The sequence below is a fragment of the Lolium perenne genome, chromosome 1 (genome assembly GCF_019359855.2).
Source record: "Lolium perenne isolate Kyuss_39 chromosome 1, Kyuss_2.0, whole genome shotgun sequence".
In the NCBI taxonomy this organism is placed as follows: Eukaryota; Viridiplantae; Streptophyta; class Magnoliopsida; order Poales; family Poaceae; genus Lolium; species Lolium perenne.
The window spans coordinates 148,887,150-148,959,238 of NC_067244.2; the positions used below are offsets into that span (position 1 = coordinate 148,887,150).

The window sequence follows — 72,089 nt, forward strand, 5'->3', positions numbered from 1 at the left end:
GAAGAATCTCCGCACGGTGAAGTCCGGCGAAGAAGCGGCACAAGTTCACCGGGCGCCGGGGCTCGAGCGAAGAACGGCGGACGAAGAGCGGCGGAGGCGCAGAGAGCAAATGGCACTGTGCGCGAGGAAGCGGAGAATGCGAGAAGAGGAAGAAGAGGGGGCGGTTCTGCCTTATAAAGGAAGAGAGAGAAGTGGGCCGAAAACCGTCGGGCCGCGGCGGTTCGCTCCGCGGGCCGCGATGGTTCGCTCCACGGGCCGCCACGTGGCGCGGCGATACACGCGTAAAACCAGGAAGCCACAGGGAGGTGCACACGGATCCGGAACAGTGACTGGGATCTGCTGTGGAGCATTTAATACGCGCGCGGAAGTCGAAGGGAAGTGACCCATGACACTGGCGCGTCAGTCACAGTGCGCATGTCACTGACAGGCGCGAGGCCCGAGAAATTCTCGACTTCGCCGAGGAGGTAATTAATGACCAAGATGCCGGAAGATAAGATACCGGAGAATACTCTGCAAAGAAAGAAAGAGTGAGTCCGGGCAAAGATGCCGGATCTAAGCTAAGCGTCGGAAATATTGAACCGGTATCCTAAGACGTAAGAACCTGGCATGGTCTGTCGGATAGAATCCTCCAGACTATACCAGCTTCGGGGACTAATGTTGGGGGGATGACCCCCGGTATGCCAAAGGCATGCCAAACCGGATGGTTTGGGCCATCAAGATACCGGTTTAATGTTTATACCGGAGCACGAAGATAAGAATTTGGCTAAGTAAAGCTAAGCCGGTATCCCCAAGAGGGGTATACCGGAACCGGATAAAGAAGATACCGGGCTACCGGAAAGAAGAACATGTCGGCAAGACTGGTCAAAGATTCTCTTCAGAGCTAGAAGACAAGGATGAGCTAAGCAAAGTGACTTTAATCGGAGCCCTGGCGCCAAAGAGAGGGGTGACGCTGAAAGAAGCCGGAGGACGTCAGCGTCCCTGATTAAAGAAGACCCCGGCGTCATCCATGATTAAAGTAGCTTTGTAAAGTAGTTTGTCCAGTCAAAGATGCCATTAGGGTTTCTTGTTCTGTAAGCCACCCTCTCCCCTATATAAGGAGAGGGGGCACCGTCCTTCATGGACAAGACGCTCATGTACACCCAGAAACCTGTAACCATGTTGAGATCAATGAAGCTAGCGATCTAGAGCAGAGTTCTTCCTCTTGTCTTTCTTCTTGCATACCGGCCTTTGGTTGTGTTCTTGAGGAAAGCATCCGGAAGTTCATCCCATCTAGTCGCAAACCCTCCCCCGAATCCTCTTGCGCCCATTCGGCCCCAACTTAAGCCATCCCATGGCATCTGCTCGTTCGCCACGACGACATTATGTGGAGTAAACTCGAAGGACCTTAATCGAATCGAGTTCCCCGAGCTTTGTGATGAAGAAGCCGGCGGAGACGTCGGCGGCGTTGACGAAGCTGCTGATGACATGGTCGAACTTGCCGATGTTGGGTCTTGCGCCAAGAGGTTTCCCACAGATGGCGCCAATTGTCGAGGGTACACCCCGGCAATGCCCTCCATTTGGGGCTTAGGGTAGATGGAATCATGTAGGCTGACACGAGACATCGGTTATCAAACAAGTGGGGAGAGCGATTTACCCAGGTTCGGGTCCCTCGATGAGGTAAAACCCTTACGTCCTTCCTGTCTGATCTTGATTATGAAAATGTCGGGTTACAATGGGGTGCCGAAGGTTTCGGCTATGATCTCGTCGAGAGGCTAAGTTCTATGGTGACCTAGCTCTGGACTTGTGGTGGTTATGGCTACTATGATTGTGTGTCCCTCGACATGCCCTCTCCTGGCCCTTACATTGGGAGCCAGGCCTGGAGAGGTATGTTCAAGTACGGCTAGGTTACAAAGATTCCTATGTCTAATCTTTCTGTGTCTTCTTCGTCTTCTTGTCTTGCTTTCCAAGACTCCTTTCTTGGAATTAATGTATCGACCCACCTTGATCGATGGATACCCTTCATGGGCCCCTGGTCGGGCCATAAGAGGTAGCACAAGGCTAGTTACCCGAAGGGTAATGCCCACATCACCATCACCCCGCGCCACCACCGCCCCGCGAGAGGGACGAAGACCATGTCATCGCTGGCGTTGCCCGAGCTTCGTCCGGCAGCACTCGATGTCGGTGTCGGTGGGGAAGGGGAGGCGATGTTTGGGGGAAGAATAGGCGGTGGCGCGTTGGTGCCCCCAGTCGCTCGCATGAGTGACGAGGGAGGCTAAGGATGAACGCGGGAGGTCTGTGTGTGATGAGGGATTAACTCGTCAATGACTACGGATTGTAGACTTAGGGTTTCGTAAGAAGTAGAGGGCAAGTAGATCTCGAAGGTTTCAGCCGACAAAGGTGTTCGACTAAAGGTTACGGTGGTTTTGTTAACAAGTATTCGATCTCGCGTTTCTCCCTTGGCTCCCCTTTATATAGGAGGTGGAGCCAAGGCTTTTCGTGTCATACAAGTTACAAACTGCATGAGACGTATTGGGCCTTTCCTATTTTGATACAATATTCCTACTACAACTCTACTTTCCTTTTTCCGAAGATCTCTGGGCTTCTGGGCCTACAAAACTTTGGGTCTGTGGGCCTCATGTCCTCTTCATATAACTAGGGTACTTTATTCGGCATGCCTGCTAGGCATACCTATGTCAGTGTGTAATCCTAGTTCTATGATACGCACTAGATGTAGATACATAAGGACACGTAAAAGAGGATACAATCTATATAAGTGGTACAATGCATTATATTTTATTATTATCTCTAGCAATTAATGATAATTAATTAAATTTTAGTCGAAAATTGTGTTGATAAGAGAAGACACATGGTAGAACGGAGAAAGTAGCCTTCTCTTAGTTTCTGGTCCCTTAGGTAAGGGAAGCTAGGAGGCGGCATTTTTTTTATTGAGTAATGCTACACCTATGGGAGGAATTTTACGGACTAGCACTTACAGAATGAGGTGGAGGCAGGTGATTTGGAGCCATTTTTTTCTTTCCGCGTTCTTAGGATCTTAATGCACTCATCAATTCACCACGTCATCCCGTAAAAGTATTATGTAGCAAGTTTGCATGGGTCTAGGGTTATTATTCTTTGCTCTCTCTTTTTCAACTAAGCAAAAAAATCAACATGATGATCATAATAAATAAAAAAAGGCCGGTGTTACCCGTTCTGTTAAGTTAATAGGAAATTTCTGAGTGAGTTTAATTACCAAAAGCAAAATTACAGAAGCACTAGCATACTTAACCATACATACTAGACTAAGCACATGCATCATATCTCAACATGGAGCAAGTAGCAGTGAAAGATAAGAGAGGAAAAGCCCGTACATCGCGACCGGGAAGGTCGCACCAGCAGCAACACCATGGTCATCATTTATGTCGCCCATGGTGTAGTCGGATTTGTCGAGGAAGCAGTCGAACCAGAGAAGTAGAACACGAACAACAGCGAGCAGTCGCGCCGAGACGCTCCCCAAAAACCTTATCTCCCACGTCCCATTGCAGGAGCTCGATGGACGGGGTTTCGAAGGCCTGCTCTCCTGGACGGCTGTGCACGCAGTCGCCGAGATGGGGAATACTAGAGAGTAGCGCGCGAAAAGGAACTTATTTGTGAGAAAGATAGAGTGGTGAGCCAGTCTCCAGATCTGTTCTGTCTCCTGGTACAGCCTAGGAGGAGATGAGCATGCACACACATGGTCAACACGTACCCAACTCAGTTGGTGCACCAAGAAAAAAAATTAGGCTTCCTATAAGGTGTCTCGAACTCGAGTCACAAAACGCGACGTGTGCGTGTGACGAGGCGAGGCGGGCGGCGGAGGAGGAGGAGTACACAAGGGCTCCTTCTCTTCTCACTCACTTGGAAGAACTAGAAGAACAACCCTTATATACCACTCCAACTCCCTCCGAACTAGAATGTGGGACTAAACTTTGTCCCCCAAGGTTGTCCCCAAGCTGCCAACGTGATGGGCCTTGAGATTTCAGAAATTGTAGGCTACATGGGCTACCTTACTGGGCTGCAGCCCATCTACATCCAAAAATCCCCCACCGGTTCTCAGAGGCACATCAATTCCATTCGCTGTTTAATATACCTGCACTTCAGTGGGGACTGTTAAGTTGAACTTCCACCTAGGCAAGGAGATACGCTTGACTACAACTGAACAAGGGACTATGCCTTGAATTGCCAGCCTTGTGCAACAAGTTTCACTCAATGATGACATAGTACTAGGCTATCATATCCTTTCCCTCGGGTGGAGCTTATAAGTCTTACTCATCGGCCCTTCATGAGCTTACTAGAGATTCAACCAAATCTCCCACACTGTGACCAACAGTGTCACTCATATAGGTGTGTTCTTCAAAGATTGCTCTGTAGGACAGCATCTTCGCTCATCAAGAGCCGCACAGAACACATTAAGACATTGTCAACCTGCCTTACAGTAACTATGAGAGAATTTGCATCTGCAGCGAAGTGGGAGTATATAAATTTTCTCTCAACTCAGTTACTATGGTTTGTTTTCCCAGGTCCTAATTCACGGGATCTCCAATCACATAGGTTAGGTTACCCCCTCGGCAACTCACGTGGGTCTCAAACCCATCTCCCTCGATGCAATGTCTATCATCTTTCTTGATAGTCCTTTTGTGAAAGGATCTGCCAGATTCTTAGCACTTTGGACATAATCCAATGCTATCACTCCAGAGTTTTTCAGTTTTCTGACAGACTTCAATCTCCTCTTGACATGTTTGGAACTTATCATATTATCTTTAGAACTTTTCACTTTGATAATCACATTTTCATTATCACAATTCATGAGGATAGTCGATATTGGTTTTTCAACCATAGGAAAGTCCGTCAAGAGCTCACGAAGCCATTCCGCTTAGACATTAGTTGTATCCAATGATGTGAGTTCTGCTTCCATAGTTGACCTTGTTAAGATGGACTGCTTGCAAGACTTCCAAGAAACAACGCCACCACCAAGTGTGAAAACATATCCACTTGTGGCCTTCATCTCATCAACATCTGAAATCCAATTGGAATCACTATACCCTTCAAGTACTCTTGGATACCCGCTATAGTAAATTCCATAGCTCATGGTTCCCTTTAGATAGTGCATCACTCTCTCAAGAGCATGACAATCATCATCTCCCGGATTGGCCACAAACCGGCTAAGTTTGCACACAACAAACAAGATATCAGGCCTCGTAGCGCAAGCTAAATACATGAGTGAACAAATTATTGAGAGTATCTCAATTGATCTCTAGTTGACTTTTCATTCTTTCAAAGCAAGACACTAGGATCATAAGGTGTGGGAGAAGATTTGCAATCAACATAGCCAAATCTTCTCAGCACCTTCTCAACATAATGAGATTGCACAAGTGTAATCCCATTATTCCCATCTCTCAATAACTTGATATTTAATATAACATCAGCTTCTCCAAGATCTTTCATCTCAAAACACTGAGATAAGAAGGTTTTGACCTCCTCAATCACTTTGAGACTTGTCCCAAAAAATAGTATGTCATTCACATACAAACATAGGACAACTCCCTCACCCCCACCATGGCGGTAGTACACACATTTGTCGGCTTCATTAGCAACAAAGTCCATAGATGACAAAGTTCTTTCAAACTTCTCATTCCATTGTTTGGCCGCTTGTTTGAGACCATACAAAGATTTCCTTAACTTACACACCTTTCTTTCTTGACCTTCTATTACAAAACCATCAGTCTGTTCCATGTAAATTTCCTTGTCCAACTCTCCATTTAGGAAAGCCATCTTAACGTCCATTTTATGAACGAGAAGACTATGTGAGGCAAACAATAACAGTAGTACTCAAGTTGTGGTCAATCTCGCCATAGGTGACTAGGTATCAAAGAAATTACCGCCTTCCTTTTGGGTATAGCCTTTGGCTACAAGCCGAGCTTTGTACTTCTCAATAGTACCATCAGCTTGAAGCTTCTTCTTAAATACACATATACATCCTACAAGTTTACACCCATAAGGACGCTTAGTTAACTCCCACATTTCATTAGCCAAGATGGAATCCATCTCGCTTTGAACCGCTTCCTTCCAGTAGTCTGCATTAGGAGATGCGAGAGCTTCTGAAATGGTAGTGGGAGTATCATCCACAAGATACACAATGAAGTCATTACCAAAAGACTTTGCAGTCATTTGTATCTTGCTTCTTATGGGAGCTTCATTGTCATCCTCATCAGAATTTGAACTCTCATCATCAGATTCCTCACTAAACTCCATAGGAGTTTCATGTATTGGATCAGATTCCCAACTATACATGCCATGCATATCTCATAGGGAATATATCCTCAAAGAATGTAGCATCTCTTGACTCAAAGATGGTTCCAACATTCATGTCATCCACTCCAGATTTCACCACAAGAAATATATAAGCAATGCTATGGGCAGCAAGAAAGACACAGTCGCTTTCGCTTCCTGTTGATTGGCAAATTCACTTTAGCCAAACAACCCCAAGTTCGTAGGTAGGAGAGTGTTTGCCTTTTCTTTTACCACTCCTCATATGGAGTAATCTCTTTATTCTTGGTTGGAACACGGTTTAGAACATGACACAAAGTCAATATAGCCTCCCCCCACCATTCCTTGGATAAACCCGAAACATCTAACATGACGTTAACCAAATCTATTAGAGTATGGTTTTTTCCTTTCCGCAATCCCATTGGATTGTGGGGAATTGGGAGGCGTCCTCTCATGGATTATACCATGTTCCGCATAGAATAAATTGAACTCATTAGAAAAGTATTCTCCACCACGACCGGACCGAGCCCTTTTTTATCTTTCTTTCAAGTTGGTTCTCAACCTCAGCCTTATAGATTTTGAATAAATCAAGAGCCTCATCTTTAGTTTTCAGGAGATACACATAACAGTACCTAGTGGAATCATCAATCAAAGTCATGAAATATTTCTTTCCACCTCTTGTCAACTCACCATTCATCTCACATAGATCTGATTGTATGAGCTCTAGTGGGGCCAAGTTTCTTTCTTTCGTAGGCTTGTGGGGCTTGCGAGGCTACTTTGCTTGCACACAAGCATGTCACTTAGAGCCTTTGACGAAGGTGAATTTCGGAGTTAAACTCATGTCAGCAAGCCGCGACATACAACTGAAATTAACATGACAAAGTCGTGAATGCCAAACATTAGTCTCATTAACACTAGTGCTTACATGGTTCACAACATTATCAGATAAGTCTTCTAGAGAGAAGCGAAACATTCCCTCACCTTCATAGCCCTTACCAACAAAAGTTACATACATAGACAATACAACTTTATTGGACTCAAACACCAACTTAAACCCATCTTTCATAAGACGAGAGCCACTAACGAGATTCTTCTTGATAGAAGGGACATGCAGCACGTTCTTGCCCGAAGTAAACTTTAGATCTACCGTGCCAACACCAAGAACAGTAGCATGTAACCCATTCCCCATCATTATTGAGGAACCTCAGGCCTGCTAAGAGGTAAACATGGAGATGTTAGCACACACATGAACATTAGCACCCGTATAACCTCACCATTCTGTGGGCTGAATGCGGTGACCCAGCATACCACTGCATGTTGTAGTATACAAGTCGTTGATATGACATTCATGAAGGGGCTTCTTCACAAATATCACATCCCTCAGAGTGTACAACAGAAACATTGCATGTCATAACACCCCACATAATAATACAAACATAGTTCTTAACAAGTTGACATTCTCACAGGTCCGATGAGAACACCCTACGATCTTACTTAAGTAGCATTACAACTGAGAACTGAAAGATAGACATGATGAGCTCAGCAACTTATTTAGGTAAGTCACAACACTGCTCGGCTTCGAGATGTCTAAGGTAAGACACTACTCCTCCGCCTCTGTGTCATCTTCTCCATAGACTATCCCATAGTCCACGCCTTCAACTCCTCCTGAAAGGTCTGGCTCTTTGTAGACCAACTCATAGTCCCCTTCTGGTGCTCCGGTGTAGGCCTCATCTTCATGATCACAGTCTAGCAAGGGTGTCGAAAGAAAGTGAGTACAGAGGTACTCAGCAAGTTCAAAAGAGAAAAGGTGTTTGATGCACTAGCTACGACCATTGATCAGAAAATCTCAGGTCAATGCATGTTTCGAAAACATTTCTTAAAAAGGTTTATTTTATTCTGAAAACTATGCCCGCCAGTCTTCACAGGTTGACCAGAACTTCATGGAGCTCCTTTCCTACCGCGTTCGTATTCCCTTCCGAACAGGGAGTGACAAGCCACAATTTGATACACTATGTAGAGGTGTATTACTTTTCCCATAAGAGAAATTATGCTTGTTGCCAACCGGGCGCACTTTCCCGTCCACACTTCCTTGGTGTGAGGCCTAGTATAAGAACCAAGACAATCACTGCCTTCTCCGCGACCATGCATACCCACCCTTTTGTCCATCTGCACATCCCCGGTAGACTTCTCCCGATAATACGGCTTTACCCATGATGTACTATGGACAACCCATCATAGATGGTAGAGCGCACTCATCCTCAAGGATGGGGATTTAAAGGATTTCCCAACCACTGCAGTGTTCTCGCAACACCCAACCCGGCTCTATCAAGTTCGTTGCTATGTAGAAGGAAAAAGATACATCTGACTTTCCCAGAGCCATTATAGATCTCATAGTTAACGCGATATGTACGGCGCTAGAATCACTAGACGGCATTGGTGATTAGTCCTAGATGAGTAGAACCCTTGCAATGGAACCTCCACCATCAACACATACCATGTTTCCATTGCCCACCACATAGTCATATTCATAATTAGAAAAGTAACATTTTATTTTCAGTGCAGGAGTGATAAGTATATTGATTTACGAGTAAATTGGTAGAAAATAATCAGTATGACATGAGCAAGAGTGAACTTGCCTGGAGACTGCGAGATAGTGCAGTTCAAAGGTTTGGATGGAACTTGGACCTCAGGTTCAGAAAAGAAGCATCATTGTACGATAAGGACAATGTTATAAAATCCAAATGATATATGCATGATGGATTTATTTTTGGTTGAATCCCTTTCCCCAAAGTATTTTCTTAAGATTTAGGTGATTAAATATTTATTGTAATATTTATTCCTTGAATAATAATTTATAAATCTTTAATACTATTTTGATGAGGGTTTTCCTTAACAACGAAAAGATTTGGAGTAATCGAATTTTCTTTTCAAAATATTTACTTCAAAAGAAAAGATTTGGAATAATAGAATTTTCCTTTCGAAATTATTTACTTCAAAAGAAAATATTTGGAATAATAGAATTTTCCTTTTTGGAAATATTTAGCTCAAAAGAAAGATTTGGAATAATTATTTTTTCCATTTGAAACTATTTGATTAACCAATATTTAAAATCATTTGGAATTATTCCTTGATATCAAAGGAAAATTTCAAATCTGAAATTCCAATTTGGAATTCATTTTAAAATTTCTAGAATTTAAACTTGTACCTTTTTATTTTATTCTGGTTGAGAAATATTTTTAATGCATTATTTCAATTTTCTTGATTTTTTGGAGTTATTCTGGATTTATTTACAATTTTTAAAGTGGAAGGTTTAAATTTATATGTGAATGGACAAAAATACCCCTGGGCCCACCTGCCAGTTCAACCCACGGGTTTAACTGGACCGGCCCATCTCGGTCGGCCCACCGGCCTCACTCGTCTCTCTCACTCTCTCCGAACCCTAACCCTAATCGTCCTCGTCTCCCGCGATCCGTAAATCGCCTCCGTCGGCGTGGGCTCTCTCCGGCCATCTCCGGCGATCCTAGACCACACTGTTGGCCGTGTTCGAAGCAGAGCATGACGCGCTTCGTTCTGTCTGCGTCGATTTGGCAAACTCTGCCTCCCTTTGCTCGTGTGCAAGCACTATTGTGCCTAGGGTTTGCGGGTTTGCGGTGATCTTCATCGAGCTGGCACCCATAGACGTGCGGGTGTTGCTCGCTGATCTTGCTGGTGGTGGTGTTTGGCTGGCACCAGCCTGGCCGCGATTTGGCGCCACCGTGGCTGGCCTGTGCCACCGTGCCGCCATGGATGCCTCCAGGTGCTTCACCAGGTACTGCACTTCTACCCCTCTCTGCTCTCCTCTCTCCTTATTCTTCCTTGGCTCTAGCTACTAGTTGATCTACTTCTTTTGTTGTTGCTGCCTACTGGCCATGCTATGCTATGCTTGTGTTCTTCCTAGGCCTATTGCTATGATTATGCTCAATTGCTTGTTGTTGCTAGCCTAGCTATACTTGTTGTTGCTCATGTGCTTGATCACATGCTTATTTGTTCCCTGCTGCTAGCAGTGGCTAATTGACTGGTGCTTGTGGTGATTGTTGTGCACTCCTCTGGATTGCATCTGCTCCAAATACTCCATTTGGAACACACCTTGCTAGTGGCTAGGTTACTGGCTCATTGCTTAAGTGATCTTGATGATTATCTTATGCTACTGCAAATATATTTGCATGCTGTAGCTGCTTACCATGTACTAGTGAGCTGATGTTGCTTCTAATAACACAATGACCTTGGATTAATGTCTATGGTGCCTGTGGTACTCTACTGGTTCCCTCACTGTGTTGTTGTTGCTTAACTGAGCAATGAATCGATTAAATTATTGCACTGGTCACTTGTATTTATATGAACTGCTTATGCAGTGTTGATTATATGCATTGATTTATGATGTGCATTATCTCCAAGATCAATTGGGAGATTAAAAATAGTTTGAACCCATATTGGTTGATGATGACTTGTATCTATTGATGTTGGATGGTTTGTGGTTGATGTGACCACAGTAGCACTTGCTAATGCTTTGGTTGCTCTCAATGTTGGATCAAAATGGTTGGCTTATCTCAATGGAATCATGCACAATAGGGAATCATATATATATGAATGCCACTGTGAATTGTTTTTGTGAAGAAATCACTATTTACTGATGGTTTAAATAGCTAGGGATGCTAGGTGATCTCTGTAGCTCCTAGTGACTATGTACTGATATAGTGGTTTGCCATTTGTGCATCTATTATCTTCTATTTGCACAATATAGCCTCTGGAAAGTATATGTCTCTGGTTGCTCTCTTTCTGTCAACACCTCTTGGTCTATACCAAGTGATGTTAACCCCTCTATGAGCATCTGCTCATTGATATTGTGTGAGCATGCATAAGTATGGATTGGATCCTCTGGAACCACTCCTGGTATTGGTTATACCATGCTCCAGCTCCTAGATGGTTACTTTTGGTTGATGATGATCTTTACTCATGGATTTGGTTGTCTATTCCTTCTCCTCCTAGCTCTTGGATATTCTTGCTTTATGTCACCATGACTAATGGTTGGTTTGGCTCTGGTTTGGTTGGAGAAAATGGATGGTTTGTGAGGTGTGGATATGTTCTTGGTAAAGAACAGCTATGAACAGCTATGAACAGATGTTACTGTTCCTTTGTGTCTTGCTGAATGTGAGATGGTCGATGGTTGTGGCCTCTCCAGGTGGATCTATCTATTTGTAGCAGTGTTACTGCTGCCTATGCTTGACACACAAGCCTGGTGCATTTGGTGACTAGGCATGTGATGGTGTGGGTGTTGATCATGCAAGGCTCCTTGTGAGATGTGTGTGTGCTCGGGTTGAAACTTGAACCCACTTTGGCTCCACATTGGGCTGGTTGATGATTATCTCCACTTTGGCATTGTTTTTGGACTAACCAGTGGCATTGCCACTTGTTTTATCAATTACTAGTTTATCTATTTGGTGTATGCAGGTTTCAAGACTCAATAATTTGCAAGGACAAGAATATCCAGTAGTTATAGTTTAGGATTTTAGTTATAGTCCAAAACTTGTAATCTTCTTTTATTTCCTTTATTATATTCTTGCCAATTCTTGTATATAAAGAATATTTTAAAGACAATGTATGTGTCTGATGTGATCAATAAAGCTCAAGGTATTCCTTATGAGCTCTTTGTAATATCTAGAATTCATTTATGAAATATATTGTATAAGTGTTATATTGTTTTGAATTATGAGTTATGAATTCATTTGAATATTATTTACTTATATTACTTTATGTTTGAATTTCAAATTTGAAATGCCAATTCAAATTCTTCTCCAAAGCCCTAGCTTTCAAAAGAGGTCATGTTGAAGTTCATTGCACTCCCATTACTCTAACCCTAATAGCAACGAGAGAGAAACCTCGATCACTCTTAGGTTTTATGCAATTAAGCGTGAAAATTTCCCCTGTTTTGCAATGCAATGCACAACCCTCTACTAAATCTACCCCACGTTTGTCCTAAGTTCTGGGATGTTACACTGAAACAACGAAAGAACAATAGGTAATACATTACCATACCCTATAGTTCCTTCCTCTGTGTTGCCAATGACCATGTTGACCAAATTTGAGTTATGTCCAGCCTGACATTTCTTTCCTTTGCGTTGTGGACAACGATGAGCCCAATGGCCCATCTCGCCACACACACAGCAAGGATCTTTCTTCTCCATTTTCCCCTTCTTCTTGAAGTTGGTAGTCTGGGAGGCCCCCTTGTTCTTTCCCTTGGACTTGTGGGCATTTTTCTGCACCATATTGGTAGAAGAATGTCCCTCGGTTCCTCTAGTGTGTTTGTCTTTTGCCCTCGCCTTCTTCTCAACATCCATAGATCCAATGATATTCTCAACAGAACTCATGCCTCTGATGTTTCAGAGAAGTGGCAAAGTTCCTCCATGAAGGGGGTGAAAGTTCAGAGATGGTAAACCTATAGGGGGCGAATAGGTTTCTACAAGTTTCAATTCTTTCTTCGCAATGTTAGGCTTTGCAGAATATAAAGGTGAGCATAATGCAAACTAGGTGAGGCACCCTATATGATGATACACGTAACTCGAGCACAAAGGCTCTCACAGGCAGTTATATCACAAGTAAAGAGTTCGTTTAGGGATAACTGATAGCACACGGAGATGAAGGTTTATTCCCGTCTTCCCTTCCTTTGCAAGAAGGTACGTCACGTTTGGAGAGGTGGGGGTCCCACGAAGGATTCCCCAACGCCACAAAGGCTCACCTTCTTCTCTTGAGCCTATCCCACGAAGGAATAGCTCTTTTCACTTGTGGTAGACTTTGAGGCAGCCTTCAAACCTTCACAATCTTGCCAGGAGCAAATCCACAGCCCGGATGCTTCCGGACGCTTTTGTCCACCAAGAAACCCTAGAGAGCAAGTATCTTGATGAATACAAGGGGAACAATATTTGGCTCGGTGGAACTATAGATCAAGACCTCCTCTAGCTTTTCCTCGGAGGGATTTAAGTTTGGGTGGAGGAGGAGTGAGATATGAAGGTTTTGGAGCTCAACAATGGATTATGAGAGAGAGAGAGAAATATCTTGAGCTTTTGCACTGGTCACATTACCCCTTCAAGGAAGAAGAAGGGTCTTATATAGTCCTCCAGAGAAAAGAGCCGTTTGACGAGTCAGAGACGATGCACCCAACAAAGGACCCGACAGTACCGAAAATTTCGGTATACCACCTGGCAGGCCGGGCCACATACCGGGCTACCCGGCAGTAGCACCCGGTATGCCGGGTTGTGTGCCGAGTTACCCGGCAGCAGCACTCGACATGTCGGGCTGTGTGCCAAGTTGCATGGAGTTGCAGTTCTTCCTCCCTTCTCAGAACAATTATACCTCTCAACATTTTTGGTGTGAAGATTATGTGGTAGGATGTGTATATGTGGCTTTTGCAACATCCCTTTAAGCTCATCGAGACCGCCCCTCTTAGTAGAGCGGTGATTCCTATAGACTCCAATATAACCAATAGAGAAAAGAGACAAAACACTGTCACTTCTTGAGAACATCAATTGGGGGGTCTCTCACCACCTTGCATCCTCGTATGCCGACTAAAAACCTTCCTCACCACCTTGCAACCTCATATGTGGACTAAAACATGTGTATATACTTACAGAAACCATTAGTCCACACAATAGCTCCGGTGTCATTGTTAACCAAAATAATGGTTAAGGGTAAAATACCCTTACAATTTCCCCCTTTTTGGTTAACGATGACAAACCAAGCTAGAGTCATACAAAGATATTATGATGAATTTAAACAAAAGTTTCCATAGATGATATTAGGCAAGCTCCCCCATAATGTATGCACTTGGATAATTTGCGTTTGAATGCAAAGTGCAATAATAGAGTATATGAGAAGCTCCTGCAATATCTTTAGGAAACATGCATGACATAGACAAGATAAAGCTAGGATATCTAAGTCATAGAGATATAGCATATCATAGATATATATCCAAGATACATATAGCATAGTACATACTTGTACATCACACAAATTAAATCATATTGTTCCAACTGAAAATAGCAAATAGTAGCACAAGCCAATAAGAACCAAATGAAATAGAAGGCTTGTGCATACAGAGAACCCCGGAAAACCCCGGCAAGGAACCCGTAAACCTAAGACTAAACCTAAGACTCTACTCCCTTCTCCCCCTTTGGCACCGAAACACCAAAAGGGGTACAGAGTGAGATGGGTACTAGCGCATCCCAAGGAAAGAACAGTTGCGTTTGCGACCAAGGAGATGACTAGGGCTCCTCGGAAGTTTCCTCCTCTTCTTCAATGCCTCCACCACTATATCCGGAAAACATGGCATCATCAAGAGGTGGCATCGATAATTCAAGTGAGCAATAGGGTCCATCTCAGAGGGATTCTCGGGCATCTCGAGCCCACGAGCACGAAAGTCCTATAGAATGAGATCATGGTTGCTTTGAGCCAACCAAAGAGCCTTGGAGTTCACATCATAGGACTGCTTGCACATAGCAAAGAGAGTCTTGAAGAACTTGGCAGCCCCCTTCTTGGGCTTCACAGAGCTGGAGCTAGAGGCCATAAAGGGGTCATGACGGTGCTTGATGACTTGCTCCGAGGAAGCTGCAGTTGGACGCATAGATGGAACCTCATGAGCGTCATGGCGAAGAGGCAACTCAATAAGGGCATGCCGCTCAAGACGCCCTACCAAGGTAGTGGCAGGAACGACCGTACAAAGCAAACGTTCTACATAAGCTGAATAGTTGGGAGACATCCATTTCTCCACTGCCCTCTTCAGCTCAAGATATATATAGTCTTGCACATCAATCTTCTGCTGGTTATTTGGGTGAGTATAGAACATGAGATTCTTGTCATACTGACGGCAAGCCTGAAAGTCACCAGCCGTGCTGACAATAGTGCAACGGTAAATCCTGGCCATAGTGTTGTAGAAGTAGTACATAGTAGTAATCTGAGGAATCAGAGGAGATGGAGTGGCCGAGGGGTAGCAGAAGGCAATAGATGCATCATGCATAGACCTTTCACTATGAATGCGAAAGCCGCCACGCAGATCTCATGTGTATCCAAGGGAAGTCAGAAACTGGTCATAGTTAATAGTGAATTGATCTCTACTCGACATCCAAGTAATGTGCCTTTGAGGTGTGTTGTGGAAGTAGCTTGTGCAGAAAAACTGGCTGACAAGCTTTGGCAGATAATCTTCCTCAATGGTGACAAGCGGCTACAAGTTCATCTTCTTCAAGGCGAGGTCGACGTACTTGAAATCATCATGCTTATGCATATCGTGAAATGCAACATTAAGGCGGCTGGGCTTCACAGAAGATTCCGGCTGAATCGGCTCATAAAACTGTTCCCACATGGTAAATTGAGCTTTTGTCAAAAAGTGTCCATCGTTTGTGAATGGTTGGTCATCAGTCACATATGGGTTATCCTGCCGCAGGTTGGTCCAAATGTACATCTCACATGTCTTCAGATCAACATTGGGAACAAAGTTGGGATCACATCACTCAACTTCGTGAGAAAACTCTTCACACTCATCATCCCCGGAACCAGGTCTAGGAGTTGGGGCTTTCTTTCTTTTGGCCTTGTGCTTGGTTTGGCTAGCACCTTGACTGCCACCAGTATCAACCATGTGGCCTTTGCCCCGACGAGATTTCGGAGGAACAAAGTCCGAGTTAGTTGCCTCATCACCTGTGAAAAAGAGAGCATAGAGGAGCAACAAAGATAAGTGTACATGCCCGAGAAACGGAGGCCAAAACGAAGAAAATTTTGAAAAAGTGAACTTTTGGAGGCAACAGAGGCAACCCGACATGGGCCCCGGCAGGCCAGATTAGAGACCGCGTTACCCGGCAGCAGCACCCGGCATGCCGGGTGAGGTGCCGAGTAACTCGGCAGGTAGTCCGGTCGATCGGGTCACATACCGAATTTTTCGAGAGAAAAATTTCCAAATTGTCTTCCCTCTTGTTTGCTCCAAAAATTGCTCACAAACTTTTTCAAAACTAACTGTGATGAAGTGAGAGTCATGAATAGAAGTGGTTGACTCCCTAAGGCACAATATCTAACCCTAAATCCTCAAGTTCATATGTTGGATGACAAAAAGGAAGAACACTTGAGGAGGGGGATGAAGACAAGATGAAGTTACCCGAATACATGCTCTCCTTGACCTAACTTGGCGGAGAAGAGATTCTAATGGAGGAAGCCTTGGTGGGTGGAAATCCAAAGTCCTCCCAAATGGCTTGACCAATCTTGAATCCCTTCGGTGGAGATGCTCCAAATGATGAGGGGAGCAAGGGGAAGGGATGGATCTGGAGTTTCAAGGGTTGAATCAATCTCCTTGGAGATGAGGGAGGTGTGGTAATGGTGGCTATGGTGGAGAGATGTGATGGGGAAGAAAGGGGATCCAAGGGTATCCCTAACTTCCCAGGGAGTAAGTAACCCTTTGCCACGCGCAAACCCGTTACCCAGTCCGGTACCACCGGGTCATGTGCCGACAAGCCCGACACCCAGCTCGTCAGGCCGGACTAGGCACCGGCAGCCCGGTAGCAGCACCCGACAGACCGGGCTGGCTGGCAGAAATTCCCGCATCAGCACTCGACGGGCCAGGTCAGGTACCGAAAATCCAAAACGACCTCTTTTTGCTAGAATTTCAAGGCGGGCATGTACATATAGAGATGAAGGATAGAGTAGGTTTGATTAATTAGAGAAAGTTTATATTCTATACATGACCATTTGTAGGAAAAAAAATCAAATTGAAACAATGAGCATGGTTTCAAATTAAGCATGAACCAAAGAGATAAGATATGTCACTTAAGATCATATGGCCTCAAAAGATGAGTAGGCTAAGAAACATAAAAGACAAATAAAAGGGCGGGGAACTTCTCCCCCTTATGTGAAAGCGCAAATGTCATGTGACCTCGAAGAGACATGCTTAGGTCCATATTTGACATTGGTTCTATTAATGTTGCACACATAGGTATGCATCATACAAAGACATGGTAAGATGACTATCCCCATATATGCTGCACAACTAAGCTAGATAACAAGATAAATGCAAGAATATGGTGCAAGAAATTGTTCAATCTAAGTTGTTAGGATCAAGAATACCAAGTTCTCCTCTCAAGTTTACAAACCGAGCTTCATCCAAAGGCTTAGTGAAAATATCCGCCAACTGGTAAGTTGTTCCCACATGAGTGAGCTCAATGTCTCGGCTGGCAACATGATCACGTAGGAAGTGATGGCGAATGTCAATGTTTTTTGTGCGGCAATGTTGAACTGGGTTATTGGCGATCTTTATTGCACTTTCGTTGTCACATAGAAGAGGCACCATACTAAGAGACACACCATAGTCTTTCAAGGTTTGGTTCATCCATAACAACCGAGTGCAACAAGATTCCGCTGATATGTATTCGGCTTCGGCGGTGGATAAGGCAGTGGAATTTTGTTTCTTGGATAACCAACTCACCAATGACTGGTCAATAAATTGGCAAGCCCCGGAGGTAGACTTCCGATCAACCTTATCACCAGCCCAATCGGAATCCGAATAGCCTATGAGTTCAAAGGTTGACCCCTTTGGATACCACAGCCCAAGAGTAGGAGTGAGAACAAGATATCTTAGAATCTGTTTGACCGCCACTAAGTGGCTCTCCTTAGGAGCAGATTGAAAACGAGCACACATCCCTACACTTAGCATGATATCCGGCCTAGAAGCACAAAGGTAGAGCAAGGATCCTATCATGGAATGGTATACCTTTTTATCCACATCCTTCGCACCATCACATGAGCCAAGCTACCCCTTAATGGGCATGGGTGTCTTCATTGGGCCTGCTTTGGCCATGTCGAACTTCTTGAGCATGTCCCTTACATATTTTTCTTGAGAGATGAAGGTGCCTTTTGCAAGTTGCCTCACTTGGAAGCCTAGAAAGAACTTCAACTCCCCCACCATGGACATCTCAAATTTCCTAGTCATCAATTGATCAAAAGCTTTGTTATGATTAGGGTTAGTTCCACCAAATATAACATCATCAACATATATTTGACATAGAAATAGGCCACCCCCTTTAACCCGCTTGGTAAAAAGGGTGGAATCAACCGTACCCATGCTAAATCCATCCTTGAGTAGGAAATCCCTAAGGTAATCATACCAATCACGTGGAGCTTGCTTGAGATCGTAGAGTGACTTATGGAGTAAATACACATGGTTGGGACCGCATGGGTCTTCGAAACCCGGGGGTTGAGCCACATATGCAGTTTCTTTTAGGGGACCATTCAAAAATGCACTTTTCACATCCATTTGATATAGCTTGAAATTGTGAAAGGATGCAAAAGCAAGCAAAAGACGAATAGCTTCAAGACAGGCAACCGGCGCAAATGTGTCCTCATAATCCATACCTTCTATTTGGGCAAACCCTTGCGCCACTAACCTTGCTTTATTTCTTATGACGGTGACATTCTCATCTCGCTTGTTCTTGAACACCCATTTGGTCCCAATGACATTGATGTGATGATCTTTGGGTCTCTCAAGTAGAGACCATACTTCATTGCGGCAGAAGTATTCCAATTCTTCTTGCATGGCTATTACCCAATCCAGATCAACCAAGGCTTCATGTACCTTGAATGGCTCAAAGCTAGACACAAAAGCATGATGTTGACAATAAGTGATAAGTAATGCATGGTGTCTATGAGTTACCACTCCTGTTGAGATGCTACCAAGGGCTCGATCTATTTTCATATCACTTGCCCTTGAAGCAGCCTTGATCTTCCGAATGGTTCCTTCATGATCAATAAATTCATCTCTTGCTAGTTCTTGATCATGAGGGACAACTTGAGCTCCACCATGGATTGATAATGATTCTTGGTCAGCATCATGGTATTGCTAGTTGGGTTGAGGGCTTTCTTCTTGTTCTTTGGAATGCGGCTCATCTTGAGTAGAGGTTGGTTCTTGGGATGCATTTGATGGTTCAGCTTGAGTTGAGCAAGGCTCTACGTACTTGGGCTGAGCATGAGGCTTCTATCCCATCATCTTGATCATTAGTGTGGACCTACGTGGGCCGGATGTGTCCAATGCCCGTAAGATTGATGGCACTAGAAGGATCATCCATCACCTACAGCACATGGAACAGCTTGCTCCACTTGGGAGCCATTATCCTCCAAGAACACCACGTCACAAGATACTTCAATAGTCCCAGTGGACTTGTTGTAGTATCTATAGGCGTGAGAGTTCTCCGCATATCCAACAAATGTACCATCTATAATTCTAGTTTCAAATTTACCGAGCTTCCTGATACGTCCAAAATGTATCTACTTTCCCGAACACTTTTGCTATTGTTTTGCCTCTAATCTGTGTATTTTGGATACAACTAATGCGGACTAACGCTGTTTTCAGCAGAACTGTTCTGGTGTCTCGTTTTTGTGCAGAAATCCAACTTTCGGGAAAATCCTCGGAATTTATGCAGAAGGCCCTATTTTCCCAGAATACTGACGGAGCCAGAAGGACAAGTAAGGTGGAGGCCCGAGGGCCCCACACCATAAGGCGGCGCGGCCTAGGGGGGGCCCGCGCGGCCCTATGGTGTGCCCCCCTCGGCCGGCCTCCGACGCCCTCCTTCGGACTACTTATTGGCCTCGACCTAAAAACGCACGGGGAGAAGTCGAAGTCGCCAGAAACCCTCCAGAACGCCGCCACATCGCGAAACTCCGTCGCGGGAGCCAGAAGTCTCCGTTCTGGCACTCCGCCGGGACGGGGAATTGGAGGAGATCATCGCCATCATCACCGCCAACGCCTCTACATCAACCAGCCATGTTTCCCCCATCCATGTGTGAGTAATTCCCCCGCTGTAGGCCGAAGGGGATGGTAGGGATTGGATGAGATTGGTCATGTAATAGCATAAGATTGTTAGGGCATAGTGCCTAGTGTCCGTAATTGGTACTTTGATGATATTGTTGCAACTTGTTATGCTTAATGCTTGTCACTAGGGCCCGAGTGCCATGATCTCAGATCTGAACATGTTATTGTTTCATCATGATATTCATTGTTTATTGATCTTACCTGCAAGTTGTATACACATGTCGCTGTCCGGAACCGATGGCCCCGAAGTGACAGAAATCGGGACAACCGGAGGGAATGGTAGCGATGTGAGGATCACATGTGTTCACGGAGTGTTAATGCTTTGCTCCGGTACTCTATTAAAAGGAGTACCTTAATATCCAGTAGTTTCCCTAGAGGCCCGGCTGCCACCGGCTGGTAGGACAAAAGATGTTGTGCAAGTTTCTCATTGCGAGCACGTACGACTATAATTGGAACACATGCCTATTGATTGCTTTGTACTTGGACGCCGTTTTATTATTATCTGCAAATGCCCTGCTATGATTGTTAGATGAGTTTCTCTCATCCATGCAACGCCCGTCATCCGTCCCCGTGCCTACAGTATTTTAATCCTGCTGTTTACTAAAATCACTACTGCTGTCTCTGTTACTCTGCTGCTGTTATTTCACTACTGCTACTGCTATAAAACTGTTACTACTGATAAACTCTTGCGAGCAAGTCTGTTTCCAGGAGCAGCTGAATTGACAACTCCGCTGTTAAGGCTTCCAAGTGTTCTTTGTCTCCCCTTGTGTCGAATCAATAAATTGGGTTTTACTTCCCTCGAAGACTGTTGCGATCCCCTATACTTGTGGGTCATCAAGACTATTTTCTGGCGCCGTTGCCGGGGAGCATAGCTTTATTTGGAAGTTCACTTGGATTGATATTGTTCGCTGCAAATTCTCCATCATGGGTAAACCTCGCGATTCTAAAATCGCCATATTGCCATCCACTACAAGAAAAGGTACAATTCTGAGTACCTCTGCTACTCTTGATTCACCATCGGTGATAAGTCAACTTGTCTCACCGCCACAAGCTGGTACTTCTGCTGAATCTGAAAACTCTCATAATATTGATAATATTTCTGCTGTGCTTGATGATAGTGGTTCATTGGGATCCTTTCTAGATGCTACGATTGCTAGGTCTAGACAAATTGAAAATACTGAAACTCCTAATGCTACTACACCTGTTAATTCACCTGAACTTGATTATTCTAGTGATGATCCTGATGAAGATTATGTGGAGCTCAATGATGATTTTATTGAAAAATGCAATGCTACTACTAATGCAAGAAAAATTAAAAAGTTGCTTGCAGAACATGCTGTTAGATATAAACTGTCTCCTGATCCTAAGTTTGCCACATCTCCTATAAATATTAAGGATAAAGATTATGATTTTTCTCTTGATTTATCTCATATAGCTATTGTTGAGAAAACACCCTTTTGTGGTACTGAAAAAGAAAGTGCTGTTGAACACATGATTGAGCTATCTACTCTGAGTAGCTTGTTTTCTGATGATGTTAAGAAGCGTACTTACTTTGTTGCTAAAATCTTTCCATTCTCATTAAAGGATGACGCTAAAACTTGGTATAATAGTTTGCCACCTAATTCTATTAAAAGTCCAAAAGAATTGCTTGATGTTTTCTTCCGTAAATACTTTCCTGCTAGTGCTCAACATATTGCGTTGCAGAGAATCTATAATTTTGACCAGGGAGATGGAGAGAAATTGCCTGAGGCTTGGGCGAGATTTTGCTCTCTTATTAGAGCTCGGCCTGATCATGATTTGGAAAAGCATGATTTACTTGATATATTTTATAGTGGACTAACCATTGAGTCTAGGGCATACCTGGATAGTTGTGCTGGTTGTGTTTTCAGGAAAAGAACTCCAGACGACGCTGAAGAATTATTGGCTAAAATAGGCCGGAATCATGATGATTGGACTACGCCTGAACCAACTCCAACGCCAATATTGAAGAAGAGGGGTATGATTAAATTAAATGATGAAGATATGAGGGAAGCCAAGAAGTCTCTCAAGGAGAAAGGTATTAAATCTGAAGATGTGAAGAATCTTCCTCCCATAGAAGATATATGTGAGATAATTCCCCCTTCATCCATGATTGAGGTAAACTCCCTTCAACGCTTTACTAGGGAAGATATTCCGTATTCGAAACCTCCTGCACAATGCTTAGATGAGTTTGATAATTATATTGTTAAGCAAGAAAATTTTAATATGAGAGTAGAGAATCATTTAATGGAAAATTCTCGAGCTATTAGTGAATTGCATGATATTGTAGAGAGAACCTCCAATGATGTTAAGATGCTTGTTAAACATTTTCATATGGTTCAAACTCAAATTGATCAACTCACTAAAGTGCAAAATGACTTGTTGGGGAATAATTCTAAAGAGAAACATGCTTATGAAGTAACAACTAGAGGTGGTGTCTCTACCCAGGATCCTCTATATCCTGAAGGGCATCCCAAAAGAATTGAACAAGATTCTCAACGCATTGAACCTAGTGCTCCTTCTAAGAAGAAAAAGAAGAAGAAACACAAAAATGTTGTAGAATCCTCTGAACCTACTAATGATCCTAATAGTATTTCTATTTCCGATGCTGAAACTGAAAGTGGTAATGAACACGATAAAGATAATGATAAGAATGATGCTTCTGATAAAGAAGAGGTAGAAGATGAACCTGAAAAGCATGCTAAAAATAAAAAGTACACTAAAGAAGATTTTATTGCTGAGAAACATGGTAATGAAAGAGAACCTTGGGTGCAAAAGCAAATGCCTTTTCCTGCTAAGAAACTAAAATCAAAGGAAGAAGAACACTATAATAAATTTTGTGATTGGATGAAACCTTTATTCTTGCAAATCCCTTTGACTGATGCTATTAAATTGCCTCCTTATTCAAAGTATATGAAAGATATTGTTACTAACAAAAGGAAAATCCCCAATGAGGAAATTTCCACTATGCTTGCTAATTACTCTTTCAATGGCAAAGTTCCAAAGAAGTTGGGCGATCCAGGTATACCCACTATTCCTTGTTCTATTAAGAATAATTATGTTAAAACTGCTCTATGTGACTTGGGAGCCGGTGTTAGTGTTATGCCTTTTTCTCTTTATAAGAGACTTACTTAGATAAGTTGATACCTACTGATATATCTTTGCAAATGGCTGATAAATCTACTGCTATTCCTGTTGGTATATGTGAGGATGTTCCTGTTCAAGTTACTACTAACTGCTTGATATTAACTGATTTTGTTGTGTTGGAAATGCCTGAAGATGATAATATGTCTATTATTCTTGGGAGACCTTTTCTTAACACCGCAGGGGCTGTTATTGATTGTAATAAAGGAAAGGTTACTTTCAATGTTGATGATAGGGAGCATACCGTTTATTTTCCCAAGAGGATTGATAAAGTATGTGGAGTCAATACTATTTCTAATGTGAGAACTATCAAAGTTGGAACTATTGATTGTCCTATATATGAGCCTAAAGAAGAATATCAAACTCTCGTGATTGGATCCATATCAATACAATTCAAGGTAACATGATTGATTTGAGGTTTATTTCTTCTTATGCTATGTAAAATTTATTTGGTGGCAAGACTTGATCAACCTTGTTAACAAATACTTTTTATATGCATAGAGGAGGTAAACAACATCTCTTTCTTCCTCTATTTGCTCTAGTCGCTGTAGCACTTTTAATTTGCAAAGTTCCTTAGTTAATTGGAGATTTCAAAAAATTTCCTGGCCAGTAATAATAAACTTAATACCCAGAAATGTGCATTTTTCAAAGTTTTCAAAAATTCACAAAAATTATACCGTTGGTCCTATTTGTCGAAGAGGCACCTGGGAGCACCAGAGGATGACCTGTGGGGCACCCCAGGGTGCCACACCACAGGCCGGCGCGGCCAAGGAGGGGGGCGCGCCACCCTGTGGTGTGGGCCCCTCCTTGCCCCACTATCTCATCTCTTTCTCCCAGCATCTTCTCTCTCCCGAAAAAACTCGCACCAGGTTCCTCTCACTCGCGTTTTTGCTCAAGAGCTCAGGATTTTTCGATCTCTTTGCTCAGCCCAGATTTCTGTCTGAAATTTGGCACATTTGCTCTCCGGTATGTGACTCCTCCGATTATCCAAGTAGAATTTTGTTTGGTGGAGTATATCTTGAATATTTTGCTGCTGTAGGTAACATGTTTAGTGAGCTTGCATGCTTGTTCTAAGTGGTAGAAACTAGTTTTGATGCATGATTAGTACTCTAGCAAGTTCCTATAGTAGTTCCCCTTGATTATATGTCACCAAATCAAATTTTATATTGTTTGTTGAAAATTTCAGAAAATGGAGTGGAGTAGATATCAACTTAACCAACAAGAATTGGAGGTCCAACAAGTTATGAGAGTGAATCGTGAAGAGGGAGTATACCCCTCCTACTACCCGTGCGCGGATTTCATGAGAAGCGCGGGAATATTGGAAGATGTTCGGAGTCTAATTTCTCGAGCAGGGCTGAGTGATTTTGTTGAAGGAGAGCCAAGACAATATGCAAAATTAACTATGTCTTTTGTGCAGGACTTTAAGTTCAATTGGTCGCGATCTAACCCCACAGGTCAGTATAAAATTTACAATAAAGCTGTCAACTTGCCATTCAGTGATTTTTGTGCAGCAATTAAAGTACCGCAATGGGGATCATGCGAGAAGATAAGGGGATTGCCGCAAGAACTCTTAAACCTCTTTAAGATGATTTGCTATGGAAGGAGTTTCTCAGAGGATAGTGGTAAAATCACTAGCATACAGCTCCCCGCTATCCGCTACTTTGCCTATTTCATTACTAAGTGCGTTCTTGCTAGAAAGATTGGTGGTAAACTTTCTATCCCGGATTTAGCTTTTCTAGCTGCGGCACTGCAAGGTAGTAGGACTTACAATTTGGGGGCATTGATAGCTTATAGACTCGCTACTAACCGTGAGAAAGGTGGAATTTGTGGAGGTCTCATCGCCTCTCGTTTACTAGCTTTTCATAATGTAGAACCTCATCATTTTGATATTCCATTCTCCATAGAAAAACTTGACATAGCCTCTATGATTAAACATGAATTTGTTTCTGATTCCTCCAACTTGGGTAACCTGTTTTACAAGATGACATTTTATAAGAAAGTCTGGAGAATAACTAAGAAAACTGAGAAACTAGTAAGATTGCCTGCGCCTGTTCTGTCTAACCTTGATTCCAGGGAAGATTGGTCGGTCACAGAAGGTGCACTGGATGCACACATAGAAGGAGGAGGCCATCATGCAAGAGACGACACGGAGGTCGAGGAGCACCTCGACTCATCATCCGATGCAGCAAGTTCCTCGCATCAACATGTTGGGTATGTGGAGCCTCCACGCTTTTCTTCTGCACAGGAACTTTACTATGACTACGCCATGAATTATCTACCGGCAAGGAACAGCGACCCTCGTTGGGGTTGAACTCCACTTAGGCCAAAAGCCTAAGCTTTGGGGGGGGGGGTATACCGGCATCACTCATTCCTTGCATATTATGATTGCTGGATACTTGCACATACTTGTTTAGTCTCTTTGAGTGGTTTTCTAATGAGAGGGAGATGATATTTGGGGAAGTGCTGCCTGAAAACAGATTCTGGACTGTTACTAGAAAAATTCGTGCGCACAGCCAGAACGTTATTTTGAGCTGCCAATTTTTGTGCAGGTTCCCCAGGTTGTTATCTAACTTTCATTAGTTGAACACTTTTCGAGCTGAGCAACGTAAGATTTTTGTAAAAATCGATTTCTGTACTGCTGTCAGGTTTTGGCAGATTTCTGCCATCTCGCTTTTCTGTGTTTCTTTTAGTTTGCTATTTCTTGTTTTTGCTTTGTTTCTTTCCCAAAACATAAAAAGACCAAAAATATTTCTGTTTTTTCTCTTCACCATTTGTTTGCTTTGGTTTCTTGCATTTGTTTCGCTTTATTTGCTATTGCTAGTTTGCTATAAGAAAACCCAAAAAGATTTTGCTTTGTTTGCTTGTTTCCTTTTGTTCTTGTTTGCAATTCGAAAACACCAAAAATATTTGCTGTTCTTCTTTGGTTTGTAAAGTTCATTATGAGTTCAATGGTCTTCGGTGGCTGGAGCGTGGTTTTCATTTCATATTATCCAAGCTACACAAGTGAAAGGCAATAATGACGATCTACGACAATTGGATTGTGGTGAGAGGCTGGTATGAATTCTATTTGTTTTCATTTTTGTACATATACTCATCCATGTGAGCATGCTTAGTTGGTTCATGTGAAGTATATCTTATTTGAGAAAGTCTAGTAGTTTATGATCTCTCATGTTAAGCTCCAATTTATTAATATGAGTAGCATGTCATGGATGTTTGTTGCATTGTTTTATTCATAAGTAAGTATGGCATTGTGGTATCCTCCTCTGAATAATTCATTTATATCGACTTGGCACATGCTCACGCATGCATATGACTGAACAAAAAGTCAATTAAGCCTCGATGATCTATATTGCTTCAGAGTTCTTGTATCATTTTTATGCCTCCGTTAATTTATTTTGCCGCAAGCATGATTATGACGATTCTGCTCTCTTGATTTGTCGCTCCCTAGTCTATTGCTAGCCTTCACTTGTACTGAGCGGGAACGCTGCTCGTGCTTCCAAACACCTGAAAACCAAGTTGTTCCAAAGTGTCCACCATAAATACCTATGCATGGCATTTCAAACCATTCCAAGTAAATTCTCATGCGCTACCTTTAAAAACCTTCAAAATGCTTCTCAATTTGTGTTTATGTTTCATAGCTCATGAGGAAGTATGTGGTGTTTAGCTTTCAACCTTGTCATTTACTTTTGACGGACTCTCATATGGACTAGTGGCACATCCGCTTATCCAATAATTTTGCAAAAAGAGCTGGCAACGGGATTCCCAGTCCCAAATTAATTAACCTAAATAGACAATCCTCCATGGTTTGTGATTGTTGGACGGCACCCGAAGGATTCGGTTAGCCATGGCTTGTGTAAGCAAAGGTTGGGGGGAGTGTCATCATCATAATAAAACTAAAATAAAAAAGGCACTCCTTCATGGTATGAGATTGTTGGCAGGCACCCGAGGATTCGGTTAGCCATGGTTTGTGTAAGAAAGGTTGGAAGGAGTGCCAAATAAATATGCAATAATTCATGGGAGCCGCTCTTGGGAGTCCGGTTGGCGAGGTAGTTGGTGTACCCATTACCATTCGTTGACAACAACAAACACCTCTCAAAATAATTTTACTCCTGATTTCAAAAATGAAAAGCTCTAGCGCATGTTAATCCCTGCTTCCCTCTGCGAAGGGTCAATCTTTTACTTTTATGTTGTGTCTCCATTATTTCTTTGAGCACTATCTTGAGAGCACAACTGTCATTCTTAGTATAATATGCTTGTCTCAAAATATGATTGATTGTGGTATAACTTTGATGCTTTTATCTTTGACAATCACTACTTCTAGTCTTTCTATGAACTCCAGAGGTGCCTGGGCATTTATGTTTTGCCGATCAAATACGGGCAAGCGAGATACCACTTTATCATACTCTCTTATGAACATTGCAATCCTGCTTATATACATGATTCATGATGCTTATTATTAATTGTTGGTACCTCTCCATGATTGACATAGCTGTTAGATGATCTTATTTGCATGTATCTCATTATGAACTGCTTAAGTATTAGCCATAGCATGAGAATATATACATCATATGAGCAAATGTGTTCGTGAAAGTTCTTTTATCGCTCAGTTGTTAACTGAATTGCTTGAGGACAAGCAATAAGCTAAGCTTGGGGGGAGTTGATACGTCCAAAACGTATCTACTTTCCCGAACACTTTTGCTATTGTTTTGCCTCTAATTTGTGTATTTTGGATACAACTAACGCGGACTAACGCTGTATTCAGCAGAACTGTTCTGGTGTCTCGTTTTTGTGCAGAAATCCAACTTTCGGGAAAATCCTCGGAATTTATGCAGAAGGCCCTATTTTCCCAGAATACTGACGGAGCCAGAAGGACAAGTAAGGTGGGGGCCCGAGGGCCCCACACCATAAGGCGGCGCGGCCTAGGGGGCCCGCGCGGCCCTATGGTGTGGCCCCCTCGTCCGGCCTCCGACGCCCTCCTTCGGACTACTTATTGGCCTCGACCTAAAAACGCACGGGGAGAAGTCGAAGTCGCCAGAAACCCTCTAGAACGCCGCCACATCGCGAAACTCCGTCGCGGGAGCCAGAAGTCTCCGTTCTGGCACTCCGTCGGGACGGGGAATTGGAGGAGATCATCGCCATCATCACCGCCAACGCCTCTACATCAACCAGCCATGTTTCCCCCATCCATGTGTGAGTAATTCCCCCGCTGTAGGCCGAAGGGGATGGTAGGGATTGGATGAGATTGGTCATGTAATAGCATAAGATTGTTAGGGCATAGTGCCTAGTGTCCGTAATTGGTACTTTGATGATATTGTTGCAACTTGTTATGCTTAATGCTTGTCACTAGGGCCCGAGTGTCATGATCTCAGATCTGAACATGTTATTGTTTCATCATGATATTCATTGTTTATTGATCTTACCTGCAAGTTGTATACACATGTCGCTGTCCGGAACCGATGGCCCCGAAGTGACAGAAATCGGGACAACCGGAGGGAATGGTAGCGATGTGAGGATCACATGTGTTCACGGAGTGTTAATGCTTTGCTCCGGTACTCTATTAAAAGGAGTACCTTAATATCCAGTAGTTTCCCTAGAGGCCCGGCTGCCACCGGCTGGTAGGACAAAAGATGTTGTGCAAGTTTCTCATTGCGAGCACGTACGACTATAATTGGAACACATGCCTATTGATTGCTTTGTACTTGGACACCGTTTTATTATTATCTGCAAATGCCCTGCTATGATTGTTACATGAGTTTCTCTCATCCATGCAACGCCCGTCATCCGTCCCCGTGCCTACAGTATTTTAATCCTCTTGTTTACTAAAATCACTACTGCTGTCTCTGTTACTCACGCTTTGTTATTTCACTATCGCTATCGCTATAAAACTGTTACTACTGATAAACTCTTGCGAGCAAGTCTGTTTCCAGGTGCAGCTGAATTGACAACTCCGCTGTTAAGGCTTCCAAGTGTTCTTTGTCTCCCCTTGTGTCGAATCAATAAATTGGGTTTTACTTCCCTCGAAGACTGTTGCGATCCCCTATACTTGTGGGTCATCACTTCCCTGTATTGTTCTTAACAAGACATTTACATCCAAAGACACGAATTTACATGACATTAGGCTTGTTTCCTGTGAGAAGCTTGTATGGAGTCTTATTATGCAGGGGAAGGAGAAAGAGCCGGTTGGAGTACTGGACAGCTGTAGAGATGGCTTCTCCCCAAAAGTTATGGGGTGACTTGAATTCACTCAACATGGTTCTTCCCATCTCAATAATAGTCTGGTTCTTCCTTTCAACAAAACCACTTTGCTGAGGGGTGTATGGAGCTGAAAACTCATGCTTGATGCCCTCGTCATCAACAAACTCTTGCATAGTGTAGTTCTTGAACTCGGTGCCATTGTTGGTCCTTATCGCCTTGATCTCAGATTCATACATTCGTTGAGCGTTCTTGGTGAAGATGATGAACTCTCTATAGGTATCATCCTTAGACTTAAGGAGAAATACCTAAGAGTATCTTGAGTAATCATCAACAATGACCAATCCATGCTTGCTCCCACCAAGAGTATCATAATGTGATGGCCCAAAGAGATCCAAGTGAAGGAGCTCCAGAGGCATAGAAGTGGTGACGATACTCTTGATAGGATGTCTCTTCTTGAGTTGCTTTCCAGCTACACATGCACTGCACACACGATCTTTCTCAAAGGAAATGCCGGTTAGTCCAACAATGTGCCCATCCTTTAGGAGTTGTTTAAGATTTCTCATATTTACATGACCAAGGCGGCGATGCCACAGCCAACCTTCGTCATGTTTGGCCATTAGACATGTGGGGAGAGAGGGGCTCTCTTTCGAGAGGTCAACCACGTAAAGGTTGTTCTCCACATATCTAACAAGGACCAATTTGAGATTATCACTCCTAAAGACTTTCACACAATAATTAGTAAAATGTGAATTATAGCCGGCATCTACAAGGTGATATATAGAAAGCAAATTATAGCCAAGGTATTCAACAAGCATGACCGTCTCAAGGCACAAGTCCTTAGAGATTGCCACCTTGCCATACCCAAGTACCTTTCCTTTTGAGTTGTCACCAAAGGTGATGCTTGACTTTTTGTTAACATCTTCTATGAATTGGTCAAGCACACCTCTTCCTACGGTCATATGATTGGTGCATTCACTATCAAACACCCATTTTGGACCACCGGAGGAATACCCCTACAAAATCAAGTAGAGGTTTTAGGAACCCATCGATTAATGGGTTCCTTTGTAATGACAACAAGATCTTTTGGTACCCAAATTGGGTACCCTCTATAAGCATAGCCATTACGAGGGCCAATATATTCAGCATAAACATCACCATAATAATCGACAAATAAAACATAGTGATTGTTAGGTCCCATGCGGTCACCACTAGTGGCTTTGCCTTTTGGGGCTTTGCCATTATTAGTGACCTTCTTGTTCTTCTCTTGAGCGGGATTCTCCTTATTGTAGTTGTTCTTCTTGTAGGGCTTGGGAGCATACCCAAGTACATACTTTTGATTGTTTGATCTTTGCTTACTCAAGAGGTCATCCAATCCCATCTTATTCTTGGCGGTGGTGAACTTGGCTAGCTCCTTTGTCAACCTAGCATTTTCCTCAAGAAAAGTTGCTTGTTCACAAGCCGAGTCATCAGGATAATAGTTGAGACCATATTTGGTTACCAAGGATTTAAGATATACATTAGTCTCAACATGTAGAGAAAGCTCTTGTTTCAAACGAACATGTACCTCAACAAGTTTAGCATGCTCACAAGTAAATGAAGTAGAGGAACTAGCAACATTTTTAGCAACAATGGGATCATTCAATGATCCAAGAGCCTTCTTATAGGTGTCTTGGAGTAGGTCATGGTTCTCTCCAAGTTTCTTGAGCTCATCCTTAGCAAGCTTGTTAGCCTTTTCAAGGTGGTCAAGATCCTTAGTGAGAGAAGCATGAGCAACTTCAAGCTCCTTCTTTGCAGCATCTAGCTCTTGGGCCATTAATTGAGCCCTTTAAATAGTTTCTTGGTCCTTAGCTTTATCTAGTTCCAAAGTTTCAACTAGTTGCTTAAGACCTTGAGATACGCACCTTTCGTTTTCAGCTCTTGTCTTAGGAGATTGAATCTCCATTTATCATCATTCATATGATATTATAATTCCTCAATGGACTCGTCCCTTTCTTTGAGGGAGTCCATCAAGTAATCGAACTTGACAAGAGCATCACCACAAAGAGTGCATCTAACTTTGTAAAGTTCCTTGAGCATAGCAACTTCATCTTGATTATCAGTTTCATTATCAAGAATTCTAGATAAAGAAGGCGGGGATGCCATTACCTTTGCTTCTCTTGCCATTAGACAAGAGCCGACAATCGTAGAGGGGGAAATGTCATTGGAGTCATCATAATGCATTCTTCTTGCCAAAAAGGAAGAACCAATATCATTTGGTGTTGAAGACTCCATTGAGTAATCCTTGGAGTAATCATATGTGAAGAGTGACCCGGGTTCGGAGTAAGCCAAACTAGCCACTCCAGCCTCCTTCTCTTCATCTTCTCCCTCTTCATCGGAAATGTACTCAGTTCCAACAAAAGCTCTTCCCTTGTTCTTCTTGTATCGCTCATTGATTGGATTTGGCTTCAATCTTGGCTTGACACCTTTGACAAACTTTGGCTTGTCTACCCTTTTCTCATAAGGGAACTCATTTGCAAAGTGACTGTCTTCATCACAGTTGTAGCATGTTCTCTTCTTCTCTTTGGAGGAGATTGGGAACTTCTTCACGTACTTCTTGACAAAGAAAGCAACATATGTTTGCATGTCACTGGTTGATGTCATCTCATCTTCTTCGATCTCATAAGCTTCTTCTCTTTCTTGGTCATCTCTAGCCTTCAAGGCAAGGTTTTGTGAGGATCCATCGACCCGGTTCATCGCCATGAGCTTCTCTCCCGCCTTGGCCATGTTATCATTGGCAGCCACATGGGAGACTAGATCATCTGCGGTCAGGTCTGCTTGCTTGGTGAGGTTTTGCAAGTTGAGGGCAAGGTTGGTGTCCTTCTGCTTGACAACAATCATGGCAATGACCTTGGACTTTATGAACTCTTTGTTCATTTCAAAACCATCATTATACTTTTCACATCCAAGCCCTTGACCTTTACTCGAAGAGCACCAAGCCTTCCGTAGGCATCAGCTATGGATTCTCCTTCTCTAATCATAAACAGAGTTGCCTTTGTCTTTGCTGACTCATAGAGTGCCTTCTGAATCAGATTAGTTCCTTCTTGCAGTACTATAGTACGATCCCAAAGCTCTTTTGCAGAGTCAATATCGTTGACTTGATCGAGGAGTTTGCGATTGACGCCACTTCTAATCTTGTCACATGCAGAAGTATTAAGTTGACGGTTGTAGAACTCGGTGGAGGTCAAACTGATGGGATTTTGTGGCATCCGGTTTCCATCAACGATGATCTCCTACATCTCCACACTGCAGTTGCGAATATGAGACTCCATAGAGGAATTCCAGAAGGAAAAGTGAGTTCCATCAAAATGGGGAACATTCCCACTATGATTTATATGAGGCATGGGTGAAGTGTTTTTGGGATAGTCATGATTCACCTCATGGAAAGTTTCCAAAGGGACAGAAGCACCACTAGAAGTCCCACTCGTTAGGTTTTTAAGCATGGCACTCATTTGTGCCATTTGGCTTTGGACTTCATCCTCCTTTTTCTTTTTCTCAGCCTCATATGCTAAGAATCTGGATTTCATCTCCTTAACCGAACGTTTATAATCTTCATCCGGACCCTCGAATAGTTTATCGATCTCACTCTTAAGGCTTTAAGGCCCTTAAAAAGAGTCCAGGCTCTGATACCAATTGAAAGTTCAGAGATGGTAAACCTAGAGGGGGGGAGAATAGGTTTCTACAAGTTTTAATTCTCTCTTTGCAATGTTAGGCTTTGCGGAATATAAAGGTGAGCCTAATGCAAACTAGGTGAGGCACCCTCTATGATGATACACGTAACTCGAGCACGAAGGCTCTCACAGGCAGTTATATCACAAGTAAAGAGTTTGGTTAGGGATAACCGATAGCACGCGAAGACGAAGGTTTATTCCCGTGTTCCCTTCCTTTGCAAGAAGGTACATCACGTTTGGAGATGTGGGGGTCCCACGAAGGATTCCCCAATGCCACGAAGGAATAGCTCTTTTCACTTGTGGTAGACTTTGAGCCAGCCTCTAAACCTTCACAATCTTGTCAGGAGAAAATCCACAGCCCGGATGCTTCCGGACGCTTTTGCCCACCTAAGAACCCTAGAGAGCAAGTATCTTGATGAATACAAGGGGGAACAAGATTTGGCTCGGTGGAACTATAGATCAAGACATCCTCTAGCTTTTCATCGGAGGGATTTGAGTTTGGGTGGAGGAGGAGGGAGATCTGAAGGTTTTCGAGCTCAAAAATGGAGTATGAGAGAGAGAGAAATATCTTGAGCTTTTGCACTGGTCACCTTAGCCCTTCAAGGAAGAAGAAGGGGCTTATATAGTCCCCCCGAGAAAAGAGTCGTTTGAGGAGTCAGAGTCGATGCACCCGGTAGAGGACCCGACAGTACCGAAAATTTTGGTATATCACCCGGCAGGCTGGGCCACATACCGGGCTACCCGGCAGCAGCACCCGGTATGCCGGGCTATGTGCCGAGTTACCCGGCAGTAGCACTCGGCATGCCGGGCTGTGTGCCGAGTTGCCTAGAGCTATAGTTCTTTCTCCCTTCTCGAAACAATTATACCTCTCAGCATTTTTGGTGTGAATATTATGTGGTAGGATGTGTATATGTGACTTTGGCAACATCCCTTTAAGCTCATCGAGACCGCCCCTCTTAGTAGAGCGGTGAGTCCTATAGACTCCAATATAACCAATAGAGAAAAGAGCCAAAACACCGTCACTTCTTGAGAACATCAATTGGGGGTCTCTCACCACCTTGCATCCTCGTATGCCGACTAAAAACCTTCCTCACCACCTTGCAACCTCATAGATGGACTAAAACTTGTGTATATACTTATAGAAACCATTAGTCCACAAAATAGCTCCGGTGTCATTGTTAACCAAAATAATGGTTAAGGATAAAATGCCCTTACAGGGGAAAGCTTAGCGACAATGCATCCGACGACAAACTTGTTCGGTAGCACACACTTGAGGAGCTCAAGTTCCTTTGCCATAATCTGTATCTTGTGAGCCCGTTCCACTACAAATCGGTTCTCAACCATTCTGTAGTCATTGAACTGCTCCATAGCATATAGTTCACCTCCGGCATCGGCAGCACCGAACCTAGCATCCAGTGCATCCAACAGTTCCTTCCTATTTCGAATGTGCAGATAAGTATCAACCAACGGAACCCACAAAGACTACGGTGGCCTCCCCGAACGCTTTATCCTCATCAGGAGTAAGCGAACCTCTGGGAGTATCATCCGCAACTCGGTGCACGCCCATAGCAGTGAGCCACAAGAGGTTCTTAGTCTGCCATCTCTTGAAATGAGAACCCGTAAATGGGCTCGGTTTGAGCGCAACAGCAAAACTAGATGGTTAAAATTGGCTAAACATATAAGGTTTTTGGATTGTTATATTATTAGGCAATTTTTGAGTGAGTTTAATTACCTAAAGCAACATTACAGAAGCACTAGCATACTTAACCATATACATCAGACTAAGCACATGCACCAGATCTAAACATGAAACAAGTAGCAATGCAAGATAAGAGAGGAAAAGCACGTACATCGCGACCGAAAAGGTCGCACCAGCAGCAACTCCATGGTCATCGTTTATGTCGCCCATGGTGTAGTCAGATTTGTCGAGGAAGCAGTCGAATCGGAGAAGTAGAGCACGAACAACAGCGAGCAGTTGCGCCGAGACGCTCCCCAAAAACCTTATCGCCCGCCTCCCGGTGCAGGATCTCGATGGACGGGGTTTCGGAGGCCTGCTCTCCCGGACGGCTGTGCACGCAGTCGTCGGGATGGGGAAGACTAGAGAGTAGCGCAACAAAATGAACTTTTTCGTGAGAAAGACAGAGTGGTGAGCTAGTCTCCAGATCTGTTTTGTCTCCTGGTATAGCCTAGGAGGAGAGGAGCATGCACACACATGGTCAACACGAACCCAACTCAGTTGGTGCACCAAGCAAAAATTTAGGCTTCCTAGAAGGTGTCTCGAACTCGAGTCACGAAACGCGACGTGCGTGACGAGACGAGGCGGGCGACGTAGGAGGAGTGCGCGAGGGTTCCTTCTCTTCCCACTCACTTGGAAGGACTAGAAGAGCAGTCCTTATATACCACTCCAACTCCCTCCAACTAGCAATGTAAGACTAAACTTTGTTCCCAAGGGTGTCCCCAAGCTGCCAACGTGATGGGCCTTGAGATTTCAGAAATTGTAGGCTACATGAGTTGCCTTACTGCGCTGCAACCCATCTACATCTAACACATTGTACATGCCCTAACAAAATCAGGGGTAATTGGTTTTGTGTCCCGTCCCCCTCCCGGGCGGCGGCGGAGGATCTACGCGCCCCGCTCCGAGCAGCCTCCCCCGGATCGCCGCACCAAGTCGCCGCTGCTGCCGGCCTCGGCCTCGGCCCCGGCCCTGGCTTCGGCCCGGCCCCAGCCCCAGCCCCAGCCTTGGCCACGGCGTCGGTGGTGGGCCCCTTCCGTCGAACGACGAGGGGGAGGAGAGGATTTCCACGGTGGCGTTCCATGGGAGGCGATAAAGCGCCGGTGGAAGAAGCGGGGCGGCACGGCTACTTGGCCGGGGCCTGATGCTCTCCGTTGGTAGTCATGGAGGATTTGGTGGAGCGGTGGCGGCCTCCGCCCCAGTTGACGGTTCAGCGGTGGTACGCATGATCCGCGTCACCGTCTTCTTCGCTGGTGATCCGACAGGAGGGACTGGTGGCGTGGGTGCTGCTAGTCTTGCTTTGTTTTTTGGTGGCGGTCCTCGGGTTTCTCGCAAGCGAAGATGAAGATCTACCGGAGGTCAGTTTGCTTTGATATGGCTGGAGAGATGAGTTCCGGAAAGCTCCGTTGGCGAATGGAACAGTGCATATTTTGCCTGCAGTTTGCTGGATCGGGTGGTATTCGGTCGCGCACACCCATGTTTTTATTCCGATCGTTTGGTTCCGAAGGGAGCGCCGCGAAGCTATATTCTTTGTTGACATCAGGTGACTTTTTGGTCCATGGTGAAGCCAGAAGAAGGAATATCGTGAAGACCGGATTGGTGGACTGGCTAAAGGAGGTTCGAGTCAACGTGATGCTGAGGGATCTGCTTGGTGTTCCGGGCTTGCAGCAGTGGTATGCATGTGGGGGTGGCAGCACAGGGGAAGTTCAGAGTCCTATCTCTTAGGATGAAAACCCAAGATATGGCATTAACTGGTTGTGCCTGGTAATGTTCTTGTTGGAGGCATTGTTTTGAGAGTGAGGACTATCTTCAGGGGAAATCCTAAGGCCTTTGGTCGGGCGACGACGGCGTTGGTGCACTGTTTCCTTCTTGGAGGCGTCGCTTTTGGAGAGTCTGTACTTCAGGTGTCGTCACGGTGGTGGTTGTATTGCTGTTGCTAGGTCTAGAAGGCTGTAGCGGGACTTTTATTTCTTAGTTTTCTTTACTCTTTTTTGGCTGTGTGCATCCGTACTGTCATTAGGGTGGGCGTTGTTGCAGAGGCTGGGTGTAATTGGTATCTTTTGATATTAATATATTTTCTTTATCGAAAAATTGGTTTTGTGTCAACTGTCGACAATAGCCTGCCTGATTAACTGATTGTCCTCTTCTTACCTTAGCTGTTTAACATGATTTTGACTCGCACAACATAATGATAGAAAATGGTCAAAGCAAGAAAGAAGAAGAAAACGGAGGACCCATAAAACACCCCTGTCCAGACGCGCCACCTCATTCAGCCGGCGCGCCGTGCTGGACCAAGGCCCGCTTCTCCAACACACTCGCTGTGCCAGGTCCATACACCGGCCTCCCCGCCATGTCCCACCTCGCTCCTGTGTTCCACCGTAGACCAGGTTCACGCACAGAAGCGCTCCCTCTCCACGTACCCCCTGCATCGGCTCGAACCTTCTTTCTCCTTCCTCCATCCTTCTCCCGGCCTCCACGAAACCGAAACAAAATCGATCTTCCCAAAATCCATTTCTTTCGGTTTCGAATCCCCCCCTGGAGACGAGCCAGCCCCGCGTCGCCTTCCTCCGCCCCCGTCGCCATCCGCCGCCCCCCTTCGAATCGAACCTTCGGGCGGCGCCACCTGGTCCCGCTGCTCGCGCGCGACAGCGCGGGATGGGGCGGTTGTTCGCGGCGGACGCCGCCGCGGCCTCGTCGGCGCTCAACGGCGCGGTCGACTGGTGGAAGGACGTCAACGAGTCGCCGATGTGGCAGGACCGCATGTTCCACGCCCTCGCCGTGCTCTACGGCGTCGTCTCCGTCGTCGCGCTTGTAAGCCCCGCGCCCCCGCCCCAAATTCTCTTTCTGATCCGTCACGCCCTGGCCCGATCCCACGATTGCCTTAGCCCCGTGTGTCCCTTTCGCCCCAATCACGCGGGCTACCTTTGATCCGGGGCGTGCCCGGTTTCAAAATCGGGGATTGCGCAGCGAATCGTGAGGCGTTGGTAAAAAAAAAAAAATGTTAACTTTCTGGAGCTCCATTTCTGTTGCAGATACAATTGATCAGAATCGAGTGTAGGGTGCCCGAGTACGGCTGGACGACGCAGAAGGTCTTCCATTTCCTCAACTTCGTCGTCAACGGCGGTGGGTAAACACACATTTCTGCTGTTCCATTGGCTGGCTCACCTTGCTTGCTTGCTTGCCTGCGTTGATGGCTGATCTTTTCTATCCGTGTTTTGCAGTGCGGTCTATCGTGTTCGTGCTGCGGCGAAACGTGCAGCTGATACAGCCAGAGGTTGGTGTCTGATTTGGTGAACAAATTGGTACTTGAATTGATTGGGCATACATAACGGGTTAAGCAATGTGGTACTGCAGATACTTCAACATGTGATCCTCGATATGCCCGGGCTCGCGTTCTTCACTACGTACGCGCTTTTGGTGCTCTTCTGGGCCGAGATTTACTACCAGGTGCTGGACCGTATTTGTCTTCGGGAGTTTCTTGTGATGTCATGTCATTGTCCTTGCACCTATTTAAATCTGTGATGTTCTTTGCTAGGCACGTGCGATGTCGACTGATGGGCTAAGGCCAACTTTCTATTGGATCAATGGTGTTGTGTATGCAATTCAGGTAACCTGCTGCCTAAAGTTTCTCATTGCACTGTAATTTACAATTTGATTCAATTAGCTCATGCCTGTAACTTTGCACTGATAACCCAGAAAAATAAAGGATGCACACATTATCTTATGCTGGCATGCTGGGGTCGATATCTAGACATTAACTACATCTTATTACCTCATGTGATGTTCCGAAATTGTTTTTCATGCCCAGGGGTGGTACCTATGTGGCTACGACCAATGAGATCGACTTTGCCCCATTTTTGTTGTTATCACCAGATGCTCCCTCTGCCCCAAAAATACATGGTTTATAAATACAACCACAAGTCAAAACTTACTAATTTCGATCAAATAACTACAAGGGAATATCAAAAACTACAATTTGGAGTAAACGCATTATGACAATATACGTTATAGTGGATCTATTGATATTTATGTGGTGTTGTAGATCTTGTTTTTGTGCATTTACTTGGTCAAACTTAGAAACCATTGACTTCTGACTAAATTTATACGCCATGTATTTCATAACATATTTCTATAATGACAAGATTTAATGTACATAATATACTCTCCTTTGTTTCCCTAGATTACCGCTTATTGAAATCAATCTCTATAATGACATTGGCATTGCCCCATTTTTGTTGCTATGACAAGATAATTGGTAGTTAAGTTATGACACTCCCTCCATCCAAAAGTAAGTGTCTCAACGTTTTCTAGATACGGATGTATCTACAAATAAATATGTCAATTATTATTTATTTATTTAATATAGATAATATACTCTCCTTTGTTCCCCAGATTACATATATAATTTATCGAAATCAATTGTTATATTGACAATATGACATTGGCAATGCCCCATTTTTGTTGCTATGACAAGATAAGCAGTAGTTATAACTTATAACATATTTAATATATTCTTTTTTGCAAGATAACATACTCTTGTTTGTTTTCCCTAGATTACCTATAGTTTATTGGAATCAATCACTTGTACGCCAGTATCCTGAAATCTCTTATACTTACTATAACTGATTCTTTGATGTTGATTGCACTGAGAAGTCCAATGTATACTTTTGTACTTGTTAAGGAAATATGATCACGCTTTATCTTGTATTTATGACTGTTCAAGTGACACATGCAAATTAGGAATACTATGCAGTATGCACACCCATGAGATGCCCTAATATGTATGATTTTAAAATTTCAGATAATTCTATGGTTGGTTTTGTGGTGGAAACCAGTTCGAGTTATGGTCATATTGTCAAAGATGTTCTTTGCAGGTAAAATGCCTGCTCTCTCTCTCTCTCTCTGAGTGTGTGGAACCCTTTTCAATGTAATGCGTCTCATGGCCATGTTGTGTGGTGCTAGTTTTCAACTACTAGAATATTATCTAACTCGAGAGCTTGATCTTTTCTATAATTTTCAGGAGTATCACTGTTTGCAGCTTTTGGGTTCCTTCTGTATGGTGGGAGGTAATACTTTCCTTGCTAAGCTGTTCTCCTAATACCTTTACTCTCTGTGATCTTAGACCGGCTATATTTAGTGCTGAAAATCTCTGTGACAACTTCTATGCTTGCACCACTATAGCGACTATTATTACCACAGCATTTTCCTGTAGACTTCAAATGTATTTTTTTGGTTGGATTGTAAACTAGATTAATTTAGCAGTGAAAATATGGACAACTTCTATTGTATAACAACCTTTGTGCCTTTATTACCAGGATGTGCCATGTATGCGCTCTGCCATACTAGGGCACAGAAACCAGAAAGTGCCATCGGCAGAAGATTGCATGCAGTATAGCTAGCAGAACGCTTTATCGACTGGCACAATGTTTGATATTCTGTCTATTGTTGTAGGTTATTCCTCATGTTGCAACGCTTCCCTGTGGAATCAAAAGGAAGACGAAAGAAATTGCAGGAGGTATACTTTGTGTTTGATCAGTCTTAGTTTTGGAGGATTGTCTGTTACAACTATATGGTAATGCTGTCTCCTGTGTTGCAGGTTGGCTATGTGACTACAATCTGCTTCACTTGTTTCTTGATCAGATGTGTCATGGTAAGTGCTTGCAAATCCCTCACAAAAAGTGCTAGCATTTACTTGAATTATTCTACTCTACTACCAACTTAGGTTGGTGAGTTAGAGGATATCTACTAACTTGAGCGTGTAATTTCCAGATGTGCCTCAACGCATTTGATAAAGCAGCTGATCTTGATATTCTGAGCCATCCAATTCTGAATTTCTTTTATTACCTGGTATGATTTCATTTAGTTACATTGTTGAACATCACTTTACGCAGTCTGACTCACATTGTTATGTCCTATAACCAAACCAGTATTAAGACATTGAGATAAGAACGTCAATCACTTTTATAAGTACAATTATGAAATGTAGTCTATGGTACATGCCAAGACATCCCAATAATCTGAAGTATTGATTATTGAAACTAATCCCAATTTCATGTCCTGTGCACTGCTAGATTTCACTAGTATAATTATTTCTGCTGGATGGAGAATTTACTAACTGCCCATGGTGTGTCTTGAATGTGCATGGCCATATGGGTAGACAATTAAGTTGTGGATATCGGGGTTAGTAGGATCTGTCTGCAGATGGCATAGGTCCACGTTCAACCTAGCCCACACACTAATGATTAGGAATACCATCATCATTTTACAAGAGCTAGTGACAAGTTTCATGTACATATGAATATGGTTAGGCATGCCAACTGAATCAAAGTTTAAAAAATAGGAAGTTCAACAAAAAGGTCTTAATCAGGGCACTTGTCGAGAGAGCGGGCCAGATAAAAGGGATTATCAGGGGCATCACCATATTCTTTGAAATAGAGAAGGTTAAATATTTTCGGAGTGCTTGAGAGATATCATCTGTGCATGATTATTTTGTCTCCAGACCCAAACTATTTCTTGATTGCTGAGTGGGTTCACTAACTTGTTGTGCAGCTGGTCGAGATCTTGCCTTCAGCTATGGTTCTGTTTATCCTAAGGAAACTGCCACCAAAACGCGGGATCACGCAGTACCATCCTATCCATTAGAGCAGGCCTGGCTGGTACAGACGAATGTTCTTTTTACAGAGTCTATACAGCATGGTAAATACAGGAACGGCAACGTGGAAATCACCCGCACCTGCTCTCAAGCTTGCCCAGGTTTTATGCGAGGAAGCCTTTAGGATTTAAGGTTACTACTGTGTGTAAAAGAAGGAAAGAGAAAAAAAAATGCAACGTCTTACTGTTTACAGGTCTAGAAATTGTAAGTTATCTATGTAATATACCCTTTGTTCTTCTCAGTGCTTGATCTCTGTAGCCCTGTACACGTTACAGGATTCGCGGTTGGCATATTTGTTTTTGACCCCTTGCTGTTTCGCCTTTCCGATGTGTGAGCTGTATCTCAGAAATCCGTGGATGTTGTGTCTGTATGGATCAAGCTCGGTAGATCCTCGGTTAATTGGTGGAAGGGCTGCTGCTGCATGTACTCAGCACCCCACCTGTGAAACTGAAAGTTTGAAAGAAAAGAACTCCCAGACTGTAGACAGACGATGTAAATCAGACTCGGCGTGCAGAAGAGCTTTTACTGGGCACGTAGATCAGTAGATTCAGAAGAACAGAAACGTACGGGGTGCACCAGAGCGGGCGTGGATGCCCACGATGGTAGGAGCATCAAGAGTGAACCAGTGTACATGGACGTCGTGGTGGCCACCAGGGCGGCCCTGTGATTCACAGGCTCGACTCGACGGCGTGGTTCACAGAATGCTCGGGATGATTGCCAGTCTTGGCCCGCTGCTTGCTACTGAGATGGGGGATCGACATCCGAAAGTGGGAGCTTCGTCTTTGAGTTAGCACAGGTTTGCTCGCTTTACTGATCAGTCCAACCTAACAACCCAACTGCCGTTCCGCCGCGTTCTCCACAGCACGCTGCCTGGCTAGGCCACCGGGGAGCCGCCATACAGCGGAATGCCTGCGGCCAACTCTGGAGCGTGACCAAGTAGGAGCAGAGAAGTTCAGATTCCCAGCAACGAGCACTGCAACGCGGCCATGCCAGCAGCGGCACGGTTTTCAACAATCTCAGCTCCCAAACCAAGCCGAAGCCTGGAAAAAGCATCATCACAAAGGTAACAGAACAGCACTATCACAATTCAGTCTGCCCATAAACCCAGACACTTTCTCTTATTCCTCCAGCTGCAAACAACAATTTAGGTAGCTTTCCGGGTCCCTACCGCAGCCCGCAGAAAAATAATTATCTACACAAACAAAAGCGCTACATGTTTACACAAGTAAATCCTTTTGCTGATATAAAGCGCAAAGGGAATATGATATAAGATGATATGACTAGCCTATACAGAGAAAAAAAATAGGACAGGCAGCATATATCAAACTTCAGAACCTATCTAGCTATCTGGTTCTACGCTCTCGAGCCTAATGTTAATGTCAGGTATGACGGTTGCTTCCGCTTTCCACGAGTCTATGTCCATGCCTCCCTGCTCAGAGGCAGCCAGTTGTCGGGGAGCAGCGCCGGAACTGGTAAGCTCTGGCTGACCAGGCGGCTGATCTGAACTTCCGGGGCTTGCTTTTGTGTTGTCCTGGTGGGTTGAGTCTGATGGTTCTGCTTCGCACTTCACTCCTTTCATCTCAGGCTGATCAGGAACAGGCAGTTCGTTGGGAGCGGCTCCGCGGATGGTATCCTGCGGCTTACCATGCAGTTGGTCTGAACTTTGCAGCCTCGCTTCTGTGTTGTCCTGGCGTGGTGAACATGAAGGCTCTGCTTTATGTTCAGGATGATCTGGCACAGGCCTCGCTTCTGCGTTGTCCTGGCGGGGTGAACATGAAGACTCTGCTTTATGTTCAGGATGATCTGGCACAGGCAGTCTGTGGGAAGCGGCTCCAGAACTGCCATCATGAGGTTGGCAATTAGGTTCATATGCACTTTCAGATCTTACTTCTGTCTTGTCATGGTGGGGTGGATCCGATGCTTCTACATTACACCCATCTACTTCCATCTCAGGCTGCTCAGGAACTGCCAGTTTGTTAGATGCAGCACCGGAACTGCAATCCTGCCCTTGACGATGAGGTCCATCTGCACTCTCAACAGCAGGTCTTACTTTTGTGTTGTTCTGCTGAGGTGAATCTGATGCTTCTGCGTCGTGCCAGTCTCTTTTCACCCCTCGCTGCTCCGGAACTGGCAAACCACGGGACACGGCTTCAGAAGTGCTATGCTGCCGCCCACTATGAGGTTCTTCCATCCGATTGTTGCTGGCATGCTCATCCCGGCCACCCCTAGTTAGTCTCTCATGAAATGAAGGCCTTCCTATCCCTTGACCAGCAACTCCCCTGGGTGGCGCTCGTCCTCTGTATGTGTCTGGTGCTCTTTGCGGATGACTGCTGAGCTGCCTGTCATTGTTCATACTCCAAAGATGAGGATCAGCATTTCCATATGAACTGGACCTTCTTTGAGAAGAAACTGGCCATAACGGAGAAGCAGTCCTGTTCTGAATATCCCTGTTGCAGTAACCTCCTGAAGGCTGCCATGCGCCAAGAATACTGGTGGGGTTGTGTGATCCTGCCCTCCGAACTGATCCTGGAGCAAACCTGCCATTGCCTGTTTGAGAAGTGCTGCACAAGGGTTCCTGAACAGTTCTGTTATGATGGCGCTGACCGAGATGCCGCTCAGCCTGTCCTCTGAACCCTTCCGGAGCACCATATTTGTCACAGGAAGGCCTTGACCTGTCGGGCCCATATTGATTAGCAGGGACACCTCGTGATTGATTGTAGTAGTCACCACCAGAAAAGGTTCTGTGCTGCTGAAAGTGTGTTCTCTGCATGTCCTCTCTAGGAGCTAAGAAACTAGATCTGTTTGGGCGACTAGCATTTGACCGCAAATCATGACCATCTGGTCGCGAATCATAAGAATTATTTATGCTCCGTGCACTGCCAGAAACTGGAAGCTGACTCCGTCTTATCGGTGGGCTGCTGCCAGCCACAGTTAAATCACCCCTTGCCCTTACTGACCAAGATGGCACTCCAGTTGCATCAATTGTGCGGCCACTTCTCTGACAAGTGCAAAAAAATAAACTACTGTAAGCAATTTTGAAAAAGAACCTCCTAATCTTTTTGCCGGTCCAGAATGCAAAGACTATAAAGGACAATTGTACTAAATACCACAATGTGACTGAACAAAGGATCAGAAACAAGATAATAGTCGGCACTTAGCACATCAACCTAAACCTAGTTCAATCTTCATACATACTAGATTCCATTCCTTTTTACTAATTTGGGTTATTTTAGGAAATTGGGTTCACTAGACTCTTGGCCGAGCAGTGTTCTAGCAAGATTGACACCACTCTGCAAGGCCCTGCATGACTCCAAGTGCTCCACCAAGAGCATCAGGCCGCTGGACCTCACTATAGCTTTACACGTGCATACCCATTAGCCCCGCATGTATTCTCAAATGAGTAGCCATGAATAGTGGCCAAATAATGCAATTTAAAGGATGCAATAAGAAACTGTAGATTTTAAAGCCATCGCAAACTGTTAAGCAACATAAACATGCACCTAACAAGCAGGATATATACAAAGACCATTATTTTCACACAAGGGCAGCATTACCTTTGTTGCAAGCCTCATTGATTCTGCTAAATTCTTGTCCTTGAGAGCATCAAAGTAACACTCACGTTTTATTGAATCCTTGACTAATTCTGCCCATATTGAATTGCTAGCAAGCAAAGTGGTTCCATTTCCAAGGATCCAAAGGCAGTACCTGAGGAAATCATATAGGTATTTCAATGAAAAGGCAGAAACAAGCTCTTGAATATCACTGAATCAGGAAAACTTACTTGGCTCTTGTCAAAGCCACATTTATTCTTCCAGCATCAGAGAGAAAACCTACTTTCCCATCTTTGTTGGACCTAACTGTTGAAATTATTATTATGTCTTCCTCGCCACCTTGAAATCCATCAATAGATTTTACTGTAACAGACAGAAACTCATGTTTCTCAAACTTTCTTCCAATTCTTTCTTGCATTGCAATTACTTGGGCGGTATACGGAGATATTACACCAACATTGGTTCTCTGCTTCTTCTCCCAGCATTCTACGATAGTTTTACACAAACAGTGATTAGCTTTATTCTCCTGCAGCTTAGCAATAACTTATTCATCCAACATGATATGTAAAAGTTGAAGCTTTTGATATTACCTTTCGCAAGTCTTTCAATAATATTGGCTGCTACAGCAACCTCCACCATATTTTTTGAACTCTGGCCAAGGTCATCAAGCATTTCCATATCATTTTCAATATGAATGAATGAATACGCACCATAAATACGACCGGGGAGATAACTCTTGGTATAATCTTCCCGTTTGACACTGGGACCATCCGAAATTCGGTTACCGTAGAAGTTAGCATTTGGAAATTTATTAATGTAAGGGTGCATTCTATATTGTACTTCCAGCAAGTGCTTGTCGTAACCCATTTCACACCATCTCTCGTAGAGGCTTCGTCCAAAGGCAGCATCTTTAGCAATCTAGCAGGTAGCAGCAAAGAGAAAGTATGATCAACTAAGGAAGTGTGAACATAATCAGTAACACGTGCGGAGGATACACTCAAAATGTTCTTAGAAACAAAAGGGTACCTTGCTCTTGACCAATGATGATAGCTGGTTTTCATCCCCAATTAGCAGCACATGTTTTATTCCTGGTAGCAAGAGAGGAACCAGTGATTCGGCTTCTTTTAGTTGTGCTGCCTCATCAATAACTAAGATGCTTATAGGCATCACACCTTGCAGCCTGAACAGTTCAAACGAACCAGAAGCAGTGCAAAATATGAGTTTCGCTTGCTTCAAACACAAGTCTCTGATTGAAGATTCATTCTCTTCACAAGGAAGCCGCATCTTTGAAAGATCCATCAGGGTTTTAATGCACTTAGAGTTTATCTCCAAAGGGTTATCTAGAGAGATGTCATAGTCAGGAAGATCCTCAGTTGCATCATCTTTCAGGCCATCATGATCAATAGAAGGGTCAGAAAGTTCATCGGAGGGCTCAAAGATTGTAAAAAGACGCTCATCAGAGACATCATCTGCACACACTAATTGCTGCAGTTTATATATCATACTTTTCACAAACAGCATCTTGTCAAAGTTCTTGCCCAGGGTATCCGCTGGAAGATGGTCAAAGAATGTATCAATACATGCTACCAGTTCTTTTGCTAAAATGCTGAATTTACTTGTAAAATACTTCTTAAAAGTGGGGTTGCAATCATCACTGCTTGCTTCTATGTCTAGGGACATTTTGTACCGAGAAATGCAATTTGTTAGGAATTTCAGGACAGAATCCACACAATACTTCCACCCAACTTCTCGGTTGAAGCACCTCAGCAAACTCTTGACACGGTCATCCAAATATATTTTCGACAACTCCTTGCCAATGTGCAAACGGTCCTTGTTACCAAATAAAATGATGTCACCAAGGGAATAATGATGGCTTAGAGAGAAGTTCTCAACCAACCCAATAAGACGAGAAGCTACTTGTAAGACAGCCATGTTGGTTGGAGCACATGCAAGAATTCTCTGTTTCTTCATCAGAAGCATGTGTAGCATTACTGCAAGCGTTGTAGTTTTACCTGTGCCAGGTGGGCCCCAAATTAGCCCCACAGAAGATGATCTATGAGGACAATTACTAGCTGAAATACAACTTGCTACTGCATCAAGCTGTGAGTCATTCAACTTAAAATTGCAAAGATCATCCTTGATTTCACCATGTGATTCATTGCTGCAGTGCCTACAATGTCTAATAGCCTGCAAAAACATCAATTTGAAAACAGCGCTCAATACAAAATGCAGAAGGACACAACAGTTGCATAATATCAATACCAAAATATGGAACAGTATGATGAAGCATGCATCGCATTCAGCTTTTACAATAAGAATGTATCTAGCTTCTTAACAAAAACTCATGACGGCTGAGGTGTAAAGTCTAATGGTAGCAACGTAATGATAGGGATGAGATACAACAGCTAAACCAACGGATAAACATTAACATGGAGTTGACCATACTACATGACCTGGGAAGTAATCTTTTACAAAGTTCAGATATCCATATACCATCGACTATATAGCAACTACATCAGCAATATTATGCAAATTTATGTGTATGGTAAACCAAGGGCTCTAGCATATAGTTCAGCAGCATGTAGATAAATAAATATATTCTTTCATTCCATGCAAACAGAGAGAAAAAGATGAACCAGTATCAGAATATGCACTTCATTCACATGGTATATAAAATATGGAACTAGATGATCATTAGGTACCTCCACACAGCATATATCAGATCAAAATTCCACGTGCATTCTTTTACATACCAAAGCAATGTAACCACTTGAGCGGTGCAAATTAACCATGGAAGGAAACATTGAAGCTGAAAGAAAGACTTACATAATTGTTTTTGCCCAGCATGTTAAGAATGACTTCTGACTGCATTGTCAGCCCCCTTCGGAGCGTAATCCAAACACGATCATATGTTATCATATTAGTCAGGTTCATAGCATAGAAGGACCATCGCCTTGATGAATTTCCAGACATCCCTGTGCCATTTTGTTCCATGGGATCACTACACTTCTCAAGGGACTTTCTACCTTTTGGTGGCTCTTTCCTGTTTTTTTCATTTAAACGGGAGTTCATGGATTTCTGCATTGCTTCTTGATCCAATATCTCCCACGACTTGTCCAGATCTTCAGCGTGCAACTTCTCATACTTGTGAACACCCATTGGGTGCCGCTCATCTCCATCAGCCCCAATCTCCATCCTCCGTGATGCCTTGACGGTCATTTTATTACCCTGGACCTTATTAATCCATACGATGACACAGGATTTGGACTGTCTGAGAATATCAGATTGATTTGCTGGTCTTGTTTCTGAAATAAGTAGAATATCTGCTGCTTTCGGCCTATATCCATCGGCCCCAGAACCAGGGAACACTCCCTTCCATCTGTCGAACTTGATCTCATACATTCCATTCCCTTTTCTCATTGCGTTGATTGATAGCAATCTTGCATATGGAGCTCCAGAGATGTCCTCCATGCTTGAGGACATATCACCCCGGACCTCCTCTAGAAGTGGTCCAAAAAACGATGTCATGTAATGCTCCATGCTGTTAAACGTCTGAGGGATCTTGGACACCTGAGACGACAATTTCATTCCATGAATTTACTGTAGGCAATTGGCAAAACAAAGTTCATATAGCTCATGAACAGCATACCAATGGGCTTCCTTTGTTAAGGTAGTTAAGCATTTCAATTTCCCGCAGTTCTACTACACATTTTTCATTTATTGGCTAGATAAGAATGTGCATCAATGCTGCCCAAAAGTGAAAACTTCTACAGTAAAGCGCATCAAAAGTAGTAGGAGTACAATTTTCAAGTGCCCGGCATAATTACCAGCTCCACACAAAATTCTCTACATACGCACAGCACAAGCACCCAAATGGCCAATAGCAATTCAAAATTACCCCAGAATAAACCCCAATTCAGGCTTATGAAGGCACGCGTTTCTTCAGATCCGCAGGGACCACTCGCAACCCACACCAAGTAGCTAAGCGGCGAATTGAGGGGAGGGGGAGGGATGGAGGTTAGCGGCTCGTTACCTTATCGCGGAGCAGATCCTTGTTGAGGATTTGGTCTACCGACCACGAGAGCACCACCTCGGAGAGGCCCTGGCTCCGCCACTGCCACAGCGAGTCGCCGGAGGAGGCTACCGTCGTCGTCGGCTCGTCGTCGCTGCCGTCGAACGCGTGAGAGGACTCCGCGGGATCGCCGCCGCGCCTCCAATCGCCCGCGTCGCCGCCGCTGCCGGCGTCGTTTGGTCGCCGCATTTCGCCGCGGCGTCGAGTGCGAGGGGAGCCTGGCTCGCTGCGCTGCTATTTGGGGGAATAAAAAAAATGCTTAGGTTTAGTGAGTTCTGACTTCTGAAATCTGAATTCTGATTGGTTGTGGTATTTTCGGGCCCACCTTATTATATTATACTCCCTCTGTTCCAAAGCAAGTCGTGACTCCGAAGGTTCTAGGACCATCCACTGTAGTGAGACATTGCATTAGATTAGTCATAATGAGTGTATCATAAATAGTATCATAAAATAGTATCTTACTATTAAATTCTGGTGTGACACTATAATTAATAATTAATGAGGAGAGATGTGAGAGCGGTACTACCTCTATCTCAAAGCTTAAGGCTTATATTTTTAAAAAATGTTAAACCAAGTAAATTTTAACTAAATTTTTAGAACAATCTATCAACAAATAAAATATTTTGTAGATACCATACGAAAATATATTTTATTATCTATTTAATGATACTAATTTTGTATTTTGCATGATAATGATTTCTGGTAAAAGTTTAGTCAAACTTAGCATAGTTTGACTTTCTAAAAATAATATAGTTTGACTTGGCAATAGTAAGTGTACTAGCAAATTGTTGTTTCATTTATGTGGTTGTCACAATTAGTGAAACTCAGTAATCTTTTTAGTGTTTCTTCTAGAAAGTAGTCATAGATAGGTGTAGCAATTGATACGAGCAAATATACCTCTAGTGATTAATCTCAAGGCTAGTTAAGAGCAAACAAGGGAATTATTAAGACATAAAGTCTAACCACCGCTGTAAGTTCAAAAGTTCTCATAGTTATACCCACTGTTGATTAACCATGAATTAATATAATATTAATCTAAAAATTGGGACATGGTTTCTGTCAAGCTCCAGTTATCCCTTCTCATATCATCATGCAATGGTGACAACCTCATGCATTCCCCAACATATGTGTGCACCCATATATCAGTACAAAAGATCATCATAGAAGATAACAAATATTTATATGCAACCATCAAAAAATTATCTCACAATTGCAAAGAACAAGTCACTGCTCAAACAAAGACATAGAAGTACAATACATCATGGGAAAAAATAGATTGCCTCACTGACGAGACGGTTCATCGGCAGTGCCCACTATGAGGGGCTTAGGGTTGACGGAAGGCGACGATGAAGATTCCGGGAGCAAGAGTAGGCACGACGTACCCAGGTTCACGTTCCCCGCGGTGGAGGATCGCTACGTCCTGTTAGCAATCCACACTATGAATATATGTGTACAGGGGGTAGTCGTTGGCGGAGTTGAATCTAGTCTAGTTCTAATCTGAGGGTTGCGATGTCTAGGCGTATCGTGTGTATGATTTTTTCTGAATATCCTCTAAGGGGTGCCCTTGTCTGGCTTTATATATGCAACCAGGGTAGGGTTTACAAGAGTCCTAGTAGCATACGTATTGGAGTCTTCTTTCTTGTAGTCCAAGTCGATGTTACGTGTGGGTCAAGCTGTTGAGTCCTTGTGCTGGTCCATCTTCATAATCTGCACCGAGTATAGCAATGTCGGGTACCCGAAGGATAATGCCCACATCACTCACACATCATATTTGCCAATAAAAGGGGTAGATGAAGATGGTGCATAGGGTGTTGGTGAAGATGATGATTACCACATGAGAGAGGATTGTTTAGAAAATCCCCGAAAACAATATAAAACATGCAATTAACATTATATAAGATGCAAATGTGTGGTAATATGTGGCAATAAACTACAAAGTTCATGTATGTATTTTACATGCATCAGAGGGCGGTGGTAGATGTCTTTTCTGTAGTGAGAACGAGAGTATCGATCATCTTTTTGTACACTGCTCGATGGCTAGATATACCTGGGGAGTTGTCCAATGTGCTTTTGATATCAAGATTGATTTTAAATCAGATTCTGATATTATTGGTTGGGTGTTTATGTTTCCACCTAGTGCTAGAGGTTTAGTGGCGACCGGTGTTACTGCGGTAATGTGGGCTTTGTGGAAAACTAGAAATGTTGCATGTTTTAATATATTTTTGTATGATCCGGCTAGTGTAATTGCTCAAATAGCTCATTGGATGGATTCGTAGGCTATTCTTCATATCAAAGGTCCACGAGGCTTGCAACGCAGAGGAGCAAGAATGCTACTGCGTGTGGCAACTGAAATATTCAGTAAGAAGAAGGGCTGGGAGTTGATGGTGCTCACTTGCCAGGTGAAGTGTGTGGGAAGAAAAAAAGAAGAAGAACAAATATAAGAAGAGAAAATATAAGAAGAGCATCAGTAGGGGAAGGATCTTGAGGAAGAGCATGATGGTGGACACAGTGTGATGTTTTTAGTTGTGAAAGTAATCCAAGTGGCTGACAAAAAATGGATGTTTTTTGTTGTCTTTATTATGTTGCCTGGAGGTAGTGTTCTAGTTTTCGGTATGATGTGTGGAGGTGGAAGCTCTAGTAGTAAGAGCATCTCCAGCCGTCTCTCCGGGAAGGCCCCTAGGACGCCTTTTTTCATCCGGATGGACGAAAACGGCCCAGTCGCGCCCCCGGATCCTCGTTTTCATCCGGATTTGGGCTTTCATCCATCCGGGGAGCCCAGGTCATCCCCGGCCCCCCGGGGAGCGCTCGGGGACTCCGGACGAAACGAAAGCACGGGAAACGCCGAGAACTTCCCGTGCGGCTGGTGGCCCCGACTTGTCGGCGAGAGAGACCGATCGTCGTCCTCATCGCATCGTCTTCCGCGCGCTGTAAAAGCCTGCCGCCGGTCAGTCTTCGCCGGACGTGTAGCTTCCACGCGGCGAGTTAATGTCGTCGCCTCAGTTTCACGCACGTCGCCCTCTATTTATCGCCGAACTACCGCGTCTGGCCGCATTCACCACGCCGTCTTCCTGTTCTCAATCTTCCCCAATCTTCCCCAATCTCGAGCGAGAGCTAGCGGTGATCACACAATGGCGAACGACGGCGCGGCCAACAATGGTTTCGACCGCCGCTCTCTCCACCAACGGGAGGGCCGGCTCCTCCACATGGCGGGCTACCCGGCGCCGCCAAACTTCCGCGCGCCGGGAGGATGGCGACTCAGGGCGGGCAGCGTTCTGATCCCGCCGCCGCCGATGGGTCGCGCCGCCCTGGAGGCGGAGATCGAAGCGGTGCTCGTCACTCTCAGTGACGAGCAGCGCGCGAAGGAGCGCTTCTGGTCGGACAACTACGAAGCATGGACGGAGTTCTTCTGACGAAGGTACGAGCGCGAACTCGCCGCGTACGATGTCCCTCCTCCCCCTCCCGCTAGGAATAACGTCGTTGGCCGCCACCGCTGGTGGAGCGCACCTGGTCGCACCCTCGAGAATGTGCTCGTGCACATCGAGGGTGGGAACTCCCCCGACCTGGGGATGCCGCCGCCGGTGGCGGCTACCGTGTCGCGCCGGCACGGTAGCTCCTGGACACCGAGGAGGATGGCGCCGTCCTCCTCCTCGTGTGGGCCGAGGTTCGCATCCAGGTCCGGCGGATCGGCGCCTCCGCCGTCGACACCGGTCTTCGTCAAGAAGGAGCCGGCGTCTCCACCGCCGACTAAAGGGCGCAGCAGCGGCACCCTCGTCATCCGCGAGCCTTCCTCTCCCTCGCGTGAGCGCAAGAGGAAGTCGTCGAAGAAGGAGGCCACCGCCACCGCCGCCGCGAACCAGCTCGTTGAGGAGGAGGCCAAGCGCGCTGAGGACGCCGCGGTGGCGGAGGCAATCTCCAAGTCGCTTAACGACCTGGTCCCCGCTGACACCGTGCTCCCCATCGACGCCGCGCTGGACTAGTCCAGGCGGGACTAGGAGCGGTGATACGTCTCCGACGTATCGATAATTTCTTATGTTCCATGCCACATTATTGATGATATCTACATGTTTTATGCATACTTTATGTCATTATTATGCGTTTTCCGGAACTAACCTATTGACGAGATGCCGAAGGGCCAGTTCCTGTTTTCTGCTGTTTTTGGTTCCAGAAATCCTAGTAAGGAAATATTCTCGGAATCGGACGAAATCAATGCCCAGCATCCTATTTTTGGACGAAGCTTCCGGAACACCCGAGAGCCGCCAGAGGAGGGCCCTGTGGGCCCCAGACGACAGGGTGGCGCGGCCCAGGCCTTGGCCGCGCCCCCCTAGTGTGTCACCGCCTCGTCGCCCCTCCGACTCCGCCTCTTCGCCTATATATAGGTCCCTGACCTGAAAACCTCGACACGTTCGACGAAACCAGAAAAAACTTCCAGAGCCGCCGCCATCGCGAAGCCAAGATCTGGGGGACAGGAGTCTCTGTTCCGGCACGCCGCCGGGACGGGGAAGTGCCCCCGGAAGGCTCCTCCATCGACACCACCGCCATCTTCATCACCGCTGCTGTCTCCCATGAGGAGGGAGTAGTTCTCCATCGAGGCTCGGGGCTGTACCGGTAGCTATGTGGTTCATCTCTCTCCTATGTACTTCAATACAATAATCTCATGAGCTGCCTTACATGATTGAGATTCATATGATGATGCTTGTAATCTAGATGTCATTATGCTAGTCAAGTGGATTTTACTTATGTGATCTCCGGAGACTCCTTGTCCCACGTGTGTAAAGGTGACAGTGTGTGCACCGTGTGGGTCTCTTAGGCTATATTTCACAGAATACTTATTCACTGTTATGAATGGCAGAGTGAAGTGCTTATTTATATCCCTTTATGATTGCAATGTGTTTTGTATCACAATTTATCTGTGTGCTACTCTAGTGATGTTATTAAAGTAGTTTATTCCTCCTGTACGGTGTAATGGTGACAGTGTGTGCATCGTGTAGTACTTGGCGTAGGCTATGATTGTGATCTCTTGTAGATTATGAAGTTAACTATTGCTATGATAGTATTGATGTGATCTATTCCTCCTTTCGTAGTGTGAAGCTGACAGTGTGCATGCTATGTTAGTACTTGGTTTGGTTATGTTGATCTGTTATGCACTCTAAGGTTATTTAAATATGAACATTGAATATTGTGGAGCTTGTTAACTCCGGCATTGAGGGTTCGTGTAATCCTACACAGTTAGTGGTGTTCATCATCCAACAAGAGGGTGTAGAGTCTAGCATCTATCTATTTATTCTGTTATGTGATCAATGTTGAGAGTGTCCACTAGTGAAAGTATGATCCCTAGGCCTTGTTCCTAAATATCGCTATCGCTGCTTGTTTCTTGTTGTTATTGCTTGTTTACTTCCTACAATATTACTACCATCAATCGCACGCTTAGCACTTTTCTGGCGCCGTTACTACTGCTCATATTCATTCATACCACTTGTATTTCACTATCTCTTCGCCGAACTAGTGCACCTATTAGGTGTGTTGGGGACACAAGAGACTTCTTGCTTTGTGGTTACAGGGTTGCATGAGAGGGATATCTTTGACCTTTTCCTCCCTGAGTTCGATAAACCTTGGGTGATCCACTTAAGGGAAACTTGCTGCTGTTCTACAAACCTCTGCTCTTGGAGGCCCAACACTGTCTACAAGAATAGAAGCACCCGTAGACATCAAGCACTTTTCTGGCGCCGTTGCCGGGGAGGAAAGGTAAACGGCACTCACACACCGGATCCCGGCAACGAAGCTATTTTCTGGCGCCGTTGCCGGGGAGGAAAGGTAAAAGGCACTCATACTCCGGTCCCAGGTAACTAAGTACTTTTCTGTTGCCGTTGTGTGTGTGCTCGAAGCTATTTCCTTTAGATCCTGCAATTGCATCTTTTTGTTTCTTGTTCACACTAGTTAGGCTTAATGGAAGATAACAACAAAATGAGAGATCTTTATGAACTTTATCTTGAATTAGGACATGATGTGTTTGAAGAGAAAATTAAAAAACCCATGGAACTTATGCATGCTAATGGGAATGTTATTAGTATGAATGCTTTGAACACCATTGTTGATAATGCTATGGAAGAATTTATGCTTGGGGAGGTCGGTTTTGATGAAAATGATCTCTTTAGTCCTCCGGGTATTGAGGAGAAAGTTTATGTTGATTATGATATGCCTCCCATATATGATGATTATAATGATAGTGGTCTTTTGGTGCTGCCTACTATGGAGGATAAGTTTAATTATGATTACAATATGCCTCCTATATTTGATGATGAGAATAATAATGATAGCTACTTTGTTGAATTTGCTCCCACTACAACTAATAAAATTGATTATGCTTATGTGGAGAGTAATGATACTTTTATGCATGTGAATAAGAATGTTTTATGTGATACTTATATTGTTGAGTTTGTTCATGATGCCTCTGAAAGTTATTATGAGAGAGGAAAATATGGTTGTAGAAATTTTCATGTTACTAAAACACCTCTCTATATGCTGAAATTTTTGAAGTTACACTGGTTTTATCTTCCTATGCTTGTTACTTTGCTCTTCATGAACTTGTTTATTTACAAGATTCCTATGCATAGGAAGCATGTTAGACTTAAATTTGTTTTGAATTTGGCTCTTGATGCTCTCTTTTGCTTCAACTACTATTTCTTGCGAGTGCATCATTAAAACTGCTGAGCCCATCTTAATGGCTATAAAGAAAGCACTTCTTGGGAGATAACCCATGTGTTTATTGTACTACAGCAATTTTTGTTTTGTTGAGTCTTGGAAGTTGTTTACTACTGTAGCAACATCTCCTTATCATGTTTTTGTGCCAAGTAAAGTCTCTATGGTAAAGTTGATGCTAGATTTGGATTGCTGCGTAGAAACAGCATTGCTGTCTGTCACAAATTCGCGCAGAAGTCTCTGTAAAAAAATCAAAAAAATCTGCAAATTTACATGTGTGATCCTCAGATATGTACGCAACTTTCATTAGTTTTGAGTTTTTTCGTTTGAGCAAGTTAAGTGCCCCTTCCAGGTTCATCTTTACGGACTATTCTGTTTTTGACAGATTCTGCCTTTTATTTCGCATTGCCGCTTTTGTTAAGTTGAATGAGTTTCTTTGTTCCATTAACTTTCAGAAGTTTTGTGCAATGTCCAGAAGTGTTAATAATGATTGTGTCACCTCTGAACATGTGAATTTTTGATTGTGCACTAACCCTCTAATGAGTTTGCTTAAAGTTTGGTGTGGAGGAAGTTTTCAAGGGTCACGAGAGGAGGATGATATACTACGATCAAGAAGAGTGAAAAGTCTAAGCTTGGGGATGCCCCGGTGGTTCATCCCTGCATATTTCAAGAAGACCCAAGCATCTAAGCTTGGGGATGCCCAAGGCATCCCCTTCTTCATCAACAATTTATCAGGTTTCTTCTCTTGAAACTATATTTTTATTCGGTCACATCTTATGTACTTTACTTGGAGTGTCTGTGTTCTTTTATTTTTGTTTTGTGTTTGAATAAGATCTGATCCATCATGCTTGTGTGGGAGAGAGACACGCTCCGCTGTTGCATATGAACACATGTGTTCTTAGTTCTATCTTAATGTTCATGGCGAAGGTTGAAACTGCTTCGTTAATTGTTATATGGTTGGAAACGGGAAATGCTACATGTAGTAATTGATAAAATGTCTTGAATAATTTGATACTTGGCAATTGTTGTGCTCATGTTTAAGCTCTTGCATCATATACTTTGCACCCATTAATGAAGAAATACATAGAGCTTGGTAAAATTTGGTTTGCATATTTGGTCTCTCTAAAGTCTAGATAATTTCTAGTATTGAGTTTTGAACAACAAGGAAGACGGTGTAGAGTCTTATAATGTTTACAATATGTCTTTTATGTGAGTTTTGCTGCACCGGTTCATCCTTGTGTTTGTTTCAAATAACCTTGCTAGCCTAAACCTTGTATCGAGAGGGAATACTTCTCATGCATCCAAAATCCTTGAGCCAACCACTATGCCATTTGTGTCCACCATACCTACCTACTACATGGTATTTCTCCGCCATTCCAAAGTAAATTGCTTGAGTGCTACCTTTAAATTTCCATCATTCGCCTTTGCAATATATAGCTCATGGGACAAAATAGCCTTAAAAACTATTGTGGTATTGAATATGTACTTATGCACTTTATCTCTTATTAAGTTGCTTGTTGTGCGATAACCATGCTTCTGGGGACGCCATCAACTCTTTGTTGAATATCATGTGAGTTGCTATGCATGTCCATCTTGTCTGAAGTAAGAGAGATCTACCACTTTAATGGTTAGAGCATGCATATTGTTAGAGAAGAACATTGGGCCGCTAACTAAAGCCATGAATCATGGTGGAAGTTTCAGTTTTGGATATATATCCTCAATCTCATATGAGAACACTAATTGTTGCTACATGCTTACGCATTAAAGAGGAGTCCATTATCTGTTGTCCATGTTGTCCCGGTATGGATGTCTAAGTTGAGAATGATCAAAAGCGAGAAATCCAATGCGAACTTTCTCCTTAGACCCTTGTACAGGCGGCATAGAGGTACCCCTTTGTGACACTTGGTTGAAACATATGTCATGCAATGATAATCCGTGTTAATCCAAGCTAATTAGGACAAGGTGCGGGCACTACTAGTATACTATGCATGAGGCTTGCAACTTGTAAGATATAATTTACATGATACATATGCTTTATTACTACCGTTGACAAAATTGTTTCATGTTTTCAAAATAAAAGCTCTAGCATAAATATAGCAATCGATGCTTTCCTCTGTGAAGGGCCATTCTTTTACCTTTTATGTTGAGTCAATTCACCTATTTTTCTCCATCTCAAGAAGCAAACACTTGTGTGAACTGTGCATTGATTCCTACATACTTGCATATTGCACTTGTTATATTACTTTGCATTGACAACTATCCATGAGATATACATGTTATAAGTTGAAAGCAACCGCTGAAACTTAATCTTCCTTTGTGTTGCTTCAATACCTTTACTTTGATTTATTGCTTTATGAGTTAACTCTTATGCAAGACTTATTGATGCTTGTCTTGAAGTACTATTCATGAAAAGTCTTTGTTTTATGATTCAGTTGTTTACTCATGTCATTACCATTGTTTTGATCGCTGCATTCATTACATATGCTTACAATAGTATGATCAAGGTTATGATGGCATGTCACTCCAGAAATTATCTTTGTTATCGTTTACACCTTTCGGACGAGCAGAACTAAGCTTGGGGATGCTGATACGTCTCCGACGTATCGATAATTTCTTATGTTCCATGCCACATTATTGATGATATCTACATGTTTTATGCATACTTTATGTCATTATTATGCGTTTTAGGAACTAACCTATTGACGAGATGCCGAAGGGCCGCCTCGTTTTTCTCGCTGTTTTTGGTTCCGTAAATCCTAGTAAGGAAATATTCTCGGAATCGAGACGAAATCAATGCCCGACATCCTATTTTTGGACGAAGCTTCCGGAACACCCGAGAGCCGCCGGAGGAGGGCCTGTGGGCCCCAGACGAGGGTGGCGCGGCCTGTGCCTTGGCCGCGCCCCCTAGTGTGTCACCGCCTCGTCGCCCCTCCGACTCCGCCTCTTCGCCTATATATAGGTCACGACACGAAAACCTCGACACGTTCGACGAAACGGGAAAAAACTTCCAGGGCGCCGCCATCGCGAAGCCAAGATGCGGGGACAGGAGTCTCTGTTCGGCACGCCGCCGGGATGGGGAAGTGCCCCGGAAGGCTCCTCCATCGACACCACCGCCATCTTCATCACCGCTGCTGTCTCCCATGAGGAGGGAGTAGTTCTCCATCGAGGCTCGGGGCTGTACCGGTAGCTATGTGGTTCATCTCTCTCCTATGTACTTCAATACAATAATCTCATGAGCTGCCTTACATGATTGAGATTCATATGATGATGCTTGTAATCTAGATGTCATTATGCTAGTCAAGTGGATTTTACTTATGTGATCTCAGGAGACTACTTATACAACGTTTGTAAAGGTGAAATTGTGTGCACCTAGTGGGTCTCTTAGGCTATATTTCATGAGAATCACTTATTCACTGTTATGAATGGCATAGTGAAGTGCTTATTTATATCCCTTTATGATTGCAATGTGTTTTGTATCACAATTTATCTGTGTGCTACTCTAGTGATGTTATTAAAGTAGTTTATTCCTCCTGCACGGTGTAATGGTGACAGTGTGTGCATCGTGTAGTACTTGGCGTAGGCTATGATTGTGATCTCTTGTAGATTATGAAGTTAACTATTGCTATGATAGTATTGATGTGATCTATTCCTCCTTTCGTAGTGTGAAGGCGACGAGTGTGCATGCTATGTTAGTACTTGGTTTGGTTATGTTGATCTGTTATGCACTCTAAGGTTATTTAAATATGAACATTGAATATTGTGGAGCTTGTTAACTCCGGCATTGAGGGTTCGTGTAATCCTACACAGTTAGTGGTGTTCATCATCCAACAAGAGGGTGTAGAGTCTAGCATCTATCTATTTATTCTGTTATGTGATCAATGTTGAGAGTGTCCACTAGTGAAAGTATGATCCCTAGGCCTTGTTCCTAAATATCGCTATCATTGCTTGTTTCTTTGTTTTTGCTTGTTTACTTCCTACAATATTACTACCATCAACTGCACGCCAGCAAGCACTTTTCTGGCGCCGTTACTACTGCTCATATTCATTCATACCACTTGTATTTCACTATCTCTTCGCCGAACTAGTGCACCTATTAGGTGTGTTGGGGACACAAGAGACTTCTTACTTTGTGGTTACAGGGTTGCATGAGAGGGATATCTTTGACCTCTTCATCCCTGAGTTCGATAAACCTTAGGTGATCCACTTAAGGGAAACTTGCTGCTGTTCTACAAACCTCTGCTCTTGGAGGCCCAACACTGTCTACAAGAATAGAAGCACCCGTAGACATCAAGCGGCAGGAGGCGGAGCAGCAGTGTCGGCTGCTGGACCTGGCTGCCGCGCGTCAACGCGCCTAGGAACGTCGCGCCCAAGCCCGTCGAGCTGATCAAGCTCGAGGAGAGCAGCGACGACGACCTCTACCGGCCGACGGCGCCACGCGCCGGCGACCCTGGCCAGTGTTCGAGCCGCTGGTACAAGGCGCCGCCGCCCGAGGACGCGGGCAACTCGAGCGACGATGACGATGTGGCGACTACATGGCCTTCCACCGCCATTTCGGCATGTTGAAGTCCGTTATTACTTTTAGTCTATGTTTCCATTGGCCGAATTCAAATATATGTACGAATTTGGCCTATATATGTACGAACTCGCCTATATAAGTTAAATATCTTTAAATTCCGCTTATGTTTGAACGAGTTTCGCCTTGTTTTGTCTGAATTCGCCGGTTTTTGTCAAAAGTTTTCATCCATCATGGGCTCGCCGCTAGGAAAATGGGTCTCCCCAGGCCAAAAATTACATCCATCCGGCGCAAATAGCGCCGAATTTCGGCCTGGGGAGCCCCAACGGCTGGAGATGCTCTAAGATGGCGATGTCTTCAAAAAGTCTAGTAGAGTGTTCTTAAGTGTGTGGATTAGAGGAATTGTAAATCTCAAATGGTTTCATTCCCAACAATGAAATCGGGGGTTATGCCCCTTAATTCGAAAAAATACCTATATGTACATATTTATGTGGAGTTCGTCCTATATATTGTAGTGTGTCTAACTAATTCTGACCCAATTAGTTTGGCAACAATATTGTCCTTACCTTTTGTGTATGTACAATGGAGATGCATTGGATGCTTGTATCACGCATAGGTAAGAAATGTCGACTTAATGGTAATTTGAGGCAAGTTAGGATGTTCAACTATCTCATATTTACTACATCCACACCAATGCTATCTTGGTAACAAATATCTTATCATGCGTATGTTTCTTGTATTCAATCGTGTGGTTGCATCTTCGCATGAAAATATTTATTTGCAAAATGTTATGCTTCTTGCAAAGATCTTAATGAAACCTCTTTATTGCAAATGTGAGTAAACTGAGATGAGTACATATGATTGGGAAGTATATATATTCATGTTCATGGTTCACTCATACAAAATATGTTTATCTAGCAATTTTATTGCATATCATTTCCTCAAGTTTCTCATATGTGCAATATTGATGAAAGTGCAAATTGAGTTCTTTTTTTGGTATACTTTCTTTGTGATATTTGTTGCTTTTCTCCAAGCATCCCAACTATCTTCTTTCCCTCGTTGATATAAGTGTTAAGCTTAATTTCTTATCTATGATGTATTACGAATGCTTGTGTTTCAAATGGTAATGAGAGCAGTGAGGATTCCATGTTGTGCATATTATAGTGTAATGCAACATTCTAATTTATGCATGTACCTTGGGGAGCTTCCTCATTCTATTTAAAGCACTATTTTGCGGTGATCATGAGATTTTGTATCACTTGGTATCTTTTGTGTTTGAATGATATTATGGGAGTGATGATTCCATGTTTGTGCACCTTATGCTCCAATGTAAATTGTCTATTTTGCGCACAAACCTTGGGGAGCTTCCTCATATTATTGAAAGCACTCATCATATCTTATCATAATATATATATTTCATTTGGTACCTTAATTTTGGTTCATATGATTGATTTCTTCATTTGTTGAAGCTTCTTGACTTTGTTATTTTTTTGCAATCTTTGATCATCGTTATAGTTTGATTCTTCTTATTCGTCATTGTATATGTGCATTTGATTTCACTCGCATTATGAGAAATGCACAACTTATGGATGAACTCTCACTATATTGGCCTTCTAAATTTTTCACCCATTTCGGCAATTGGTGTCAATGGGGACAAGTTTGGAGGGTTCAAGGGAATTTGGTTTATATCTTTGCTTTGTGCTTAAGCATTTGCCTTTTATGTTATGCATATTTTTTTCCTTTCTCGGTTGAATATTAACTCCATTAGGCTTTGATTGCCAATATCTGCAATGAAATTCAAGTTCATTTACACGTGCATATATTATGGGGGAGTTTGCTCTATGTATTCAACTTGTTTGTTATCTAAATTCCCAATACAAACCCTCTCGAGATTGCCATCAATTACCAAAACCACACATGAGGGCTCCATGCACTTTCACCCTCTTCATCATGGTGATGACAGTGGAGATGTTGGAGAAGGTGAAGATCCCTCCGGCGGAGTTTCCCCCTCCAATCTTTGTTGGTTCTGGCTCTGTTTTGGTGTTTCTCTATTTCCATTGTGCTCACCTAGAGGAAGCCTCGGGAAGTCATATATATAGGGTTTTTCAGGTCAAACAAAGTCCATGGGCGAAAGAATCAGGCGAATCGGACGTCCAAGGGGGAAAGAGAGGGGGTGGCGCGTCCTCCCTACATGGGCGTGCCACGAGGCCTCTTTTGGGCCTCCTGGCCCATCTCGTCAGGTCCTAGCGCTCCATAAGCTTCTCTTGATGAAATATTGACATCCCCGAAATCCTAGCTCAATTTGACTTCGTTATGGTCCGTGAAAGTCAAAAATTCACAAAACCGGGTTTTCCTATCGTGCAGAGTTATAACCCAAATAAATGGGATCTTTGGTCAATCCGCAAATTCAATATAAAACATGGATATAACATCATATATGTTGCAAATATGTGGGAATATGTGTCAACAAACTACAAAGTTCATGCATGCAATTTACATGCATCGGGAAGTCAAACGGATACACCAAATGCAATGCCAAGAACACTAGAAGTGCTCAAATCCTTATCTCCCAAGTCCCACCACAAAAATTAATGCTATGGAGTAATATAAGAGGAAGAACACAAGAGTAGAACACAAAATTTCTCCAAGATATAGATCTAGTGGGTTCCCCTCACAAAGAGGAGGGATTGATTGGTGGAGTTGTAGATCTAGGTTTCCTCTCTCTTTGCCCTCAAGAAGATGCAAGAATCATTGGAGGATTTGAGAGATAGTAAACTTGGTAAAATCAACAATGGAGGTCAAAAATTTCTTAAAACATTGGGGAACCATTGGGAAATAAGTTCCTTAAATATCCCCTAATATAAGTTGTAACCGTTATGTGCATAAATAGTGTAGGACGGAGATTACTGCCCCCACCCTGAGTCGGATCTCCGCCCCCGAGGGCCACCTGAGCGCCCTGATACGTCTCCAACGTATCTATAATTTCTGATGTTCCATGCTAGTTTTATGACAATACCTACATGTTTTGTTCACACTTTATGATGTTTTTATGCGTTTTCCGGAACTAACCTATTAACAAGATGCCGAAGTGCCAGTTCCTATTTTCTGCTTTTTTTGGTTTCAGAAATCTTACACAGGAAATATTCTCGTAATTGGACGAAACAAAAGGCCAGGTTCCTATTTTTCCAGGGGCTTCACGGAGTCCGAAGGAGAGACGAAGGGGGGCCACGAGGAGCCCACACCATAGGGGGGCGCGGGCCACCCCCTGGCCGCGCCACCTGGTGGGGAGCCCACCTCGGGACTCCACCGACATCGCCCTTTCGCCTATATATGCTCCCAGACGTGAAAACCCTAAAACAATTGACGATATTCCACGAAGAGTTCCGTAGCCGCCGCCATCGCGAAGACAAGTTTCGGGGGACAGAATCTCTGTTCCGGCACGCCGCCGGGACGGGGAATTGCCCCCGGAAGCCATCTCCATCGACACCACCGCCATCTTCATCGCCGCTGCTGTCTCCCATGATGAGGAGGGAGTAGTTCTCCCCCGAGGCTAAGGGCTCTACCGGTAGCTATGTGCTTAATCTCTCTCCCATGTACTTCAATACAATGATCTCATGAGCTGCCTTACATGATTGAGATCCATATGATGAGCTTTGTAATCTAGATGTCGTTATGCTATTCAAGTGGATTTTACTTATGTGATCTCCGGAGACTCCTTGTCCCACGTGTGTAAAGGTGACAGTGTGTGCACCGTGTGGGTCTCTTAGGCTATATTTCACAGAATACTTGTTCACTGGGTTATGATTTGAGTCGGATGTCTCTATGAAATTGTGGTGTGTTAGTACCTCCTATGAATGCTCACAGTGACAGCGTGGGGTGTTTATTAGTACTTGGGAATACATCTTTAAGGTTTGCTTTTGCAGCCCTACACGGTGAATTAGTGTTCGTTATCCCGCCAGAGAGTAATTCAGAATAGCATAGTGAAGTGCTTATATTTATATTCAATTATGATTGCAATGTTGAGAGTGTCCACTAGTGAAAGTAGGATCCCTAGGCCTTGTTTCTAAGCATTGAAACACCGTTTCCAACAAGTTCTGCTACATGTTTGCTTGCTGCCATTTATATTTCAGATTGCAATTACTACTTATAATCATCCATATTACTTGTATTTCACTATCTCTTCGCCGAACTAGTGCACCTATACATCTGACAAGTGTATTAGGTGTGTTGGGGACACAAGAGACTTCTTGTATCTTAATTGCAGGGTTGCTTGAGAGGGATATCTTTGACCTCTACCTCCCTGAGTTCGATAAACCTTGGGTGATTCACTTAAGGGAAACTTGCTGCTGTTCTACAAACCTCTGCTCTTGGAGGCCCAACACTGTCTACAGGAATAGAAGCGTGCGTAGACATCACGCCCTTGGTGCACTATGCTCGTCCTAGGATGGATATAGGAGCGGAATCTCCGACGCTCTGTGTTGGGTATTCGTAGCAGAAAACAAAAAAAATTCTAACTAACGCAATCCGGTTGCCCAGATCTATCTAGGAGTAATGCAGTAACGAAGATGATATCAGTGACGTACCCTCGTAGAACAATAGCGGTTACCATTCCGCTAGAACGTGGTTGATGTATTCGTACTTCATCGCCAACCTCGGGGTCTTGCATAAGTCCTCTCGTACCATCATGAGTACCGCAAGTGCAGGACCTCGTAGTTTCACACACATACAGTGCTCAACGACGCTCCCGACCTCAGATCCAGCTAAGGATGCGGAAGAAGATCTTCTGAATCCGAATTCCAGCAACGCTCCCGCATACCGGGTGGAGTACTCCCTCTGTGCGCAGCTCTTCGAGGAGCCATGAGTGGAGATAGAACAAGAGAAAGAGAGAGAGAGAGAGAGAGAGAGAGAGGAAGAGAGAGGGAGGCGCCCCAAGAGGCTCTCCTTTTTCTCAACCCTAAATTGTGTGTCCCTCTCCTCCAAATCCCTCCACTATATATAGGGGGAGGGGGAGAGGTGGGAGGCTAGGGTTGGCAAGGTGGGACAAAGGGAGGGCGGTTGGTGCGGCCGGCCACTAAGGGCCCGGCGCTCCCCCAAAACCCTAGCCCGATCGGGCTCCATCTTGGCCCATGGGGTGGCCAGCCACCTCCCTTAATGGGCCCCCCTTTCCAGAAAGGGGCCCATTTATGGTTGCAGCCTTTTATTATTAAATAAATATATATTTAATATTAATTCAATTAATTAATATATAATACATATTATTTAACTCCTGATGATCCGAGACACCTCTCGTATCACTCCGAACACACCTTCGGATTCTCCCGGAATCCTTTCCGGTTCTCTCTTCTCTATTCTCTGGTGTTTCCGACGAATCCAAATTAATCTTATGTTTCGTTGAACCCTTAAGTGTGTTTCGCTACTGTTCAAGAATGATGCAGGCATGATCGAGACACTCTCCGATCAATGATCACTATGGTGTTCTGGAGAACAATAGTGACCCCCGTGTATTCTACGGAGATGTGATCGTCGTTTGAACCATTACGTCGTATCACATTCCCTTTGTTACTTCGATAGCGGCACTCGTACGAGACTTGATCATCAGTATCACGGTACCTAGTTCGATCTTGTTACCGATAAGGCTATTCAACTCGTTCTCGTGTGACTCCATCCTCATGACCTAGTCATGTGTTGCAACTTGGATGTAATCTCACCGAGTGGGCCTAGAGTATCTTCCTTCATGTTGATGAACAAATCCTGCTCTTGACTCATACGCCTCAAGTCTCAACCCATCCCATTGGTTACCTAACTACACCTTTATGATCACCCTACTATGGTGTGATGGTTGATGCAACCAAAGCAACCTCTGGTGACGGTGATTAGATATGATCTCATGGTCTAGGGATTAGGTTACTTCGCTTTCATAAATATCGCAAAGTTTAACTTGATATGATTTTCATCGTGTTACAATACTTATATATGGGAATGTCCATCATATCATTCACTCAATGATATGATTCCATTGTCAATGAGTACGTGTCCATGATCAGGAAAACCTCGATCATCAGCGGTGGAGTCTTATCAAAAACTCGGCTGAGCATATGTCTGATGCAAGGGCAATCGACGCATTCATCGCATGCATCCGTAGAAGGGACCTCGTGGAAGAATTGGGAAGATCTAACCCGATAACGGTGGCAGAGCTCATGGAAACGGCAAATAGATGGGCTGATGGTGAAGATGTTGTCCAGAATAAACGGCCTCGATCACCCAAGAAGATCGCAACAGAAATAACAATCCACACATGCAACGTTTCCGTAGCTTTGCGGAATACGATGGTCCCAGCCAAGTTTCGGCTGGCTTCCGCAGTAATAATGGTAGCAACCATCACGACGATTATCGCAGGAGCAATGAGCAATGAAGTGACAATAGAGATGCACCAAGCTCTAGCAGGCGAAATAATCGACCCAGGTATCCATGGCCATACAACATGTCACCTGAAGAAATCTTGAACAGACCATGTCAGATGCATTTCTACATCGGTTCTGATGGAAGGAGACAACCGGGTCACCTCCAGAAGGATTGTTGATCATTTCAAGCTCTGCGAAGGGTTATAGAGAACACGCAAGCAGAAGCGGTCAGCAGGGGATACGTGCAAGGACCGAGGTGCGAGGTGCACATACCATGGCCACCACCACCTGCAGTTACCAGTGCAAACCAGCATCAGTTGCAAATTGTGGGTCCTCCAAACACTGACGGGGAGTTCACACAAACAAGGGGAGCAGTAACGATGATCCAGAAGGGCATATCGTCGAATAGGTCACAAAATTTGATTAACCGGCAGGTGAACATGGCAGTGCTTGCACCGCCGCCAATCATCGAGTACCTTAACTGGTCAGGTCAACCAATAGGATTCAGCGTAGAGGATCACCCACCTCAGGTGCCACGGCCGGGACATTCAGCAATGGTGTTACCAGCAGTTATTGAAGGATATGATTTCTCTTGAATATTCATCGATGGAGGGAGCAGTATAAATCTTATTTATGCGGATACATTGCGAAAGATGAATATCTCGCTAGCCAATCTGACACCGACAGACACGCGTTTTCACGGAATAACACCCGAGAAACCAACTTATCCCTTGGGCAAGATAGCACTCGACGTACAGTTTGGAACAGTAGAAAACTTCAGAAAAGAGAAGCTCGAGTTCGAGATCATAGACTGGCCGTCACAATATCATGCCCTCTTGGGACGACCCGCGTATGCCAGATTCATGGCAGTACCGCACGACACATATCTATTGTCGAGGATTCCTGGACCTAAGGGCCCGATAACGGTTGAGGGAAGTTTCGCCCTGTCAGATAAGTGCGGCAGGGATTTTCACAAGCTTTCCGAGTCATTTGGAATGCAAGATGAGTACGAGGCGACCAAGTTCACAACCAACCACGATGTGCTGCCAGATGGAGGTAGATCATTGCAAGAGCAAGCTTTCGACACCTCCAAGGGTTCCAAATAAGTATAAGTTCACCCGACGGATCCCAAGAAGACGACATCCATCGCGGCCAACTTGGATAGCGCATAGGAAAGTGTGCTCATCGAGTTCCTCCGTGAGCGTTGGGAAATCTTCGCGTGGTGTCCAGCTGACATGACAGGAGTACCCAGGGAACTTGCCGAGCACGCACTTAATCTGGATCCAAGAGCCAGACCAATTCGACAACCTTTGCGACGTTTCTCTGAGGTGAACCGCAAGGCCATTTTGTCAGAAATTCATCGACTTGAAGAAGTTGGGTTTATCAAGGAAATAAAAATAAGGCCACTTGGTTGCTAATCAAGTGTTGGTCCTGAAGAAAAACACTGAAGTCCTTCACATGTGAATCGATTTCACGTGTCTCAATAAACACTTCCCAAAGGATCACTTCCCCCTCCCGAGGATCGATCAACTTATCGACTCCACGGCAGGTTGTGAACGTCTTTACTTCCTGGATGCATATTCTGGTTACAATCAGATCCGATTGAAAGAGGAGGATGAAGTCAAAACGGCTTTCATAACCCCCTATGGCGTGGTTTGCTACAGAACAATGCCCTTCGGGTTAAAAAAATGCAGGGGCAACATATCAGAGGATGATGCAGAAGTGCCTCGCCACACAGATTGGCAAGAACGTCCAAGTATACATTGATGGCGTGGTCATCACGACAAAAAAAAGGGTTATCCTTAATCGACGATCTGCGTGAAACATTCGACAAGTTCCGCATCAAGCTGAACCCGACGAAATGTTCCTTTGGTGTTCCTGCGGGAGAATTCCTCAGATACGTGGTGTCAGCCAGAGGGATTGAAGCAAATCCAGAAAAAATACAGGCTATCCTTATGATGAAGAAACCAACTAAGCTTAAGGAGATACAACAGCTAACGGGACGAGTCGCAGCTTTAAGCAGATTCATCGTCAGATTGGGAGAAAAAGCGCTGCCCTTTTATGCGCTTATAAAGCAAGGAGAAAAATTCGAGTGGAACGAAGAAGCAGATAAAGCTTTTGAGCACCTAAAGCGTACTATTTTGACATCACCAGTGTTGGTGGCGCCACGAGAAAAGGCACCCCTGTTGTTGTACATCGCGGCCACACCACAGGTGGTCAGCACAGTCCTCATCGTGGAGCGGGAAGAAGACGGAAAAATCCATGGAGTTCAACGCCCAGTGTATTTCCTTAGCGAAGTTTTGTCTCCATCTAAGAAACATTACCCGCACTACTAGAAGCTAGCGTATGGAGTTTTCATGTCAACAAGGAAGTTAAGGCACTACTTTTCGGCACACCCGATCGTAGTGGTTAACGAGGCACCCCTCTCGAATATCTTAAACAATCCAGAAGCTACGGGACGTGTCTCCCTCTGGGGAATAGAACTTTTCCCTCGGGACATCACATATGAAAAAAGAAAAGCAATCAAATCGCAGATTCTGCCAGACTTTATCACAGAGTGGATGGAAATCCAAAATACAGGACCACCGGATTTGTCGAGTACCTGGCACATGAATTTCACGGGTCCAAGAGAACAGAAGGAGCGGGAGCAGGTGTGATACTTGTCTCCCCGCAAGGCGACAAGATGAAGTACATATTGAAGATGACCTTCCCCAATGCATCGAATAATGAGGCAGAAAATGAAGCTCTTCTCCCCGCAAGGCGACAAGATGAAGATGGCAAAAGCGTGTGGCGCAACACGCCTGAAAATCTTTGGTGACTCTCAGTTGGTAGCACAACAAGTGATGAACAAGTGCAACGCAGTGAATGACAGCATGATAGCATACAGAGACGCATACAATGAACTCGAAAAAACCTTCGACGGGTGTGAAGTAAATCATGTGAGCGAACTCATCAATTATGAAGCCGATGTTCTGGCAAACATCGGATCACAGTGTTTGCCCATACCACCAGGAGTGTTTTGGGAAGAAATCAGTGAGAGATCAACCAAGTCGAAGAAGTCTATGGTGCAGAAGCAGCCAAAGAAAAAAAGATAAGCTTAAGAAAGTCTCAGGGGCTGCAACAGCCCTAGAACTGTTGACTTCGGACAAAGAGGACGAGCCAGAAGAGGTGATGATGATACAAATCCCATTGATGAGAGCGTATCTGGCATATATCACAAAAGAAAAAATATCGGAAGACCCAGTGGAGGCTCGAAGAGTCATTAGGCGATCCAAAGTATTTAAAGTGGTCAAAGGAGAGCTATATAAACGCAATATATCGGGTGTCCTGCAGAGATGCGGTACACCCGAAGAAGGACGGCTTATACTCAAGGACATACATGAAGGGATATGTGGCGACCACGCAAGTAGCCGTGCAATTGCAGCCAAGGCTTTTTGAGCTGGATTTTATTGGCTTTCAGCCATAGATGACGCGAAGAATATCGTGCGCACTTGTGAAGCATGCCAAAGATTGCATCCAAGCCACACGCTCCAGCAGTCGAGTTAATCCCAATACCTTTGGCATGGCCATTCACCCAGTGGGGACTAGATATGGTGGGAACATTGCACAAGTCTTGGCCAGGAGGACACGTTTATTTACTTATGGTAGTTGATACATTCACCAAGTGGATTGAGGCAAAGCCAGTAACAACGGTAGACGTAACAACAACAATAAATTTCATCAATGGCATAGTTTTTTGGTTCGGCGTCCCAAACAACATAGTAATGGACAACGCGACAATTTTGCCTCCCGAGAGTTCAAGGATTATTGCGAAGGGCTAGGCATCAAGTTACAGTTTGCGTCTGTAACACATCCACAAACCAATGACCAAGTTGAAAAAGCAAACAGCCTCATCTGCAATGCCATCAAGAAGCGTTTATTGGCGCCACTTGAAAAAGCAAGGCACTCTTGGGTCGACGAGTTATCCTCCATGTTATGGAGCTTGCAAACAACACCGAACGTAGCAACTCAAGAGACTTCTTTCTTTCTTGTTCACGGTGCCGAAGCCGTACTTCCAATAGAAATAGCACATGATTCTCCTCAAGTTGTGGAATATAAAGAAGAAGCCTCGCAAAGAGCACTCGAAGATGACGTTGATGCATTCGATGAAGCAAGAGATGTCATGTTGTCTAGAGTAAGTGCATATCGGCGGAACCTCAAGAATTATCATAGCCGTCAGCTGCGACCTAGATCTTTTGAAGTTGGAGATTTAGTTCTTCGACTCAAGCAAGATGACCATGAAAAGCTAGAATCTCCATGGTTCGGGCCATACATTGTCACAGAACTTATCTCGGGAGGAGCATATCGATTAAAAGATAAGAAGGCATGCAAATACGAAGGGAATCCGTGGAACGTTGCACAACTGCGGCGTTTCTACGCGTAAAAGGAAGTTGTCAGGATTTTGCAGTACCATGTAATCATAAACTCCCTCCTTACCAGTGCTTAAGGCGTGAATTTTTTCTGGTTTTTGGTCAGAGCTTAAGGCGCGAGGCCCTTGATACGTCTCAAATGTATCTAAAATTTTTGATGCTCCATGCTTGTTTTACACCAATTATATATGTTTTGCTCATACTTCGTTGCACTTTTATACATTTTTCGGCACTAACCTATTAACAAGATGCCATAGTGCCAGCTCTCTGTTTTCTGCTGTTTTTTATTCAGAAAAGTTGTACAGGACATATTCTCGGAATTGGACGAAACAAAAGCTGAAGTCAATGATTTTCCGTAATGAAGACAGAGTCTAGAGGAGGGTCGAAGAAGAGGCGCAGGGTGGCCAGACCAGCCCTAGGCGCGGCCTGGCCCTGGCTCACGCCTAGGAGTGGTGTGGCCCCCTGGACACAATTGGCAAACTTTCTTTAATGGTGGTTGGATGCACGATTAGAGATCATACTCAGCACAGGCAAAGGCTAGCAAAAGATTGGGAGCGACCAACTAAGAGAGCAGTAATGACCATAATCATGCATAGTGACAAAACATTACCAATCAAAGCATAAAGTGATATTACAAGTCAAAAACTAAATGATCATAGAGGCTTTAGTTGACTAGTTATAGTCATATCATGGTATAAGCATGTGTCAAGTCAACCCAATAAAGCATTAAAGGAGAATACCATAATATTATGCTTTTGTGATGGAAACAACACATGATTCTTTCAATGACAGATTATGCACTCGCAGCCATTTGAGACAAGTCATGCTACACCAATAAATACTAATC

General features: G+C 44.0%; 2 protein-coding genes across 2 annotated transcripts; one reads left to right on the top strand and one right to left on the bottom strand.

Moving 5' to 3' along the window:
- The first annotated feature begins 37,470 nt into the window (after positions 1 to 37,470).
- On the top strand, positions 37,471 to 41,910 carry LOC127307316 (tobamovirus multiplication protein 3). The gene is made up of 11 exons (XM_051338052.2): positions 37,471 to 37,759; positions 37,981 to 38,071; positions 38,170 to 38,222; positions 38,303 to 38,395; positions 38,484 to 38,555; positions 39,750 to 39,822; positions 39,969 to 40,014; positions 40,400 to 40,463; positions 40,545 to 40,598; positions 40,718 to 40,795; positions 41,498 to 41,910. The coding sequence occupies exons 1-11, from the start codon at positions 37,604 to 37,606 to the stop codon at positions 41,588 to 41,590; spliced, it is 873 nt and encodes a 290-aa protein (XP_051194012.1). The 5' UTR covers positions 37,471 to 37,603; the 3' UTR covers positions 41,591 to 41,910.
- Positions 41,911 to 42,693: 783 nt separating this feature from the next.
- On the bottom strand, positions 42,694 to 49,474 carry LOC127307323 (uncharacterized). The gene is made up of 7 exons (XM_051338062.2): positions 49,185 to 49,474; positions 47,978 to 48,721; positions 46,178 to 47,338; positions 45,742 to 46,069; positions 45,382 to 45,637; positions 45,155 to 45,305; positions 42,694 to 44,598 (listed from the first exon to the last, which is right to left on the bottom strand). The coding sequence occupies exons 1-7, from the start codon at positions 49,410 to 49,412 to the stop codon at positions 42,940 to 42,942; spliced, it is 4,527 nt and encodes a 1,508-aa protein (XP_051194022.1). The 5' UTR covers positions 49,413 to 49,474; the 3' UTR covers positions 42,694 to 42,939.
- Between the last annotated feature and the right edge of the window lie 22,615 nt (positions 49,475 to 72,089).

Coding starts and splice junctions, on each gene's coding strand:
- LOC127307316 (XM_051338052.2), top strand. CDS start 37,604: ATGGGGCGGTTGTTCGCGGCGGACGCCGCCGCGGCCTCGTCGGCGCTC. Junction 37,760..37,980: donor TCGTCTCCGTCGTCGCGCTT/GTAAGCCCCGCG, acceptor TTTCTGTTGCAG/ATACAATTGATCAGAATCGA. Junction 38,396..38,483: donor GGGCCGAGATTTACTACCAG/GTGCTGGACCGT, acceptor GTTCTTTGCTAG/GCACGTGCGATGTCGACTGA.
- LOC127307323 (XM_051338062.2), bottom strand. CDS start 49,412: ATGCGGCGACCAAACGACGCCGGCAGCGGCGGCGACGCGGGCGATTGG. Junction 47,339..47,977: donor TGCTGGGCAAAAACAATTAT/GTAAGTCTTTCT, acceptor ATGTTTTTGCAG/GCTATTAGACATTGTAGGCA. Junction 45,638..45,741: donor TATTGAAAGACTTGCGAAAG/GTAATATCAAAA, acceptor AAACTATCGTAG/AATGCTGGGAGAAGAAGCAG.